Raw genomic sequence first — 72,089 nt, 5'->3', positions numbered from 1 at the left:
GCTCCTTACCTAGCTTGGTCAAAGTACTTGCCAGTATATGCCATCCCACAGGCAGCTCCTAGTCCTTGCCCAGGCCATCCTGTTGCTACTTTAACAAACGGTATTCCTGTAAGAGAAAAAGAGACCTAGTGAATATAGGAAGAGCTGCAGGACATGAGGCTTTGGGCAGATTTGTGGTAGGAGGATAGTTCCAATGGGTACCCATTTGTGGTACCAAGTGCAGTTTACTCCTTTTTACCCATTGGACAGGAGCCTAACATGGCTGCCCTCTGAGAGGCCCAACAAGCAGCTAAAAGAGTAGATACTAGCATCCAACCAATGGATGGAAGCCAGGGACCCCTCTGGTTGAATTAGGGGAAAAGCTGGAAGAAGCTGAGGAGGAGGGCAATCCTGTGGGAGGACCAGCAGTCTCACTAACCCAGACTGCCCCCAAGATTTCTCAGATACTGGATCACCAACCAGGCAGCATACACCAGCTGATATGAGGCCCCAACACTTATACGACAGAGGACTCCCAGGTCTGGTTCAGTCAGAGAAGATGCACCTAATTAGCCTTTAAGAAACTTGAGGCCCCAGGGGAGTGAGGAGGCCTGGTGGGGTGGGAGTGGGAGTATGGACATCCTCAAGGAGCCGGGAGTGCGGTGGGGAGGAAGTATGGGATGGGGGAGCAATTGGGGGGCAGACTGGGAGGGATGAGGTCTAGATCAGTAAAAAAAAAGATTAAAGAATAAAAATAAATAAATTTAAAAATGGAAAGATGACTGTGTATGAGTAAAGTAGCTTGAGTTTCTGTTTTGACTTCTCTAAATGATAGACTGTGACATGGACGTTTAAGCCAAAAAAACATTTCTTCTCAAGTTGTTTTTGGTCAGAGTATTTCATTAATAACAGAGAAACACCTAGAGTAACAAGATCTGGTTACCAGATCTTACATGCTCTTCTATCAGAGACCTACAACATCTTTCCTCCTAGCTGTGAAGCTGAAGGCACAGAGTCAGAGCTTCCACTTAAGAGTAGGGAGACTATAGGACACATTGAGATTATGGGTTGGGTACCAGAAAGAAGCCTGATATGGGCACAAGGGCCCTGTTTCTTATCCCATATTTTTTAAATAGTCTATTTTTTTGTAGTTCAGCGTGGCCTGGGACTATGTAGTTTAGTCTGGCCTCAAACTTGGTAATTTTCTTGTCTCAGCTGTCTAAGGTATAGATTACAGGTGTGTGTCATCACACCCAGCTAGGGTTCTTTTCTTTTTTCTTTTTTTTTTTTTTCGAGCTGGGGACCGAACCTAGGGCCTTTGCGCTTGCTAGGCAAGCGCCTACCACTGAGCTAAATCCCCAACCCCTTTTTTCTTTTCTTATCAACTATTATGCATTGAGGGGCACAACTTGGGAGTGGTAATGGCTAGAATAAAAGGGAAGAATTTGCTTCCAGGCAGTGCTTATCTTTCTCCAAGCACAAGCATGTTTCAAGACATTGTTCACACAAAGATCTTTTTGGCTACTTCCTAGGCTTACTTAGCTAGAAAAATAAAGTTGGCAAAATCCCTTCAGTTTTGGGTTGATGCTTCTTCCAAGTCATTCTCAGTTTTCTGCAGGTTCAGCAAGGCAAATTCACTGAAGTCATGTGCATCTCAAAAGCCTAATAGAGGATGGGAGAAGTATGATCTGCCAATGGGGACTAGGTGGGTGAGGTAATGCAGTGAGAGTACTGCCAAAAGAAAAAAAAAGGAAAAGAAAGAAAGAAAAGAAAGGAAGGGAGCAGCTCTCTGCTCCCCAGAACCTGTGGAGAGAGACCTCACCGCCTGGTCAGGTGGGCACGCCTGAGGCTGCAGAGCTGAAGAGACCACCAACACTGCCCACCCCTGCCCACATCCCTGGCCCAAGAGGAAACTGTGAAAGGCCTTTGGGCTCCCGTGGGGGAGGGCCCAGGAGCGGCAGGACCCCTGCCTGAGACACCGCCGGAACCTGAAGGAAACAGACCGGATAAACAGTTCTCTGCACCCAAATCCCGTGGGAGGGAGAGCTAAACCTTCAGAGAGGCAGACACGCCTGCAAAACCAGAAGAGACTGCTCTCTGCACACACATCTCAGACGCCAGAGGAAAACACCGGAGGCCATCTGGAACCCTGGTGCACGGAGGCTCCCAGAAGGAACCTGACCTGCCTGGTGCACTCAAGACACAGGCCCACAGGAACAGCTGAAGACCTGTAGAGGGGAAAACTACACGCAACGTAAAGCAGAACACTCTGTCCCCCCATAACTGGCTGAAAGAAAACAGGAAAACAGGTCTACAGCACTCCTGACACACAGGCTTATAGGACAGTCTAGCCACTGTCAGAAATAGCAGAACAAAGTAACACTAGAGATAATCTGATGGCGGAGGCAAGCGCAGGAACCCAAGCAACAGAAACCAAGACTACATGACATCATCGGAGCCCAATTCTCCCACCAAAACAAACATGGAGCATCCAAACACACCAGAAAAGCAAGATCTAGTTTCAAAATCATATTTGATCATGATGCTGGAGGACTTCAAGAAAGACGTGAAGAACTCCCTTAGAGAAACACAGGAAAACATTAATAAACAAGTAGAAGCCTACAGAGAGGAATCAAAAAATCCCTGAAAGAATTCCAGGAAAACACAATCAAACAGTTGAAGGAATTAAAAATGGAAATAGAAGCAATCAAGAAAGAACACATGGAAATAACCCTGGATATAGAAAACCAAATGAAGAGACAAGGAGCTGTAGATACAAGCTTCACCAACAGAATACAAGAGATGGAAGAGAGAATCTCAGGAGCAGAAGATTCCATAGAAATCATTGACTCAACTGTCAAAGATAATGTAAAGCGGAAAAAGCTACTGGTCCAAAACATACAGGAAATCCAGGACTCAATGAGAAGATCAAACCTAAGGATAATAGGTATAGAAGAGAGTGAAGACTCCCAGCTCAAAGGACCAGTAAATATCTTCAACAAAATCATAGAAGAAAACTTCCCTAACCTAAAAAAGAGATACCCATAGGCATACAAGAAGCCTACAGAACTCCAAATAGATTGGACCAGAAAAGAAACACCTCCCGTCACATAATAGTCAAAACACCAAACACACAAAATAAAGAAAGAATATTAAAAGCAGTAAGGGAAAAAGGTCAAGTAACATATAAAGGCAGACCTATCAGAATCACACCAGACTTTTCGCCAGAAACTATGAAGGCCAGAAGATCCTGGACTGATGTCATACAGACCCTAAGAGAACACAAATGCCAGCCCAGGCTACTGTATCCTGCAAAACTCTCAATAAACATAGATGGAGAAACCAAGATATTCCATGACAAAACCAAATTTACACAATATCTTTCTACAAATCCAGCACTACAAAGGATAATAAATGGTAAAGCCCAACATAAGGAGGCAACCTATACCCTAGAAGAGGCAAGAAACTAATCGTCTTGGCAACAAAACAAAGAGAAGAAAAGCACAAAAACATAACCTCACATCCAAATATGAATATAACAGGAAGCAAAAATCACTATTCCTTAATATCTCTCAACATCAATGGCCTCAACTCCCAATAAAAGAACATAGATTAACAAACTGGATCGAATTCAGGACCCTGCATTCTGCTGCCTACAGGAAACACACCTCAGAGACAAAGACAGACACTACCTCAGAGTGAAAGGCTGGGAAACAACTTTCCAAGCAAATGGTCAGAAGAAGCAAGCTGAGTAGCCATTCTAATATCAAATAAAATCAATTTTCAACTAAAAGTCATCAAAAAAGATAAGGAAGGACACTTTATATTCATCAAAGGAAAAAATCCACCAAGATGAACTCTCAATCCTAAATATCTATGCCCCAAATACAAGGGCACCTACATATGTAAAAGAAACCTTACTAAAGCTCAAAACACACATTGCACCTCACACAATAATAGTAGGAGATTTCAACACCCCACTCTCATCAATGGACAGACCATGGAAACAGAAATTAAACAGAGACGTAGACAGACTAAGAGAAGTCATGAGCCAAATGGACTTAACGGATATTTATAGAACGTTCTACCCTAAAGCAAAAGGATATACCTTCTTCTCAGCTCCTCATGGTACTTTCTCCAAAATTGACCATATAATTGGTCAAAAAACGGGCCTCAACAGGCACAGAAATATAGAAATAATCCCATGCGTGCTATCGGACCACCACGGCCTAAAGCTGGTCTTCAATAACAATAAGGGAAGAATGCCCAAATATACGTGGAAATTGAACAATGCTCTACTCAATGATAACCTGGTCAAGGAAGAAATAAAGAAAGAAATTCAAAACTTTTTAGAATTTAATGAAAATGAAGGTTAACATACCCAAACTTATGGGACACAATGAAAGCTGTGCTAAGAGGAAAACTCATAGCGCTTGAGTGCCTGCAGAAAGAAACAGGAAAGAGCATATGTCAGCAGCTTGACAGCACACCTAAAAGCTCTAGAACAAAAAAAAGCAAATACACCCAGGAGGAGTAGAAGGCAGGAAATAATCAAACTCAGAGCTGAAATCAACCAAGTAGAAACAAAAAGGACCATAGAAAGAATCAACAGAACCAAAAGTTGGTTCTTTGAGAAAAATCAACAAGATAGATAAACCCTAGCCAGACTTAACGAGAGGACACAGAGAGTGTGTCCAAATTAACAAAATCAGAAATGAAAAGGGAGACATAACTACAGATTCAGAGGAAATTCAAAAAATCATCAGATCTTACTATAAAAGCCTATATTCAACAAAACTCGAAAATCTGCAGGAAATGGACAATTTCCTAGACAGATACCAGGTACCGAAGTTAAATCAGGAACAGATAAACCAGTTAAACAACCCCATAACTCCTAAGGAAATAGAAGAAGTCATTAAAGGTCTCCCAACCAAAAAGAGCCCAGGTCCAGACGGGTTTAGTGCAGAATTCTATCAGACCTTCATAGAAGACCTCATACCAATATTATCCAAACTATTCCACAAAATTGAAACAGATGGAGCACTACCAACTCCTTCTATGAAGCCACAATTACTCTTATACCTAAACCACACAAAGACCCAACAAAGAAAGAGAACTTCAGACCAATTTCCCTTATGAACATCGACGCAAAATACTCAACAAAATTCTGGCAAACCGAATATAAGAGCACATCAAAACAATCATCCACCATGATCAAGTAGGCTTCATCCCAGGCATGCAGGGATGGTTTAATATCTGGAAAACCATCAACGGATCCATTATATAAACAAACTGAAAGAACAAAACCACATGATCATTTCATTAGATGCTGAGAAAGCATTTGACAAAAAAATTCAACACTCCTTCATGATAAAAGTCCTGGAAAGAATAGGAATCCAAGGCCCATACCTAAACATAGTAAAAGCCATATACAGCAAACAAGTGGCTAACATTAAACTAAATGGAGAGAAACTTGAAGCAATCCCACTAAAATCAGGGACTAGACAAAGGCTGCCCACTCTCTCCCTACTTATTCAATATAGTTCTTGAAGTTCTAGCCAGAGCAATCAGACAACAAAAAGGAGGTCAAGGGATACAGATCGGAAAAGAAGAAGTCAAAATATCACTATTTGCAGATGATATGATAGTATATTTAAGTGATCCCAAAAGTTCCACCAGAGAACTACTAAAGCTGATAAACAACTTCAGCAAAGTGGCTGGGTATAAAATTAACTCAAATAAATCAGTAGCCTTCCTCTACACAAAAGAGAAACAAGCCGAGAAAGAAATTAGGGAAACGACACCCTTCATAATAGACCCAAATAACATAAAGTACCTCGGTGTGACTTTAACCAAGCAAGTAAAAGATCTGTACAATAAGAACTTAAAGACACTGAAGAAAGAAATTGAAGAAGACCTCAGAAGATGGAAAGATCTCCCATGCTCATGGATTGGCAGGATTAATATAGTAAAAATGGCCATTTTACCAAAAGCGATCTACAGATTCAATGCAATCCCCATCAAAATACCAATCCAATTCTTCAAAGAGTTAGACAGAACAATTTTAAAATTCATCTGAATAACAAAAACCCAGGATAGCTAAAACTATCCTCAACAATAAAAGGACTTCAGGGGAATCACTATCCCTGAACTCAAGCAGTATTACAGAGCAATAGTGATAAAAACTGCATGGTATTGGTACAGAGACAGACAGATAGACCAATGGAACAGAATTGAAGACCCAGAAATGAACCCACACACCTATGGTCACTTGATTTTTGACAAAGGAGCCAAATCCATCCAATGGAAAAAAAAGATAGCATTTTCAGCAAATGGTGCTGGTTCAACTGAGGTCAACATGAAGAAGAATGCAGATCATCCATGCTTATCACCCTGTACAAAGCTTAAGTCCAAGTGGATCAAGGACCTCCACATCAAACCAGACACACTCAAACTAATAGAAGAAAAACTAGGGAAGCATCTGGAACACATGGGCACTGGAAAAAATTTCCTGAACAAAACACCAATGGCTTATGCTCTAAGATCAAGAATCGACAAATGGGATCTCATAAAACTGCAAAGCTTCTGTAAGGCAAAGGACACTGTGGTTAGGACAAAACGGCAACCAACAGATTGGGAAAAGATCTTTACCAATCCTACAACAGATAGAGGCCTTATATCCAAAATATACAAAGAACTCAAAAGTTAGACCGCAGGGGAGACAAATAACCCTATTAAAAAATGGGGTTCAGAGCTAAACAAAGAATTCACAGCTGAGGAATGCCGAATGGCTGAGAAACACCTAAAGAAATGTTCAACATCTTTAGTCATCAGGGAAATGCAAATCAAAACAACCCTGAGATTTCACCTCACACCAGTGAGAATGGCTAAGATAAAAAACTCAGGTGACAGCAAATGCTGGCAAGGATGCGGAGAAAGAGGAACAGTCCTCCATTGTTGGTGGGGTTGCAGACTGGTACAACCATTCTGGAAATCAGTCTGGAGGTTCCTCAGAAAATTGGACATTGAACTGCCTGAGGATCCAGCTATACCTCTCTTGGGCATATACCCACAAGATGCCCCAACATATAAAAAAGACACGTGCTCCACTATGTTCATAGCAGCCTTATTTATAATAGCCAGAAGCTGGAAAGAACCCAGATGCCCTTCAACGGAGGAATGGATACAGAAAATGTGGTACATCTACACAATGGAATATTACTCAGCTATCAAAAACAACGACTTTATGAAATTCGTAGGCAAATGGTTGGAACTGGAAAATATCATCCTGAGTGAGCTAACCCAATCACAGAAAGACACACATGGTATGCACTCATTGATAAGTGGCTATTAGCCCAAATGCTTGAATTACCCTAGATGCCTAGAACAAATGAAACTCAAGACGGATGATCAAAATGTGAATGCTTCACTCCTTCTTTAAAAGGGGAACAAGAATACCCTTGGCAGGGAATAGAGAGGCAAAGATTAAAACAGAGATGAAGGGACACCCATTCAGAGCCTGCCCCACATGTGGCCCATACATATACAGCCACCCAATTAGATAAGATGGATGAAGCAAAGCAGTGCAGGCCGACAGGAGCCGGATGTAGATCGATCCCTGAGAGACACAGCCAGAATACAGCAAATACAGAGGCGAATGCCAGCAGCAAACCACTGAACTGAGAATGGGACCCCGTTGAAGGAATCAGAGAAAGAACTGGAAGAGCTTGAAGGGCTTGAGACCCCATATGTACAACAATGCCAAGCAACCAGAGCTTCCAGGGGACTAAGCCACTACCTAAAGACTATACATGGACTGACCCTGGACTCTGACCTCATAGGTAGCAATGAATATCCTAGTAAGAGCACCAGTGGAAGGGAAGCCCTGGGTCCTGCTAAGACTGAACCCCCAGTGAACTAGACTGTCGGGGGAGGGCGGCAATGGGGGGAGGGTGGGGAGGGGAACACCCATAAGGAAGGGGGGGAGGGAAGGGGATGTTTGCCCGGAAACCGGGAAAGGGAATAACACTCGAAATGTATATAAGAAATACTCAAGTTAATAATAATAAAAAAAAGAAAGAAAAGAAAGGAAGGAAGAAAAAAAGGAAGGAAGGGAGGAAAGAGAAAATGGCTATATGCCATCTTTTTTGGCACACATGTTCAAGTGGGCCTCACTAGAACAATTTTTTACTGTAAATAAAAATAAAGAGCAAATGGCCCATTTCAAGCCTATTAATACATGGTTCCTTTAAAGAGTATGTTAAGAAGCAAGATTCAAGCCAATTACACACCATAATCCCAAAACTCAGGAGCTGAAGGTAGTTCATGTGTTACATGGTGAGCTGAAGGCTAGCTTAGGCTATACAAGACCTTGTCCTGTTCTGAAAAACAGGAAAAAAATCCAAACAAGACCAACAAAGCCCCACTGCCAAAATAAACAAATAAACAAAAAAACCCCAAAACTCCAACCAAACAAAAACAACAAGCAGCAGTATTCCCATCACCATACCTTTGAAAGGATGCATCGGTCATTGTCTGGGTTTTCGGGGTCTTCCTGTTTATATCTCATTGTATAGAAAAATAGCACAGACATGATCTCAGCAGCACTGCTGCATGGTGTGAGATAGCTGAAACGCAGATATGATTCAAGTCATTTCTCAGAGGCAAATGGTTCCCAATATGCATCATGTACTTTTATGTAGCAGCAGTACACTGTGTCTTTCAACTAGAAGCAACAGTCATTTTCCCTAGCCTGACTGAATTCAGTCAAAAATCAGGGATGCTGGGTCATGATCCCCCATGCTTGAGTCACTAAGGGTCATCTTTGAGAGGTCAACAATCTCTCAATCCCTCTTTCTCTCTGCACTCAGTGACACAGTCTGAACCTAGCACTCTTCTATCAGAGGAGCACCATGCACTGGGGTTTATGTTCAAGTGACTGACTTGAGCAATCTTTCACTCATATGCTATTATTTGTAGAACTTTCACAAGCTTCATTCTATTAGAACCACCACATAGATTGCATTCTACTACTTCAAATAAATTTCTTTTTAAAAGATTCTTGGTTGGGGATTTACCTCAGTGGTAGAGGGCTTGACTACCAAGACCAAGGCCCTGGGTCCGGTCCCCAGCTCAAAAAAAAAAAAAAAAAAAAAAAAAAAGAAAAAAGAAAAAAAAAGATTCTTGTAATTTATGTGTATGAGTGTTTTGTTTAAAAATACATTTGTACACCAGAAGAGGGCACTGGATCCCATGGGAGTACAGTTATAGATGACTGTGAGCCACCATCTGCGTGCTGGGAATTGAATTCAGGACCTCTGGAAGAACAGCCACTGCTTTTAACTGCTAAGCCATTCCCCCCCAACCCCTAAAATGAATCTCTTATAGGGGAGAGAGAACAGGACAGGAGATAAAACCTACTCTCTGAAAATATTTTCCAGCTATTCATTTGACAGAGTATTAATATTCAAAAGACAAAGAACTCAAAAATTTAATGACAAATTAAAGTGGGCAAATAGTCTAAACAGATTTTCAAAAAAAGATGTAAGTATGGTCAACAACTATATAAAAATATTTAGCATCATTAGTTATCAAAAAATGTAAATCTAAACTACAATAAGGGTTAGGCATGATGGCCAATACCTGTAATCCCAGGATTCAAGAGGCTGAAGCTGGAAGCTAGCTTAGATCCTCAGCATCAAAAAGATCAAACAAACAAGCAAACAAACAACTATAATGAAATATTGTCTCATCCCACCCCCAAAAAAAACTGTTATAAAAAAACAAAGAAGTGTTTGCCTTGTAAAACCAAGGACTCCAGTTCAATCACAAGAACCCAAGCTTTAAAAAACAAAACAAAACAATGGAGAGCAATTTCTGTACTATCTAATCTATTTCAGAATAAGGTAGGCTTGTGATAAGCATTTCTTTTTAAATGAGTGCCCCAGAACTCTGTAGACCAGGCTGGCCTCCAACTCACAGAGATCTGCCTGCCTCTGCCTATCAAGTTCTGGGAGTAAGGGTATACACCGCCACTGCCACCATGCCTGTTTAATATTTGCCTCCTTAAACCCATTTCTCTGTAGTTGATAAAATTAAAAGACATAAATAAATGTATTTGCTTCATTAAAAAAGAAAAAAGCGGGGTTGGGATTTAGCTCAGTGGTAGAGCGCTTGCCTAGGAAGGCATAGGCCCTGGGTTCGATCCCCCAGCTCGAAAAAAGAACCAAAAAAAAAAAAAAAAAGAAAAAAAAAAAGCTTGATGGACAGTTGGTGTATGCCTTTAATCTCAGCACTTGGGAGGCAGAGCCAGGCAGATCTCTGAGTTAGAGGCCAGCCTGATCTACAGAGTGAGTTTCAGGACAGCTAGGGCTACACAAAGAAACCCTGTCTCGAGAAAAAAAGAAAAGCCTAGTGTGATATACTGTGTAACTATAACCTCAGTAGGGGGTGATGGTCATGGTGGTAGACCTGAGATAACATTAAGAGGCATAAAACAAAAACCTAAAACAGAAAAAAATCTTGTGTCTTAACTACCTTGTCCTCTTAATGTCATAGTCCAGGTTTTAGGCCAAATTATTTTTGTAGTGTTGGGGATGGGACTTACACACATGCACATGCTAGGCAGTAGTCTAAAACGGAGATGCACTCCCAATCCCAGGGCATGATGAAAAAAAAACCATGCAAAGTATTTTGTGTGGCTACAAGGACATGAAATTAGAAACTAACAGAAAAACAGAAAACATCCAACGGAGTTGTGGATATTAAATAATGCACTCATACAAACCAAAAGAAAAAATATTATAAAGAAAATTAGAAACAGATGCATCAAAATAAAAGCAAAACTCAAATTTTATGCAAAAAGTAGTGCAAAGAAAAAACGTATAGCTAAAACTCATTTTTAACAATTTCCTCCTTCCTTCTTTTGTTTTTCAAGACAGTGTTTCACTGTGTAGTCTTGGCTGTCCAAGAACTCACTCTGTAGACCAGGCTGGCTTCAAACTCACAGAGATCTGCCTACCTCTGCCTACCAAGTGTTGGGAGGAAAGGCATACACCACCGTTGCCTGGCTATTTTTAACAATTTCTAATCAACAACCTAACTTTACTACTTAAGGAACTACAAAAGAACTAAACCAAAAGTCTTTAAGATAAGGAAAGAATAATAAAGATCATAGCAGAAATAAAAAAAATGGTGTGGCAAATGAGGGAGAAAAATCTGCAAAACTAATTTTTTTGTGCTATGCTGGTGATCAAGACCAAGGCATGTTAGGCAAGTGCTTTGCTCTGAAGTACAATCCGCAGGATCCAAAGTTGGTTCTTGTGAAAGATTAGCAAAGCTTTAGTTAGAACAGAAAAAGCAAAACTATAAAGACTGAAATAACTCAGAAAATGAAAATGGGGCTATTCTGTCATCCTACAGAAATAAACAAGAAATTTTACAATAACACCAACAACTGTATCCAAAAAAGAAAAAAAAAAAACTTTGTTAATCAAAATAACTGAAAAAATTCCTAGAAACAGAAAACTTAACAAGACCTGGCTAGTAGTAGTAAGCCTGAATAGACATACAAGAACTAGTTTATTGAAAAACTATGGAGAAGATGGGTGTATTGGTGTTTGTCTTTAATCTCATTACTTTGGATGCAGAAGCAGAAGAATCTTTGTGAGATATACATATATATCGAAAAAGAACCCCGTAAAAGAAAAAGACCAAAAACAAAACAAAACAAAACAGAACAAAACAAAAAAAAAAAACTGTGAGGGGAAAAAAACAGCAGATAAGCAGTGTTATTGGCCTTAATCCCAAATGTTGTGGAGGCAGGAGAATCCTTTGGATTCAGTTCAGGGATGGCCTGAATCAGAGACTAAACAACCTGTTCTTTATCTACTTTACTTTGTCTTTTTTTTTTTATCCGGAGCTGGGGACCGAACCCAGGGCCTTGCGTTTGCTAGGCAAGCGCTCTACCACTGAGCTAAATCCCCAACCCCCTGTTCTTTATCAATATCAATGCAAAATTACCTTCAACAAATATCAGTAAACCCACTAACCAGTATTTTTTTTTTTACAAGTTATCCACTATTTTTTTGAAAATACACCTCTTGTGTGCTGCCTCTCACATTTCCTCTTTCCTGCCGCACCTTCTGGAGCACTGCCCCTCTGGTGATCTTAACAGAGTCGAATTTATTTTCCTGAGTAATGGTCACACAGTCATGACCAACCCCAACTCCATTGCAATTGCTTATACACAAAACGCCATTTCTAGCTAAAATGCCAAACTAGAGCTAGCTTGATAAATACCAGGAACACTGCACATTCACCCAATTGGGTTCTAGATTTTTCTTTACTAAGGAAGTCTTACAGGCTTCCAGAACTTTGGTCACAATGTAGTCAGGGGTGTACCCCTACTATCAGGGCTTAAGAGGACTGAACCTCATGGGCATCTAGAAGCAGTAGGGTGGCTCACGGAAGGCAGAAAATGGAGGATAACCGCAGGTTCCCTTCACCTCACAGTTTCAGAAAGAACCAAAGAACCGCATGGTAAGGCCTTCCCAGGCTCCTTACCTAGTGGTCGAGGAACTTGTGGTCCTGATAAAACGGATTCGCAGGCGGTTGGCCATGTCCCGCAACACCTGCAATGTCTTTTCATCAGGCCCAGCATTGTGGGCCGTCCCAACGCTTGCCTCAGCTTCTGACATAAGTCCTCTGTGTTGCGCTCGGCCGCTGTAAATGGCTGACTCAGCCTTGCCGCTCAGTTAAAAGGCCCTGGCATGCCCCGCCCAGACACGCCCTGCCCTGTCACCAACTGATCCCTCCGCACTTGCGCACGCGCACACGCTTTCTAATGGGGGCTTATGCCTCAACTCTGCCTGTCCATCCCTCCGCCACAAGTCCGTTACTTGGTCACACAAGTCTATCTCAGTTATATGTGTGTCCCGACATATATATTTATATATTATATAATATATATTATATGTATATATGTATGTGTATATGTGTATATATGTATCTCTATATATCCCTCCATCATGAATGTACTCTTTTGTTGTTGTACATGTAGCCTTCCACTTTCACTGCACGTGTAGTCTACCGTTGTTGCACATGCATCTCTCCCCTGAATGTATCCTTCCGCTTTTCACAGATGTGTATGCTTTTCAGTACAAGTTTGCCCCTCTGCCACACGACTATATGCTGCTTCTGTGTGGCCATTTCAAGAGAATTTTGAACATTTGTCACTTGCATTTTCAGCACTATACACGTCAATTTTATTCCTATATATTTTCTTTGTGTTATCAATTTCTCAAAGGGACTACCACCATGTTCAGGTACAGTTCTCCTTGGAGGCAAAAAAAAAAAAAAAGTTCTGTAATTAGAGTGTCATGACTGGAGATGTAGAGAATGGAGTGAACATTGTGAAATTTAAAATAGTTGTAATAGTGATGTTGATATTCACATTTTATCACCATATTAAAAAGTACATCCTGGAATTCCAAAGGTATTGATGGTTACGCCTCACATAAGGCAGTCCAGCCTCTAGTCAGATTTCTTAGCTGGTGAGGTGAGCTGGCCATCTTTAGACTTTAAGATGTTTCTGAGCTATTTTCCTTTCTAGACCTTTCTGTCCAACAAGCCTGGAGTGACTGTTTAGTCCAAAACCGGCCTGTAACTTGACTGTGGAGCCTGACTTGGGTGAGTTTTCATTATGGCAGAATATTTGGGCTTTTTTTTTTTAAACTCTTGGGCTATGTCCCAAGACATGGTTCATCTCAAAGACTTGGGATAACCTTTCACACTGTCTTGGTACCTGGTGATGTGCTAGTTTCAGTAACGTGTTAGTCCTAGTGCAGTATCTTGACACAAAAGTTATGAATTCCTGTGTAAGACCCCCAAATTTGTCACTTAAGTGCCACCCACTGGACTTTGCTGTTCTTGCTAGGTTAAAAGGTTCCTGCATTTAAATTTTCAGTATGCCTAAAAATCAGCTGCCTGATTTAGCATGGTAAAGAATCTGAATTGATTTTACTTAGAGTATGTGAGTATTCCTTTCCTTCCATTCTCATAACTACTGAATATTACTAGTACTTTTAAATTTAATTTAATTTTAATTTTAATTTAGCAATCTGATTGGTAAGTGAATATATTTAATTAATGCTTTGATTTACAAATTGCTGATCACTTTATTTTTACGCTTTTTAAAAATTATTTATTTTTATGCATATGAATGTTTTGCCTGCATGTATGTGCAACATGTACATGCCTAGTGCCAGAAGACATCAGGAGAGGGCTTTGGATCCCTTGTAACAGGAATGAATGGATTTGGATTCCTTGTAACAGGAATGTAACATGGCTATGAACCACTATCTGGGTGCTGGGAATCTAACCTCTATAATAGCAACGAGTACTCTTTACTATTAAGCAATCTCTTCAGTCCCTTTCCCAGTTTTTTTTCCTTTCCCAGTTTTTAAAAAAAACTATTGTTTGTTGTTTATTCAAAGTTCAGAATATCTGAAATATTTGATACTATTTTCTCATATTTTATTTAGTGATATTGTTTTTAGATTACTAATTTATATCATTTCCTTAAGTATGATGCTGATTAGTCATTTATTATAAATATTTAGCCTTTATACCCTTAATCTATATCTTTTAGTTGTTTTTTTTAAGATTTATTTATTTAATGTATGTGAGTACACTGTTTCAGACACACCAGAAGAGGGCATCAGATTCCATTACAGATGGTTGTGAGCCACTATGTGGTTGCTGGAAGAGCAGTCAATGCTCTTAACTGCTGAGCCATCTCTCCAGCCCCCTGTTTTTAGTTTTTAATGGTAATCTAGATACTTTATTTTTAAGAAAAAGTTAAACAAAAAGTTAAACAAAACCTAAAATTTAACTTTATTTTTCCTTCTATACAGTAGGTCACAAGAGTTTTTAAGGTAATAAAATATGTAAATAATTTTTATGGCATGTGGGCTTGAGCATTGCTTAGAAAGGTCTTTTCTATTCAAAGATTGTAAAAATGTTTATTATATACTTTTAACTTTTCTTGAGTTAACTATTTTTTTTTTTGGTTCTTTTTTTCGGAGCTGGGGACCGAACCCAGGGCCTTGCGCTTCCTAGGTAAGCGCTCTACCACTGAGCTAAATCCCCAGCCCCTTGAGTTAACTATTTAATTATTTTATTTTATGTGTATGGGTGTTTTGCCTGCATCTATGTGTATGCTCCACATCCATGCCTGGTGCCTGAGGGCATCAGAAGTAGGCTTCAGATCCCCAGAAAGTGGAGTTACAGATGGTTGCAGGTCACCATATGGGTGTTGGGAATTAAACTCAGGTTCTCTGTAAGAGCAACACATGCTTTTAACTGCTAAGCATGCCTTGAGCCATTTTAAATGTACTTTTAGTATTTAATAGTTGTACTTCTTATGTTTAGTTCTTTATTCTGTCTGGAGTCTCATACTATACATAAAGTAGCACTATACTCTTTGAGTAGCCTAAGAATCTAATTTAGTATCCCCTCACCCCAAAAGTTCACAGATACTTTGCATTTTCTCTTCTAAACTTTGAAGTCAGTTAATTTGAGACTCACAAGATACTCTCAATTGGATTTTTTGTTCATTTGATTGGCTTTTTTTTTTTTTGAGATAGGGTTTCACTGTGTGATCCAGGCTGACCTTGAATTCTTGCTGCTGTCTCCCAAGTGATGGGATTGCAAGCATGTGCCCCCATACACGGCACTGTTTGATTTTTAACTGTCATTTAATGGAATGATACATATCTGGACATTTATAATATTAATTAATCTCCCTAAGATAATGATATATAGCTATTAATAATCGCATCTTATTAACATCTTACTTTATATTTTCTTTTCTTTTTTTTGTGGTGATGGAGATCAAATCTTAGTCCTCACAAATCCCAGGTAAGCCCTCTCTCTATTCCTGAGATACACTCCCAGTTCTTAAAAAAAATCATTAGTGTTTATGCATGTGTGTATGTAGGACAACTTTGTGGAGTTGGATCTCTTCCACGTTTTTGCGGGTTTTGTGGATTGAACTCAGGTCTCTAGGCTTGCATAACAGGTACCTTTACCCACTTTGTCATCTTGCTGGCTTTTCTTGTAGATTTATTTGTTTCGTTTTGTTGGTTTTGCTTTGGCTTTTTTAAAAGAACACATGGTATCAGTAGCCTAGGCTGGCCTGAAACTGGAGATCCTCATGTCTGAGCTCTCCAAGTTCTAGAGTTACATATAGATATGCCACTAGGCTATGTTTTCTTGTTTAAATTTGTAAATATACTTTATTATTAATTAACATGTATGGAATATGTGTGTGCATGCATGTCTGTGCATGCATGCACAAATACAGAAGTATATAATTCCATTGTGCATTTGTGGGTGTTTAAGAGGACAACTTTTAGTAGTTCTTTCTTTCACTATAAGTTCTTAGGATCCATTTCAGGTCATCGGGCTTCGAAGCAAGAGATTTTTTTTTTTTATCCACGAAGGCTTTTTTGCCAACCCTTCTCCTGATTTTGTTTTGTTTTTATTTTCCTTCCTAAATATTTATTTTATGTGCATTGTTATTTTGCCTGCAAGTATGTCTGTATGAGGATGTCAGATCCCCTGGAGTTATAAACAGTTGTGAGCTGCTGTGTGGGTCCTAGAAATTGAACTCAGGTCCTCTGGAACAGCAGCCAGGGCTCTTATTCATTGAGCCATCTTTTTCTTTTTGCTTTTAAATAACAAAAGCAGGGTCATTTTATTAACAGACAGTATTATTCAAGGAAAAGGAAGTAGGCCAAAGTAAAGAAAGGTTAATTCTTTTTTCAATTTTTTGATTTGTGTTTTGTTATTTTGTTTGTTTACATTTAGATTGAACCTTTCTTCTGTTGATTTGAGACAGGGTCTATGTGGCCCAGGGGAGCCTCAAGTTGACTGAGGCTGAGGTTGAGCTCCTCTAGCTCTTCCTTTTTTGGAGGTGCTGAGGTTAAAGACCTATGCACCTCCATTACCTTATTTTAAGCAGTGCTGTGGAATCTTACCCAGGACTTTTGGTGTGTTAGATGGGCCCTCTGAGCAATATCCTTAGCATTTTTTTTAGTAATTTGTGTGTGTCAGGGGTGGGGAGGCTGTGAGTGTTCGAGTATTAATACACAGAGTCAAAGGATAACTTAGTGGAAATCAGTTATTTTCTTTTACCATGTAGATTCCAGGAGTGGAGCTCAGGTCATCTGGCTTAGTGGCAAGCATTGTTATCCTAGGAGCTGTCTCACTAGCCTGTCTTTTTTTTTTTTTTTTTTTTTTTTTTATTAACTTGAATATTTCTTATATACATTTCGAGTGTTATTCCCTTTCCCTGGTTTCCGGGCAAACATCCTTCCCCCCCTTCCTTATGGGTGTTCCCCTCCCCACCCTCCCCCATTGCTGCCCTAGCCTGTCTTTTTTTTAAATATAAATTTATTTTATTTGTTATTATTGTGTGCATGTCACTGTGTACCCCTAGATTCCTGGGCTTAGACTACTGAGTGACTGAGACTACGTGTGTGTATCCCATGTCTGGCTTCTTTCTTTCTTCTGACTAAGCAAGTTCCATTTTTGTGTCTTAATTATTTGGAATTTATGTATGTAGTTTCTGTTCTTCTAGTGGTTAGTAGTTACTTTTGATTTTGCATGTGTGTGTGTCTTGTAGTGTGTGTGGTGTATATACATATATGTGCGGGTATGTGCACTAGTGCACACGTGGCAGAGGCCAGAGGAGGTTGTCAAGTTTCCTGTTCTAGTAACTCTCCATCTTATTCCTTTGATACTTGACCTTTCACTGAACCTACACTGGTGGCCAGTAAGCCCAAGCAATCTTCATGTTTCCACTCTCCTATAGCACTGGGATTACGGGGGTGGGGGGTTATTTGTTTTGAGTCATGGTTTCTTTGTATTGCCTTGGTTGTCCTGGTACTTGCTCTATACATCAGATTTGCCTCAAACTCACAGTGATCCATCTGCCTCTGCCTTTCAAGTGCTGGAATTAAAGGCATGTGCCACCACTGCCTGGCTCATTCTCTTTTTACATAGGTACCATGGTCTGAAATCAGGTCCTCATGCTTCTGTCGTTATCCATGGAGTCATCTCTCGAGTTCCTTACTTTTAACCTTTTACACCAACATATTTTGCCTTCGATTTTGATTTTAATTTTTTCAATTTTGATTTTATATTGTGTCTATAAAATTCCCCCCAGAATAAGTTATAAGCAAAATTTTATTTTCCCTGAAAATTTATTTAGTTCCTTCACTTGCCAAAGTATACATAAACATAATTTAAGCCTAAGTCAACAAAGTTTTCTGTAAATGTCCAGATAGCATTTTAGGTAGTTATGGTATTTGCTGAAATGCCTTTGCTCTGCCTTTGTAACTTCAAAGGTGCCTTAGATGGTGGGGAAGTTAATGTGGCCCTAGACAAATACCTTTTCTTTCCTTTGTTTCTTTTTCTTCTTTTGTTTTGTTTTGTTTGGGACAGGGTTTCTCTGTGCCCTGGTTGTCCTTGCTGTTTCAATCTCATAATTTTTGTATGTTCTGATTGGTTCCACTTTTTTAAAATCTCTTTTTAAAAATGTACTTTCTAAAAGCTATTTTCTCATATATTACATCCTGACTGCAGTTTCCCCTCCCTACCCCAAGTCTCTCCTCTGTACCTCCCCTCTCCCCCAACATCCACTCTTCTTGCCACCTTGCCTCCCCTCAGAAAAGAGCAGGCCTCTCAGGGACACAAACCAAGCACAGCGTAACAAGCTACATTAAGACCAGGCACATCAAGACTGATGAGGTAACCCAGTAGAAGGAAAAGGGTCCCATAAGCAAAGAGTTAGAGACAACCCCTACTTCCATTGTTAGGAATTCAGCTCTTTAAAAGATATAAATGTAAGCCTGGAATGGTGGCATATATAGGAGGCAGAGGCAGGCAGGCAGATCTTTGTAAATTCTTAAAGGCAAGCCTGCTCTACACAGAGAATTCCATAGCTTCACAGAAAGATTCTGTCTCAAAAAGAAAAGGCATTAATGTTTGCATGCCATTCAAAACCAAGTAGTGGACCTACATGGTAGATTTTGACAATTCTTGGTGCCACAGCTAAGTATTTCTACTAAACTTATTACCAAAAAATCTTAGCAACTTTATTTTTTAAAAAGCTTTTTATTGGTTCTCTGTGAATTTCACATTTCACTCGTCTCCCTGTCCCCTTGTACCTACCCTCTATCTTTGCAGCTCCCCCTCCCAAAGAAAAAATCTTGTGGAAATTATAGTCTGTTCCAGTGTGTCCTACAGTATACACTTTAGTCCATACATTTTTACTTGCAATGAGTCGTGGGAATGTTTTGAGGCCCCTGGCTTCTGCTACACTATCAGTACTAGATCCTCACCTAGACTCCTCTTCGATATCTGTTGTTGCCCTGTGTCAGAGATCCTGTAGTTTTTTGATCTGTAGCACCAGCCCCTTCATACACTCGAGCAGTTCATCAATGGAGTAGATGTTGGTGTGAGCCGGCCCAAAGCCCTGGATATGGGCTTGGGTAGTAGCCGAGATGGTCAGCTGGCGAGCTCTCCTGTAACCACACCACTGGGGTAGGTTCTCCAGCACTGTCCTGACTAGCTCATCCAATGCCACAGTGGGCAAGGGGCACCAATCCTTCTGCTCTTATGCCCTCGGGGCTGACTCATCTGTGCCCACGCTATCAGAATCAGCTGTACTATGTTATCCACGTGAAGTTCCTGCAGCAAGCAAGGGGCTGGGTCAGTTCTCCCACTCTCAGACTCTCAGAGTTAACTCACCTCATCCATCCCTCCCCTCTGCAACCAGGACCAACTCTACTTTGTTGTTCAGGTGAGGCAAGTTTATGTTTTCAATTAAAGGAAGATATAACTTAACATAAAAACATTATCAACATCCAGGTTCTAACTACCCGCTGTCCACTCTCCAGAATCAAACATTTTCCACACTTTTGCTGTTTTGCTTGGCATTTGCCTCCAGTTATCTAAACAATTTAATTATGGAATCCTATTTAATTATGATTTTGTATTTTAGGAACTGTTGGTCGATTTCTTATAGGAAAGATGATGATGTAGCTCTTTCACCTATCTCTTCTCTAGCTGTCACATACTTCATGTTTGGCCTTCCTTCTTACCCAGCGCACACTGATGATTTCAAGTGCATCATTTTTTTTCGGGTTTACACTATCAAATTCTCAAATCCAAGGGAATACTAGTCACAAATGAATAATTAGTGTAACTTCTTTTCCTTCCTTATCTAACATTTTATTTTCTCTGGAGTCAACATTTGTACTCCCTCGAATTCAGCAGTTCTACCAAGTGTCCATGTAAAAATCTCCTACCTATGTGTTCAAAGATGTCTAGTATTCTAGTCACTTGATTCCCAGTAGCTCTTAGAAAGAACTTTGTGTTTATATGTGTGCATTTGCCCATATTTGCATGTATTCAGGCCAGGAGTAGATGTCAGGTTATCTTTCTCTATCTCTACCTTAAATTTTTTTTACAAATTTTATTTAACATTTATTTTATGTAAATTTGTGTTTTGCCTGCATGTATGTATATGCACCATATGCATGCCTAATACAAGAAGGCTGAAGAAGACATCAGATCCCCTTGAACTAGAGTTACAGATATTTGTAAGCTACCATGTGTGTGCTAGGAACCAAACTGATCTTGTGAAAAAGCAACAAGTACTCTTAACCATTGATGAATCTCTCGCTCTAGCCCCTCCAGCATTTCCTTCCTTCCTCCCCCTTCACGGAACCTGGAACTCACCAATTAAGCTAGGTCGGATGGCTATTAAGCCACTGGGATCCTCCTGTTTCTACCCCCAGCACTGGGGATCCAGCATCAGGCCCTCAATTTACCCACTGAGCCATTTCCTTATTCCCAAAGGAACCTTTTTTTTTTTTTTCTCTCCCAGCAGTCAGGAGCACAGGCTCCTTTTTTATTATCTGGAAAATAGAAAATTATATTTTCCTCTCTCTTTCCTCCTTCCTCTCTTCACTCCTCCATCTAGCACCCTGCTTTCTAAGTCAATCTGGAGAAAGATTGTAGAGGAAGTAAACTATTTGAGTTCTTTCATGTCTGAAAATGTTTACCTGTGCATTGGAATATAAGCAGCAAGTTTTACCTCATATGAAGCCCTGGGTCAATCCCTTGCATGTAAAAGTATAGGAAAGAAATTAGAGGTGGGGGAGACAATAGAAAAGAAGGCAACAGAAAAGCAAAAGGGAGAGGAGAAAAGGAAGGAAAGGGGAAAAAGTCCCTATCTTAGAAAATGACTTTAGTATAACATTCTAGGTTGGAAATCATTTATCCTTCAAGCCTCAAAGGCATTACTTCAGCCTTTGAAGTCTGACGACATTCTGAATTCCAATTCCTTGAATCTAACTCAATTTATTTTTCTCCAACAGTATATCTCTTCTGGTATTGAGGATACTATTCTTGATTTTTTTTTTTGGTTCTTTTTTTTCGGGCTGGGGACCAACCCAGGGGCCTTATACTTCCTAGGCAAGCGCTCTGCCACTGAGCTAAATCCCCAACCCCCTATTCTTGATTTTATTGATGCTATTAAGAAGTCAGATTGCAGTCTAAAAGTCATGGTTTTAAAGGTAATATGTTTCCCTTCTCTGGTTTTAATACCTTGTCTCTTGATACAGATCTATTTCTGAGTTTGTTTGTTTTATTCTACCTGAGATTTATTAAGCTTCTTAATGTGTTGATTTGTGACTTCTGTTAGTTATAAAAAGTTCTTTTCAGGGTTGGGGATTTAGCTCAGTGGTAGAGCGCTTGCCTAGGAAGCGCAAGGCCCTGGGTTCGGTCCCCAGCTCCGAAAAAAAGAAAAAAAAAGTTCTTTTCAAATATTTATTCTATCTTCTCACACTGGTATAGTGAAAAGATTTTTGTTATATTTCCTCATTCTGTCTTCTGTATCTGTTTAAAGTTTCTATTTCTTTACAGTTCTGTGCAGGATTCCTGATACCTTTCTTTTCCAGGTCTATTTTACTATTTATCAGTTTTCTCTAGTCATATAAAATCTGCTATTAAATCCATCTATTAAACATTTAAAACATTTTTTAAAATTGCAGAATCTAGCATAAGCACACAAAGGTCCAGAAAACATAAATATATATCTTAAGAAAAGGAGAAGGGGAGGGTCTCTGTGATGGGGGACTGGGAAGAGGGGTATAGTGTTTGGAATGTAAATAAATAAATAAATAAATATTTTAAAATGAAGCATTCATCAGATACTATTTCTTTTTCTTTAAAAAAATAATTTAATTTTTTTTTACTTATTCCCTTTTAGATCCTGCTCACTGCCTCCCTCCAGGTGACCCCTCCCACAATCCTTCCCCCTCCCCCTCTGGGCAGGTAGGGGCCCCCTGGGAATCCCCTGGCACTTCAAGTCTCTGCAAAGCTAGGTGCTTCCTCTCCCACTGAGGTCAGACAAGGCAGCCCAGTTAGAAGAACATATCCCACATATAGTCAACAGCTTTTGGGATAGCCCAGTTCCAGTTGTTCAGAACCCACATGAAGACCAAGCTGCACATCTGCTGCATATGTGCAGGGAGGCCTAGGTCCAGCCTGTGCATGCTCTTTGGTTGGTGATTCAGACTCTGAGAGACCCAAGGGTCCAGGTTAGTTGACTCTGTTGGTCTTCCTGTGGAGTTTCTATCCGCTTCCGGGCCTTTAATCCTTCCTCCTATTCTTCCGTAAGAGTCCCCAAGCTCCATCCACTGTTTGGCTGTGGGTGTCTGTATCTGTCTGAGTCAGCTGCTGGGTGGAGCCTCTCAGAGGACAATATACTACTGTCTGCAAGCATAACAGTATATCATTAATAGTGTCATGGATTGGTGCTTGCCCATGGGATGGGTCTCAATTTGAAGCAGTTATAGGTTAGCCATTCACTCAGTCTGTGATCTTTGTCCCTACATTTCTTGTAGAGGGGACAGAATTTGTGTCAGAATTTGTGGGTGAGTTGGTGTCTCTATTGCTCCACTGGGGTCTGGCTACAGGAGGTGGCCTCTTCAGGTTCCATATGGCCAATGAAGTGAGCCGCAGTTAAGATCATCCCCATTGATTCTTGGGTGCCTCCCTTATCTCAGGTCTGTGTCTCATCCTGGAGATGCCTCCTACCTCCACACCCCTGTCAGTTGCAGATTTCCATTCATTTTCATGGACATTGAGTCATTTTCCTGTCCTTCCCCACACTTGATTCTGAATCCCCCATTCCCTCCCCCCCCCCCCTTCCTTTCCCAGTTCCTTGCTCCATCTACTTCTTATGATTATTTTATTTCCCCTTCTAAGTGAGAGTCAGGCTTCCTCTCTTGGGACTACGTTCTTGTTTAGCTTCTCTAGGTCTGTGGAGTGTAGCATGGGTATCCTGTACTTTATGGCTAATATCCACATATTAGTGAGTACATACCATGCATGTCCTTTTGGTTCTGGGTTACCTCACTTGGGATGATATTTTCTAATTCCATCCATTTGCCTGCAAAAATCCAATTGTCTTTGTTTTTAATAGCTGAATAACATTCCATTGTGTAGATGTACCACATTTTATTTATCTATTATTCAGTTGAGGGACATCTAGGTTGTTTCAAGTTTCTGGCTATTACAAATAAAGCTGCTATGAACATAGTTGAACAAGTCTTTGTGGGATGTTGGAATGTCTTTGGGGTATATGCCCAGGAGTGGTATAGGTGGGTCTTGACATAGAATTATTCTGTTTTCTGAGAAAGCACCAAATTGATTTTCAAAGTATCTGTACAAGTTTGCACTCCCACCAACAATGGTGTAGTGTTCCTCTTTCTCCACATCCTTGACAGCATCTGCTGTCACCTGAGTTTTTGATCTTAGCCATTCTGACTGGTATGAGGTGGAATCTCAGGGTTGTTTTGATTTGCATTTCCCTGATGACTATGGATGTTGAGTATTTCTTTAGGTATTTTCAGCCATTCTTTGTCCTGTGTCTGCTTCAGCTAAATGTTCCTTCATGAGTCTGCCTTAGCTTTTCACCTGTGTCCACTTCAGAAAAACACTCCTTCATATGTTTGCCCCAGCAAAACACCATTCAACACAACCAACTTTCCAAAGAACCCTCAAGTTTCTACTTCATTTATGCTGCTCATTACTAGGTTTTTGCTTTTATAGTTTGTCACCTATGTAGACATTCCTATGTAAGATTGCTTAGTTTTGCATGGTCTTAAAATTTATCGAAACAGAACCAGATACCATGTGAAGTCTTCTGTTTGGTTTCTTTGGTTCACCAATATGCTTGTCATATTCCTTCATATACCTCAATATTGTGGTTCATTTCCTTTGTTGTATAGCAGTACATTACCTTCATCTGACTCTCTACCTACCTTGTCTCATTAATGCTCAGTAAATAACAAGTGGGGCAAATGATTAAACCTGTTAGCATAGAAATTTCTCTACCTATGTCTCCTTCTACCTCTCCTCCTATCTCCCAGAAATAGTAATACAGAAAGCCATATGGATTAATGGGAATAAGTGTACTGCTACTTTATAACAGCTCCTAATAAATGAGAGACATAATTGGTAATTCTTGGAATAGATACTAGGAAGAGAGGTTCAAGGGCAGGTAAGGCTGATGTAGACATCAGTTTATACCCATCTAAGATTTGTAGTAGGGTACCAGCAAGGAGTAGGTTTTGAAAAGGAGGGAGTGATGGCCCAGAAAATGAACCCCACCTCCCCATAGTCTGCATTGGGCCCATTGTGAATACACAAATCACGTACACAATACTGTCAATGTACACGTATATTTTTCTGAAGTGACTCCATACATGTTCAAATCTTCTACTTGATGCTCACAGAGCACTTGTGTATGTTTTCTTATTTCCCAATGCAGGTGGAAAGTACCAAGAGCTCAAGTGCAATCCTCCCCCGCAACGTGCCCTCCTACAGGTCTCTGTCTTCCTCCCATGAGGATTGCCTTAGCAGTCACACTAGCTTCTCGGATGGCGAGCTTGCCCGGAATGTGAGGGAAGGTGTCAAACACCAAATCTTCTACCTCTCAGAGCAGCTGAGAGTGGAGAAGGCCAGTAGGGATGAAAATACCATGAGCTACCTCAAACTGATATCCAAAGCTGACCAGCACCAGGCCCCACACATCCGGAAGGCCTTTGAAAGGGTGAACCAGCGCACCTCTGCCACTATTGCTCACATAGAACGAAAACTCTATCAGTGTCATCAGCAGCTGAAGGAGTTGGAAGAGGGCTGCAGTCCCACAAGCTTAGTGCTGAATGTGGACAGTGGGATGGACAGCCATAAGCAGCCAGGTGGGAAGATTTTATATTCCAAGTTGTCCAAGCCAGGTGGGGAAGATAGCCTGCCCATCAACGTTGCTAGGTCCTCTACTCTAGAGAGTCACTTGCCAGGCATGCAGCAGAGGAAATTTTCAGACAAAAAGTATGTGGCCCAGCAACAAAAACTACTTTTGCAGAAGATGAAAGAAGAACTGACTGAAGCCAAGAAGGTTCATGCTAGCCTTCAGCTCTCCCATCAAAACCTCAAGGAAAGTCATATGATTGATGTGCGGAGGATACTGGAGTCACTCCAGGAAAAGAAAACCAGGTAAGGAAAGCCCCCTTTACATTTTGGTTCCCAAAATAAGAAGCAGTCAAGAGATAATTTGAGATTCACCAATGAAGGGTTGGGAAAGTGCCAGGGAGAGAGTCAGGGTGAGGACAGATGAAAAGAGCAGGTATGTGCTCTTCTTTGGTGACTTACCTACAATGGAATGAATGGTTCTTTTCTTGCTACCCCATGCTTTGTCCCTTGCTGGTTAAATTAGGGTGACTCTGGTGCAGTGGGGTAACAACAGAGGCATCCAGGTGCAGTGAGAGCCTAGCAAACCATTAGTATTAGAGAGGCAATGTTCCCTATGTCCCATTTCCTGGGGAAGTTTGTTGGGACTCAAGTCTGAACTGAAGTATGTTAAGCACTGGATGTATTGGAAATTCAGTTCAATAGTGACTTCCTTTTGTGGATGGTTTTCTTCAGTATTTTTCTCTAAGGCAAAACAGATCCACCAATGTAAAAAGAAGCAAGCCAGGAATTTGCTATGTAGTGATTTCAAGGCCAGTTTTCAATACACAGTGAGTTCCTGTCTCAAAATAACAAACAACAAAATATATAAATATAATCCCTCAATGGACCCATTGCACTCGTATTGAGCTCCTTCTTTGGTATCTCACCAACCTTGTGTACCTTGCTCTGTCACATGTCATTATCACCACAGGCAACCATTAATACAAATCCTCTTAACAGCCTAGCAAGAGAGGGAAGGACTTGAAGTCAAATTATGGGTCCAAGCTGAGAGTCTATGTTCTGCTCAAAATGGCCTTCTAGAAAGCTCTCTGTAGATAGCTCTTGGCTCTGTAGTTGCTCTCTTGAGATAGCTCTCTCTACTTGACACAGATCTCTTGATAGAAAAAAAATTCTAAAAGCTCCCAGGATAGCGAATGAATTTTCCAATCAAAGTCAGAAAGCTACTATAAAAATTATTGGATTTTCCAACCAAATCAGAAATCCTGTTAGAAAAATTCTAAAAATAATTCTTGGGTTTTCCGATCAAAATCAGAAAGCTAGAAAACATTCTAAAAGCTATGTTTGTTCTCTAAACAGCCTTCTCTGGATAGCTGCTAGAAAGCATTCTAAAGGAGTTGTGTTAGATTTCTAATTAATTCTTGGGATTTCTAAAACAAGGCAGAAATCTTGTTAGAAAAAATCCTAAGAGCTATGAAAAATTCTGAAAGAACCGTGTTAGCTCTCCATGGATTTTCCAACCAAAATCAGCCATCCTGTTAGAAAAAACTCTTAAAGAGCTATATTTGCTCTTTAGTGATCTTCAGACAGTTCAGCTCTCACTAGAAAAGAATTCTAAAGAACTTCGATAGCTCTCTGCTAGCTCATCTCGAGGGGACCAAAAGCCCAGTCTTTTATTTACATATCAGCACAGGCATTACCCCAGGTTTCCTTTTGATTATCCCATGAATCAGCATTCCATGACCCTAGCCCCTTGACTCTTAGAAAGAGAGCAAGTACAAGCACAGACAATAAGATAGCTAGGTGGGATCTTGCCCTATGATCATCACTCCTTAAATCTTTTTCTTGGTATCTTTCTGACAAGCTGGTTCATAGTACAGTTGCCTCTATTTTTCTAAGTCTGAATAGCCACTCATATAATTCATATTGCATCCTTATATATTGCAGAGTTGAGAAATTATATATTTTTGAACCTATGTTTTTAGAGTTCTTTCCCACAGCCTTGAGGGCTGTCCTGAAGGTCTCAGCATTTACCATTTTGCTGAGACATTAGCCAAACCCTCACCTCTCGGACTCATGCTGTTTCTGTTATCTTGGAGTCATTAACCTTGACAGAGAGGACATTCCTCGAAGGAGGAACATAAAATTATGTATATTTTCATACGAACAAGTCTTATACATACTGTTACCATCAACGCTTGTGGAGGTCCATGCTCTGCTGGCTCTGCATGGTTCCTGGAGTGGGAACCATGTCATTCCATTCCTTTCATGGCTGAGCAGGACTTGGCTGTCTTATTCAGAAAGTCCTTGACTATGCCTATAGTCTTAAAGCATTTTTTCTACCCTCTTCTTTTATAATTTCAGCATTTCAGGTCTTACATTATTTTTTTAAAGAGTTGCTTATTTATTATATGAGTACACTGTAGCTGTTTTCAGACACACCAGAAGAGGGCATCAGATCCCATTACAGATGGTTGTGAGCCACCATGTGGTTGCTGGGACTTGAACTCAGAACCTCTGGAAGAACAGTCAGTGCTCTTAACCACTGAGCATTCTCTCCAGCCCTTACGTTATGTTTTATTGGTCTATTTGAGATTGATATTTTTTAATTAGGTAAGAGAAAGGAACGAAGTTTCATTATTCTAGTGTTCACAGCACACTTTGTTGAAGGGGCTCTTTTTCTCTAAAATTTGCATTTTTGTCAAAAAATCAGATGTCTATAACTGTTGTACATTCATCCTGTTCTCATTGGTTGGGATATTCAACTATGGCAGGGGACTACATCGATCAATGATTCAAGGTGCTTAACAACCTGAGTTTGATCCTGTAGGTGGAAAAATACTGACACATTATTCTGACCTCCACATGCATTAGAGTGTGCATGCCCACACATACACATGTAAAAACAATTCCCAAATGTAAATGGTTCATTTTAATCTGTTCTGTGTATTTATTGCTAAAAATTAAATAACAAGATTGCCTTTATTACAAATTTCTGCAAACTAGATAATCCAAAGATTTATTCCAATTATTTTCTAAACCAAACTACCCCACATTCTATTTACATTCTTTCTTTATCCCAGACTTGAGGCTTCTAAAGCTCATAGCATACTTTAGACTCATTCTTGCTTCTTTGGGTCAAATTAAAATTAAGTCATTCACATGCATTCAAACTTCACACATTCTTATAAAGGTTAACAAGTTTAGAGGAGATGCTCCAGCACCAGGAAAACTTTAATCTTAAAAAAACGAAAAACAACTTTTGGTTGTGAGCTTAGCCTTTAAAGGCTGAACCATCTCTTCAGGCCTCAGTGGGAGGGGATGCAATTGGTCTTGCGAAGGCTTGATGTCTCAGAGAAGGGGAATGCTAGAGGGGTGAGGTGGGAGTAGGTGGGTAGGGAGCACCCTCTTAGAGGTGAAAGGAAGGGGAGATGGTGGGGGCACTGGTAAAGGGGGAACCAGGAAGAGGGGGACAATATTTGAAATGTAAATAAATAAAATAATTAATAAAAATAAAAAAGAAAGAAAAAAGCTTTCACATTTGCTGCATTGAATTATTAGCAGTAAGGACAGTGTACAATTTAAATGGACTATTTTAGTTCACTGTTCTCTCTATACTTGTTTCCATTAAGACTTCTTAGTTTCTTCTCAATCCAAATAACTCTTTCTTCCTTGCTACAGGATCTCTCTGCATCAACAATAATGGGTGGATCCTTCTGGGTAAAGCACTTTGAACCTCCCCTAAGTTTTTTTCACTTCTGCTCTTTACTGGTCTGTTCTCAATCCTACAATGGCAACAATGTACTAACTGCTTGGCATTGGAGTTGGTGGTCAGCTTTTTCAAGACACTTGCTAATATTTCTTCTGGTTGTGGGACTTATGAATCGTTCTTCTTCATGAGGAGTTTCTGGGTCCATAACTGGGTCAAATATCTCTGATGGCTCCTCCATGGCAATGGGCAGAATCCTCAGCTATCACATTCATTCTTTATGAACTGTCTGGCTTCCTTATCTTGGAGTGCTTCCAAGATGTGTTACTTTTTCTCATGAAGAGCTTATTTTGGCTCACAGTTGGAGGGTAAAGGTAATCGTTTTAGAAAACTCATGGCAGAAGGAGCTTAAGGACACCCACAGTCAGGAGCAAAGAATGATAAATGCTCATACTTAGTTCTCTTTCTCCTTTTAAAAGATTTTTAATTAAATTTATTTATTTATTTATTTATTTGGGCACATGTGGAAGTCACAGAAAAACTTTCAGGAGTCAGTTCTCTCCTTCCACTATGTGGAATTGAACTCAGGTGGTCAGGCTTAGCAGCAATTCCCTTTACCAGCAGAGCCATTGTACCCCTATTTTATTTCTAAAGGATATCTTTGCTAGACTTAGCATTCTGGGTTAGAATTTATTTCTTTTAACTACTATGCATATGGAAAGCTATCCATTCTGGCTTCTCTTGTGTGTTGAAAAGGCTGTGTTAATCCTAACAAATGAGAGTAAATACCATCGACCCAAAGTTTTGGTCAAACTAAACAAGCTTTATTTTTTGTCAGACAGGGATACTTTCCTGAAGTGAGGTCTGAGAGAATAGCATTGAAACATAGAGAATATGGGGTTTATATAAGAGGCTCTCTCTCTCTCTCTCTCTCTCTCACACACACACACACACACACACACACACACACACACACACACACACACACACACACACACAACCTGCAAGGTTAGGGAGGTTTCTAAGGATTTTTGTTTGTATAGGAACTTTTCATGACATCTGAATATTATTTGGCAGAACATCTTATCAGAGTGGAGGTCAGGGTATGGTTAGAGTATATTGTGTGAAACATGTTAAATTCCAGAAAGTGGGTCAAGACATGGCCAAACTTGAGTTTTGCAGAAAACAGGAATGACCTTATTTTGACCTTGTAATAAGATGGCTTCTAGTCTTTTTTTTTTTTTTCTTTCATTTTGTTTGGAGCTGGGGACCGAACCCAGGGCCTTGAGCTTTCTAGGCAAGCGCTCTACCACTGAGCTAAATCCCCAACCCCGGCTTCTAGTCTTAAGATGGAGCCAGGCTGGTCCATTAGCTGCTGCTGTTTTTGATGGTGGTGTTTTGAATATTATCAGTTTTATTTTCCTATGGCTCTTTTTTGGAATTTATAGGGTTTGTTTTGTGACAGGTTTTCTTTGTGTAGGTCTGGCTAACCTTGAACTTGCTCCGTTTTGCTGTTCCTTGGTTTTGCTGTGATGATGCAGTATGTAATTTTACTCTCTTTCAACGATGCTTCTTAAATGTTGTTCTTTCTCTGAGTCCTGTTTTATTCTTTTTTTTTTATTAACTTGAGTATTTCTTATGTACATTTGAGTGTTATTCCCTTTCCGGCCTCCGCAAACATCCTTCCCTCCCCTTCCTTATGGGTGTTCCTCCCCACCCTCCCCCATTGCCGCCCTCCCCCCCCCCAACAGTCTAGTTCATGGGGTTCAGTCTTAGCAGGACCCAGGGCTTCCTTCCACTGGTGCTCTTACTAGGATATTCATTGCTACCTATGAGGTCAGAGTCCAGGGTCAGTCCATGTATAGTCTTTTTGTAGGTAGTGGCTTAGTCCCTGGAAGCTCTGGTTGCTTGGCATTGTTGTACATATGGGGTCTCAAGCCCCTTCAAGCTCTTCCAGTTCTTTCTCTGATTCCTTCAATGGGGTCCTATTCTCAGTTCAGTGGTTTGCTGCTGGCATTAACCTCTGTATTTGCTGTATTCTGGCTGTGTCTCTCAGGATCATCTACATCTGGCTCCTGTCTGTCTGCCTTCTTTGCTTCATCCATCTTGTCTAATGGGTGGCTGTATATGTATGGGCCACATGGGGCAGGCTCTGAATGGGTGTCCCTTCAGTCTCTGTTTTAATCTTTGCCTCTCTCTTCCCTGCCAAGGATATTCTTTGTTCCCCTTTTTAAAGAAGGAGTGAAGCATTCACATTTTGATCATCCGTCTTGAGTTTCATTTGTTCTAGGCATCTAGGGGTAATTCAAGCATTTGGGCTAATAGCCACTTTATCAATGAGTGCATACCATGTATGTCTTTCTGTGATTGGGTTAGCTCACTCAGGATGATATTTCCAGTTCAACCATTTGCCTCATTTAATTTCATAAAGTCGTTGTTTTTGATAGCTGAGTAGTATTCCATTGTGTAGATGTACCACATTTTCTGTATCCATTCCCTCCGTTGAAGGCATCTGGGTTCTTTCCAGCTTCTGGCTATTATAAATAAGGCTGCGATGAACATTGTGGAGCATGTGTCTTTTTTTATATGTTGGGCATCTTTTGGTATATGCCCAAGAGAGGTATAGCTGGATCCTCAGGCAGTTCAATGTCAATTTTCTGAGGAACCTCCAGACTGATTTCCAGAATGGTTGTACCATCTGCAACCCCACCAACAATGGAGGAGTGTTCCTCTTTCTCCGTATCCTCGCCAGCATCTGCTGTCACCTGAGTTTTTTTATTTATTAACTTGAATATTTCTTATATACATTTCCTGAGTGTTATTCCCTTTCCCGGTTTCCGCAAACATCCCTCCCCTCCCCCCTTCCTTATGGGTGTTCCCTCCCCACCTCCCCCATTGCCGCCTCCCCCAACAGTCTAGTTCACTGGGGTTCAGTCTTAGCAGGACCCAGGGCTTCCCCTTCCACTGGTGCTCTTACCAGGATATTCATTGCTACCTGTGAGGTCAGAGTCCAGGGTCAGTCCATGTATAGTCTTTAGGTAGTGGCTTAGTCCCTGGAAGCTCTGGTTGCTTGGCATTGTTGTACATATGGGGTCTCAAGCCCTTCAAGCTCTTCCAGTTCTTCCTCTGATTCCAGGAAAACACAATCAAACAGTTGAAGGAATTAAAAATGGAAATAGAAGCAATCAAGAAAGAACACATGGAAATAACCCTGGATATAGAAAACCAAAAGAAGAGACAAGGAGCTGTAGATACAAGCTTCACCAACAGAATACAAGAGATGGAAGAGAATCTCAGGAGCAGAAGATTCCATAGAAATCATTGACTCAACTGTCAAAGATAATGTAAAGCGGAAAAGCTACTGGTCCAAAACATACAGGAAATCCAGGACTCAATGAGAAGATCAAACCTAAGGATAATAGGTATAGAAGAGAGTGAAGACTCCCAGCTCAAAGGACCAGTACATATCTTCAACAAAATCATACAAGAAAACTTCCCTAACCTAAAAAAAGAGATACCCATAGGCATACAAGAAGCCTACAGAACTCCAAATAGATTGGACCAGAAAAGAAACACCTCCCGTCACATAATAGTCAAAACACCAAACGTACAAAATAAAGAAAAGAATATTAAAAGCAGTAAGGGAAAAAGGTCAAGTAACATATAAAAGCACACCTATCAGATTCACACCAGACTTTTCGCCAGAGACTATGAAAGCCAGAAGATCCTGGACAGATGTCATACAGACCCTAAGAGAACACAAATTCCAGCCCAGGCTACTGTATCCTGCAAAACTCTCAATTAACATAGATGGAGAAACCAAGATATTCCATGACAAAACCAAATTTACACAATATCTTTCTACAAATCCAGCACTACAAAGGATAATAAATGGTAAAGCCCAACATAAGGAGGCAAGCTATACCCTAGAAGAGGCAAGAAACTAATCGTCTTGGCAACAAAACAAAGAGAAGAATAGCACAAACATAACCTCACATCCAAATATGAATATAACAGGAAGCAATAATCACTATTCCTTAATATCTCTCAACATCAATGGCCTCAACTCCCCAATAAAAAGACATAGATTAACAAACTGGATGCGCCAACGAGGACCCTGCATTCTGCTGCCTACAGGAAACACACCTCAGAGACAAAGACAGACACTACCTCAGAGTGAAAGGCTGGGAAACAACTTTCCAAGCAAATGGTCAGAAGAAGCAAGCTGAGTAGCCATTCTAATATCAAATAAAATCAATTTTCAACTAAAAGTCATCAAAAAAGATAAGAAGGACACTTTATATTCATCAAAGGAAAAATCCACCAAGATGAACTCTCAATCCTAAATATCTATGCCCCAAATACAAGGGCACCTACATACGTAAAAGAAACCTTACTAAAGCTCAAAACACACATTGCACCTCACACAATAATAGTAGGAGATTTCAACACCCCACTCTCATCAATGGACAGATCATGGAAACAGAAATTAAACAGAGACGTAGACAGACTAAGAGAAGTCATGAGCCAAATGGACTTAACGGATATTTATAGAACGTTCTACCCTAAAGCAAAAGGATATACCTTCTTCTCAGCTCCTCATGGTACTTTCTCCAAAATTGACCATATAATTGGTCAAAAAACGGGCCTCAACAGGCACAGAAAGATAGAAATAATCCCATGCGTACTATCGGACCACCACGCCTAAAGCTGGTCTTCAATAACAATAAGGGAAGAATGCCCACATATACGTGGAAATTGAACAATGCTCTACTCAATGATAACCTGGTCAAGGAAGAAATAAAGAAAGAAATTAAAAACTTTTTAGAATTTAATGAAAATGAAGGTACAACATACCCAAACTTATGGGACACAATGAAAGCTGTGCTAAGAGGAAAACTCATAGCGCTGAGTGCCTGCAGAAAGAAACAGGAAAGAGCATATGTCAGCAGCTTGACAGCACACCTAAAAGCTCTAGAACAAAAAGAAGCAAATACACCCAGGAGGAGTAGAAGGCAGGAAATAATCAAACTCAGAGCTGAAATCAACCAAGTAGAAACAAAAAGGACCATAGAAAGAATCAACAGAACCAAAAGTTGGTACTTTGAGAAAATCAACAAGATAGATAAACCCCTAGCCAGACTAACGAGAGGACACAGAGAGTGTGACCAAATTAACAAAATCAGAAATGAAAAGGGAGACATAACTACAGATTCAGAGGAAATTCAAAAATCATCAGATCTTACTATAAAAGCCTATATTCAACAAAACTTGAAAATCTGCAGAAATGGACAATTTCCTAGACAGATACCAGGTACCGAAGTTAAATCAGGAACAGATAAACCAGTTAAACAACCCCATAACTCCTAAGGAAATAGAAGTAGTCATTAAAGGTCTCCCAACCAAAAAGAGCCCAGGTCCAGACGGGTTTAGTGCAGAATTCTATCAGACCTTCATAGAAGACCTCATACCAATATTATCCAAACTATTCCACAAAATTGAAACAGATGGAGCACTACCAACTCCTTCTATGAAGCCACAATTACTCTTATACCTAAACCACACAAAGACCCAACAAAGAAAGAGAACTTCAGACCAATTTCCCTTATGAACATCGAATACAAAAATACTCAACAAAATTCTGGCAAACCTAATCCAAGAGCACATCAAAACAATCATCCACCATGATCAAGTAGGTTTCATCCCAGGCATGCAGGGATGGTTTAATATACGGAAACCATCAACGTGATCCATTATATAAACAAACTGAAAGAACAAAACCACATGATCATTTCATTAGATGCTGAGAAAGCATTTGACAAAATTCAACACTCCTTCATGATAAAAAGTCCTGAAAGAATAGGAATTCAAGGCCCATACCTAAACATAGTAAAAAGCCATATACAGCAAACAAGTAGCTAACATTAAACTAAATGGAGAGAAACTTGAAGTAATCCCACTAAAATCAGGGACTAGACAAGGCTGCCCACTTTCTCCCTACTTATTCAATATAGTTCTTGAAGTTCTAGCCAGAGCAATCAGACAACAAAAGGAGGTCAAGGGATACAGATCGGAAAAGAAGAAGTCAAATATCACTATTTGCAGATGATATGATAGTATATTTAAGTGATCCCAAAAGTTCCACCAGAGAACTACTAAAGCTGATAAACAACTTCAGCAAAGTGGCTGGGTATAAAATTAACTCAAATAAATCAGTAGCCTTCCTCACAAAAAGAGAAACAAGCCGAGAAAGAAATTAGGGAAACGACACCTTCATAATAGACCCAAATAATATAGTACCTCGTGTGACTTTAACCAAGCAAGTAAAAGATTTGTACAACAAGAACTTCAAGACTCTGAAGAAAGAAATTGAAGAAGACCTCAGAAGATGGAAAGATCTCCCATGCTTCATGGATTGGCAGGATTAATATAGTAAAATGGCCATTTTACCAAAAAGCGATCTACAGATTCAATGCAATCCCCATCAAAATACCAATCCAATTCTTCAAAGAGTTAGATGAACAATTTGCAAATTCATCTGAATAACAAAAACCCAGGATAGCTAAAACTATCCTCAACAATAAAAGGACTTCAGGGGGAATCACTATCCCTGAACTCAAGCAGTATTACAGAGCAATAGTGATAAAAACTGCATGGTATTGGTACAGAGACAGACAGATAGACCAATGGAACAGAATTGAAGACCCAGAAATGAACCCACACACCTATGGTCACTTGATTTTGACAAAGGAGCCAAAACCATCCAATGGAAAAAGATAGCATTTTCAGCAAATGGTGCTGGTTCAACTGAAGGTCAACATGTAGAAGAATGCAGATCGATCCATGCTTATCACCCTGTACAAAGCTTAAGTCCAAGTGGATCAAGGACCTCCACATCAAACCAGACACACTCAAACTAATAGAAGAAAAACTAGGGAAGCATCTGGAACACATGGGCACTGGAAAAAATTTCCTGAACAAAACGCCAATGGCTTATGCTCTAAGATCAAGAATCGACAAATGGGATCTCATAAAACTACAAAGCTTCTGTAAGGCAAAGGACACTGTGGTTAGGACAAAACGGCAACCAACAGATTGGGAAAAAGATCTTTACCAATCCTACAACAGATAGAGGCCTTATATCCAAAATATACAAAGAACTCAAAAAGTTAGACCAAGAGGGAAACAAATAACCCTATTAAAAAATGGGGTTCAGAGCTAAACAAAGAATTCACAGCTGAGGAATGCCGAATGGCTGAGAAACACCTAAAGAAATCTTCAACATCTTTAGTCATAAGGGAAATGCACATCAAAACAACCCTGAGATTTCACCTCACACCAGTGAGAATGGCTAAGATCAAAAACTCAGGTGACAGCAGATGCTGGCGAGGATGGGAGAAAGAGGAACACCCTCCATTGTTGGTGGGATTGCAGACTGGTACAACCATTCTGAAATCAGTCTGAGGTTCCTCAGAAAATTGGACATTGAACTGCCTGAGGATCCAGCTATACCTCTCTTGGGCATATACCCAAAAGATGCCCCAACATATAAAAAAAAGACACGTGCTCCACAATGTTCATCGCAGCCTTATTTATACAGCCAGAAGCTGGAAAGAACCCAGATGCCCTTCAACAGAGGAATGGATACAGAAAATGTGGTACATCTACACAATGGAATACTACTCAGCTATCAAAAACAAATTACTTTTATGAAATTCAGAGGCAAATGGTTGAACTGGAAAATATCATCCTGAGTGAGCTAACCCAATCACAGAAAGACATACATGGTATGCACTCATTGATAAGGGCTATTAGCCCAAATGCTTGAATTACCCTAGATGCCTAGAACAAATGAAACTCAAGACGGATGATCAAAATGAGAATGCTTCACTCCTTCTTTAAAAGGGGAACAAGAATATCCTTGGCAGGGAAGAGAGAGGCAAAGATTAAAACAGAGACTGAAGGGACACCCATTCAGAGCCTGCCCCACATGTGGCCCATACATATACAGCCACCTAATTAGACAAGATGGATGAAGCAAAGAAGTGCAGACAGACAGGAGCCAGATATAGATCGATCCTGAGAGACACAGCCAGAATACAGCAAATACAGAGGCGAATGCCAGCAGCAAACCACTGAACTGAGAACGGGACCCCCCGTTGAAGGAATCAGAGAAAGAACTGAAGAGCTTGAAGGGGCTTGAGACCCCCATGTACAACAATGCCAAGCAACCAGAGCTTCCAGGACTAAGCCACTACCTAAAGACTATACATGGACTGACCCTGGACTCTGACCTCATAGGTGGTAGCAATGAATATCCTAGTAAGAGCACCAGTGAAGGGGAAGCCCTGGGTCCTCCTAAGACTGAACCCCCAGTGAACTAGACTGTTGGGGGAGGGGCGGCAATGGGGAGGTGGGGAGGAACACCATAAGGAAGGGGGGAGGAAGGATGTTTGCCCGAAACCGGAAAGGAATAACACTCGAAATGTACATAAGAAATATTCAAGTTAATAAAAAAAAAAGAAAAAAAAATAAAAACTTTCTCTTAACACTTATGATTACTACTGGATTCTTGCCCATTACATTGGTTCGCCATCTGTTGTTGTAAAAATATAAAAGTAAAAAAGTATGGTTGTCTTTTATCCCGCTAGGTCCTGCACTGCGGTGCCCCAAGATATCTGCTGGATATCTTGGCGGAAACACCTCCCACTCCACCGCGGCCCAGTGTCTCCAGCTGCCGCATACTTTCCTACACTCAAACCCTCACATAAAAGAACACACAACACAATAATCTTAGATCCAATTGATAAGATATAATTGCCCACTTAAACATCCAAAGCCTGGTACCATCCATCCCTTAGGAACATTAATAACAACCTGTAAATACACAGAGCAGAATCTTAACGTCAGCCTCCATCGTCCCTGCCATGGCTTCTCTCTCTCTCTCACCTCACCCTTTAAAGTACAAATTGAGTCAATGGCTTGTCAAATCAGTTGCTAGAAATATTCTATCTTAGGTTGAAATGATCTCAAAACCAGTCCTGAACTATTTTCTCCAAACCTTCCCATTTGTTTTTTTTTAAATATATTTTCTTATTTCTTAGAAAATTTCATGTATCATAATTATATTCATTTCTTAGTATTTTCCAATATCTACCTAGATGCAATCACTCCCCAAATGATCTTATCATTTTCTTCAACAACTTCTTCCTTCTTCTCCTCCTCCTCCTCTTCTTTTTTAAAGAAGACTATCTTAAAGCACCCATCTTAGTCCTCAGGCTCTTACAATCTTTCTGCCACCTCTTCCACCATGTTCCCTGAGTCTTAAGTGTAGGAGTTGTATTGCAGATATATTGGTTGGGGACAGGCACCCACAATCAGTGACCTCTGCATTTTGACCAATTGTGATTTTTCTCTATGATCCATATCTACTTTAAAAAGTAGCTTCATTAGTAAGGGATGAGAGCTAGATTTTATTTTTTAAATTTTATGTGTTTTGCTGTTTTGTCTGCATGAGTTTTTGTGCATCATGTTTGTGCAGTCTTCAGAGAGGGGTCCTGGCTTTGGAGTTACAGACAGTTGTGAGCTACCATATGGGTTCTGGGAATTGATCCTAGGTCCTTAAGAAGAGCAGTAAGAATAGAATCTCTGACCATGGGGTAACAACAGCAATATTTGCTTTCTAAGCCTGTTACGCTCATTAGAGATTTGTTTACTTGTTTTGAGATAGTTCTCATTATGTAGCCCAGACTGTCTTCTAATTTATTATCTTCTTGTCTTGGTCTCTTGAGTATTGGAATCAGAGGTGTGTGATACCACATGGGGTTTTTGGGTGGGATATTAGGCAAACAGTGTCTTTCATATAACTCTCATCCCACATGCATTACTGGATTCTATCAGTCCCCAGACAGACTTCTGATGAGGTGTTTCCATCCATCCTCATGACTCCCTGGCCACTCACTCCACCTCAGTTTTCAATTTTCCAGCTTCCATTCTGCTCTTACCCTATAATCACCTACCTCAAGTTCCTGATTAGTGTTCTTACTCTATCAGCACTAACTCCATTGCCTGTTTCACTATCCAATTATATTTGATGCCTGTTGCCATTATACCTTCTTCAAACACTTTCTAATCTGGACTCTAGTTGAGTCAACTATCATGGAAATTCTCTTGTTTTACATGCCCCCCTTTTTATTTTAATCCCCATGGCTTTACTTTGTATCTTGGCTTGGGGTGACACAGTAACTACCATGTCTGTTCTACATGACCCCTTCTGTATCTAGCTCTCAGTCTTGGACTTCAGTTCCAAGGTGAAAGCCATTGGATTGTAATTGAAGATGATAATAGCCACTTCACAGAAAATGTGCCAACACTACCTTTGAAAAAAATTACTTATTTTAGTAGAGTAAAAACTTGTTTTGTTTTGCTTTGTTTTGTTTGTCATTCTAGAGATTGAATCCAGGGCCTGTCATGCTAGAGTGTGACTCTCCTCCCTGACCTTTGTGGCAACCCTGCCTTTCTAAATGCTTCATGGAGGAGTCACCAATACTAACTCAGGTCAGACCTGCTTCTGCTCTGCCTGGAATAGGAAGATCAGGGAGTCCTCTGTGGTAGCTTGGCTTCTACTCTCTGATTTATCATTCATGGGGTTTATAGGAAAGACTTCAAAATTTTTTTCTGTTGTAAATCAAATTTTAACACTTGCCACACACTCTCTTCAAATATTTTATTTAAAGAAATAAAACTTCAAAAGATTCAGTTGTGCAGGTGTTTGTCTAGTATGTGCAAGGCTCTGGATTTCAAACTCAGTAAAACACACACACACACACACACACACACACACACGCACACGCACACGCACACGCACACGCACATGCACCTGCATGCATTCACAGAGATTCATAGACACTCTCTTGGTACCTCTTACTCCAGCCCCTTTGTCTGACCTCATTACCCTCATTGGGGTGTTAATCTTTTCTATATATGTTATAATACTTTTCTTATCTATGTTTGTATATATAATTTTGCTTATATTTTTCAACATCTGTGTTGAGATTTAATTTACATTTCATGAAATGCACCATTTTAATTGTATTTCCATGATTTTAATTAAATTTATGAGTTGTGATACCATTAATACAACCCAATGTTTGCTTTATTTAAATAACTTTATTGAGTTACAGTTCACATCCAATTCATTTTACTCATTTAAAGAATACAGTTCAGCTTGGTCTAGTGGCACATGCTTGCAAACCTAGAACTCAGGAGGCAGAAGCAGGAGGATCACAAGTACAAAGCTAGCTTGGGCTATAGGGTGAGATTCTATCTCCCCACCAAAACATACAATTTTAGTGGGGTCTTAGTATCTTCAGAGTTAATCTACTATCTAATCTTACATTTTTATCATTCCTGAAACAATAAACCCTTCTAGCAGTCATTTCTTATCACCCCTGATTCCCAGTTCCTGGCACCCACTCATATGAATTTTGTTTATGGATTGCGTAGAAATGGAACTTTATACAATGTGGACTTTTGTCACTCTCCATGCTTTATAGTAAAGATTCATTTATAGAGTAACTACTTCATCCTCAACACTGCTCCTGGGAGCATTTGGGGGATTTGATAACATATACAAACAGATAGCTTAAACTGTCATTTCTATATTTTCTAATCTATTGCATAATTGGTAAAATAGTTAGTTGACAATAATTGTAAATAAGATCTATTAGTGTAAGTATTCCCAGGCAGAGGTCAAGGATCTGAGGATCCACCCCTCCTTTGACAGAATTCTAGATATATGTGTGTGTGTGTGTGTGTGTGTGTGTGTGTGTGTGTGTGTGTGTGTGTTGTTAGTAAATCCAGCTTCAGGGTACTCACTGCCAATGAGCTCTGAGTAAGGGTACAGAGGGAGTGTTAATTTCTCTCTTGCATCCTAGACAATCACTGATGGAAGAACATGTGAATGATCACTTGCAGAGATACCTGGATGAGATTTGCCACCTCAAACAGCATCTGGCATGCACTGAAGAGAAAATGGCCTATTTGTCCTATGAAAGAGCCAAGGAAATATGGGTGAGGGTGTTCGGGGAGAAAGGACTAGTGAGAAGAATGTGGGGATGAATAGATCTATTTGGATGCACCCAAGCCAAGGCAAAAGAAGATACATCTGTGTCTGGCCTGATGGTACAATAGTATCCTGTACCTTTGCCAGCAGTGTCCACCCTGCACGCCAGTGTGAGCTCCATTCCTTACCATGCAGCCAAGGTGCTTTGGAGGCTTAGGACAGTGGTTTTCATCTTGTAGGGGCAATCACTGAGCCATACCCTGGATTCTGTGACCTATAAATCAGGGGTGAGGTTTGACAAGCCCAAGGGATGCTGGGGTATTTGCATGACTAGTAGAGAGAGTCTTTGGGAATCTTTTCTTGGAGTCTAGCTTCTTGCCCCTCAGTCCTTTCCACAACCATAGCTGCTTCCTATTCTTGTCCCTGGTTAGACCTTTTCCACCTAGGTCCTCAGTATTAGCAGTAGATAATTCTCACCAGGACCCATCAGCCCAGCATTCCACAGCAACTGTCTGTCTCTGCTGTGCATACCCAAGAGAGTCTACCCATCTCTCCTAAAAGATTCAATTTATCAGGTATAATAGCACATGCCTTTAATCCCAGGACATGAGAGATCCCAGATATCTGTGAGTTTGGGAACAGCCTGGTCTATCTGACAAGTTTCAGGCCAGCTGGAATTATAGAGTGAGATCTTGCCTCAAATAAATAAGTAAATAAACAAGGAAGAAAAAAGAGAAAAACATCTTAACAGTACTTCTTGTACACCCGTAAGCAAATAATTGCTAGATAAGCACATTTATGTCTGACTTCTGGTGAGTATATGTGTGTGTATGTATGTGTTCCCTACAGGATGTAATGGAGACTTTCAAGAACAGAATAACAAAGCTAGAAACTCTACAGCAAGCTACCCAACTGGAGATGATGGCCAGCCTCAGAACCCGCCCCAAGGACTTTTTCTTCAGATTCATAAGCCTGCTTCTCACTCTGACCACTATCCTCTTGGTCGTGGTCTCTACATTGTGTTCTTGCCCTTTGCCCTTGCTCAACTCACGCCTGCGCATCTTCATTGTATTTATGATCATTGGGCTTGGGACCTTGGCCTGGCAGAAGCGGCATGTCATCTCTATTATTGACTGGCAGGCCTGGGTCCCCTTTAAGTGGAGATCAGACTTAAAGGATGCTAAACCTCCATTAGCTAGACACTGAGGGCTAAGAAGTGCCATTCGCCTGAATTTCTTCCTTCCTTTAAGTTGTTGATGGCATCCAGTAAGACCTCTTTAGAAAGTACTTTGTTGCTCTCATTTTCTTAATTCTGTAACTGCAAGCCCAGTGAGATACATGCAGATGCCAACTTGCCTTCTTATTCCAGTTTTTCATGCTCTTTTCATAATATCTACAAACATGGGGACTGAATTAAAAATGGAAAAAAAAACCCACATATGGTCTGGTATCTTTGCCTACATTGTATTCCCTACAGGTCTGGTACCTGAATATCCAGCCGCTTTAGATAACCTCAAACTGTAGACATCTCTGGGACTTTGATGGTTTGGGCAAGGAGAAATTATGTTTATTTCATTAGAATGGATGAGAAGGGACATGGCCAAAGCTTTGGTAGATGCAACAGGTTGGAGGCAAACTTTATGCAGGTGACACTGAAGAGACAGATGAGACTTCTGTTTTGGAGGTGCTGGAAAGTTCAGAGCTATCATCAACTTTCTTTCCAAAGAGCTGTAAGATGCAATTTCGAAACTAGAAGGACAAAAACCATTATTCAGCAAAGCAGAAAGGGCTAGTATACTGTGCTAAAAGTGAAGCTTGGGTCATTCTGTACTGTCACTTTGTGGATATACAACTTCCCTTCTCCCATTAAGAATATTAGGAGTGGGATGAAGAAGGCTCAGCTTGTTCTTTACACATATGAATGGAGGAGGTCTGAATCATCCAATTCATCAGTTAATGGTGATTATAGCTGAATTATGACCTCTTCTAAAATATGGCAAATTCTAATTACTGGAACCTGTGACTGCCTCTTTTGGGATGGGGGTCTTTGTACGTGTATGTTTCAATGAGTTCATAGATTAGCATTGTTACTAGTCCAGTGACCAGTGTTCTCATGAGAAAAAGATTTAGAACTACTTTGAATAATAGTCATCCATTAAAGAGATACTACTAGAAGGTACTTCCACATGGAATGTTAAATAGTCCAACTTTATGTCAGTATTTTGTGCAATAACCATCAGAAATCATTCATAAGCAATTATTTCAATCTATTATATATCATTATATGGATGACATTCTGTTGCTTGTTTCTGACAAAGATGTTTTAGAGAATATGTTTAAGGTAACACAAATAATTCTGCCATGCTGGGGGCCATAGATTGCTCCAGAAGAAATACAAAGAGGAAATCCACTTAGTTATTTGGGTTATAAAATCAGTCAACAAAAAATTTGACCACAAAAGGTACAGATCGGTAGGGACCAATTACAAACTCTTAACGATTTTCAAAAATTAATGGGAGATATTAACTGGTTGAGGTCTACAATTGGATTAAGTACATATGAGTTAAGTAATTTGTTTCAAACATTACAAGGAGATTCCAATTTAAACAGTCCAACATGTCTAACAGCTGAAGCAGTAAAAAGAGTTAAGTCTTGTAGAACAGAGACTGCAAGAAGCTTATGTGAATCAAATCAATTCTAAACTTGATTGTATTATGGTCATTTTATCTTTAACTCATTCTCCTACTGGGCTCATTGTGCAAGGGGAAGATAGTCTTATGGAATAGCTTTTCTTAGCTCATAAACAAAGTAAAACATTGAAGACATTTATAGAAAAGATTTCTGAATTAATTATAAAAGGTAGAATAAGACTACGTCAATTGTCATGAAAAAGATCCAGCCCAAATTGTAGTATCTCTTACAAATGCTGAAATTATGTCATTATGGGTGATCAATGAAGATTGGCAAAGAATTTATAGTAACTACTTGGGTGAAATTAATAGCAAATATCTTAAAAGCATATGGAGTTTATAAAAAGAACTAATTGGATTTTTCCACATATAGTAAACAGAACACCAATTCCAGAGGTACCAACATTTTATACTGATGCAAACAAGATGAAGATGGCAGGTTATTATGTCAGACAAAATAAGCAAGGTGATAAAAAGTCCATATATATTGATTCAAAAATCAGAGTTGTATGCTATCCTTATGGTATTATTAGATTATCCTAAGTCTCTTAATATAGTTACTGATTCTTTATATGCAGAAACAGTTGTTTTGCATATAGAAACTTCTGAGTTTGTACCTGGTAACTCAGAATTAACTTCGTTATTTATACAATTGCAACAAGCCATCAAAAGTAGAAACCATCCACTATATATTATATTATATATTCAGTCTCATATTCAGTCTCATACAGGTTTGCCTGGTCCATTAGCTCAAGAAAATGATGAAATTGACCAGTTACTAATAGGAAATGTGTTAGAAACCTTAAAATTTCATGAGAAACATGTTAATGGGGGAAAGGTTTAAAGAAAAAAATTTTCATTGCTGGGCACCAAATGATGTCTTGTTGGCCAAGTGTCCTATGTGTTATCTATACAACTAAACTCCTCTACCTGCTGGTAGTAACACTAGGTGTACCAAAAGAAATGACATCTGGAAGTTGAATTTTTTTCCATTTTGCAGAATTTGGAAAGCAGAGGTACATATACCATACCATTGACACATACTCAGGGTTTCAATGGGCAACTGCTTTAAGTTCTGAAAAGGCTGATTGGGTAATTGCACAGTTAATGGAAATAATGGCAATTATGGGGATACCTGCACAAATCAAAACTGACAATGTTCCCACATATATCCAATAAGATGAAGCAATTCTTTGCATATTATAATATAAAGCATGTTATTGGTATACCACACAATCCCACAGGACACACAGTTATAGGAAGAGGCAATCGTACCTTAAAAGAGATGCTTGTTAAACTAAAAAGGAGAAAGAAAACCCCCAGGGACAAACTAAATGCTTTGATAACTCTGGTTATCCAAAAAGCTGTGTTGACATCAGAATGGAAACCTGCAGTAGTTATAAGATGGGGGTGTGGTCATGTTTATGTATCTACAGGAATGAAAAAACATGGTTACCAACAAAACTTATAAAAATTATATCTGACCCTGAAAAACCTCTTATCAGCTGAGACATGAATGCCTTCACAGAGCAAGCAGCCCAGGTGATTCACTCTCACAGACTGTGGTCAGTTACTGATTTCTCCAAAATATGCATGCAAATCAACTTCAGAGGGCTAGCCCAAATGATCTCTCTCTCTCTCTCTCTCTCTCTCTCTCTCTCTCTCTCTCTCTCTCACACACACACACACACACACACACACACACACAGGCTTGACAGACAATACTGAGACTGGATAACACAGAAACTGGGCAAAAATGCTACAGCTTGCTTTTAAAAAACTAACCATTTTCCCTTGGGCTCCAAACAGGAATTCTTTACCCCAATTAAGCAAGAAGCAATCATAAAAGATCATCGTCCCAATCTCTTAAGTTTGGGGTGGATGGTTTTCATCATTTTATGAATTATAGATATGTTGTCATTTTAAGGAATAATTTACAAATAATTATAGTTTTGGACAGGGAGGAAACTAAAAGAAAGCTTAGACTTAGGGATTTCTATGTTTTCTTTCCTCTTCTCTATCCTTCTGTCTTTTTTAGGTAAAGAGAAGGGGGTTGAATTAAAAAAGAGGGGAATACAGTAATATTAAAACAAATTAAACAAATATGGATGTATTATTAAATTTACTGTTAAATCATTCTATAGCCATAATCTTACATTGGTAGAAATTTTTATATTCCAATGTAGAATTGACTACATTGGTACAGAATTTGTATATCAATGCAGTTTAAGGTTTTCATTGGTATAAATCTTTGTATGTTGATATGAAATTTAAAATTAATTTTGTTATTCTTAGATAAGCATTATGCCTATGCAACTCATTTAAGAATACACGGCTTAGACCCAGCCCTTTTAATAGCTGGTATTACAAACTGTTTGGAATAATTAAGTAATACAAGAGTCAGATAGTCACTCATGGTCATATTAGATTCTAATTTAGTTAATTACAATAAAATGTTTTCAAGGTTATTCGAATAGTAAATAGCTAAAAGTAATTGATGTTTAGCTCAAATAGCTCAAAAGCACTGGAGAGCCAAAGAATATGGCATATAATGTTATTTCCTTATCAAAAGATCTCTCGACTATGAGACATGTCTGCTCCTGACAGTACCTCCATTCCACTATAAGGAAGGTGATGGGCATCAAAACCTCCATGTGGAGTAGCTTCAACTGTGGTAAGCTACCCAATGGACATGAAATGACCTAACTTCATCTACAAACAGAATGCTGTCCAAAAATGACAAATGGACACAGGGTAGTCAACGGCTAAGCTCTGCCGAGACAGGATAAACTAGTCTTTCATAATTCCTGCTTCACTTAAGGTCTGTCAGGTGTGGGTCAGAAGGCTGAAGATAGATGCTACAATGTTATAAGGAATGTTGAGGACTGTCCAGCCATCTCTGCTAATTGTTTAAATTTGGAAGCTACATTCCTGCATACTCAAATATATATTCCTTCTTAAATCTTTGATGGGGTTGAAGACTAGTTATAGTCTCACAATTGAACTTAAGTTGTTTAGCATTAAAGAAGGTGTTCTAGATGAGAAAGGATGGTTTTCAGGTGATAATACAAGTTAAAATCAAACATGGTTGAGGTACAGGATTGTAAACTCATTGTTAGGATAGATGATAAAATAGTTCAACTAAATTGCCAAATATAATGGACTGGATGTTATAAGTGTATACTATACCTTATATACCTTATAATTTGCATAATTTTTAAAAAGATTTTTTTATTTATTTTATGTATGTTAGTAAACTATCATTGTCTTCAGACACATCAGAAGAGGGCATCAGATCTCATTACAGATGATTGTGAGCCACCATGTGGTTGCTCGGAATTGAACTCAGGACCTCTGGAAGAGCCGTTAGTGCTCTTAACTGCTGAGCCATCTCTCCAGCTCAATTTGCATAATTTAAATAATTTGTATCTGAGAGAAAAGAGCCTTTTTTGGACTAAAGGGGGAATTGTTGAGGTTTGGTCTTTTGTTGTCTATTGTAATGCTAAGGGCAGGCCCTAAAGTCCTGGTTTTCACAGAGAGGAGAGAGAGTCTGAATATACACTTTGGCCGCAAGTTATTTCTGATTGGTGAATAAAGAGGCCAACTGCCAATAGATGACATAGGTGGGGTTTAGGTTTCCTGGGCTTGGGGATCAGAGAGAGACCACGAAGAAGAAGAAGAAGTGCAGAAGGAGGACAGAGAGGCCACCATAGATTAGGAGTCAAGAAAACGTGTCCCTGAGGGCTGGTCAATTGGAGTTAAGAGCAGCCCAGAGTAGTAAGTTATAATTCAGAGTTATCTAGGAAGTTGATTCTAATATCAAAAAGAGGCTAGGTATATGCCTAGCTCTTGTACTGTCTAAGGCATATTGTAAATATAAAGGTTGTGTGTGTTTTTTATTTGGGAACTAAATAAATGATCAAAGGCAGGGTAGAAACCCCAAGTCAGAATTAAATAATTTCTACAGCACTACACATACAGAAAAAGGTCTATGTGAAGCATAATATTGGAGCAGCATGCTTGTGGGTTGTAGAACAAGAGAAGTTAGGAGAAAGACAGTAAGTTTCTCACAGTTCCAGAGGTCAGATGATACCTAAACCTCAGATTTCTGGCCTCTGGAACTGTGAGAAATTTAATGTCTCTCTCCCTAGCTTCCTTTGTTCTACAGCTCTATTTTCTTGTTTGTTTGTTTGTTTGTTGTAGAGGTAGGAACTTAGCCTAGGATTTTGTGTATACTAGGCAAGTACTCTTCCACTGAGCTATATAATTCTGTCATTTTAAGCCATGAAATTTGTGGAATTTGTTGTGATAGCCTCAGGATACTTAGGCAGTGATAAAAAAGACAATGCCATCTAAGGATCCTAACTACAAAGCTTTGAGAACCCAAACTAAAAGTGTCCTAAAATTTCACCTCTGTTTGTGACTAACTCCATTCCCTGTAACATTAAAGCCCTGAAAATGAAAATACTTAAGTGTTGACATTGAGAACATTAGAGATAGGCTGAATAACAACATGAATGTGGCTGAAAAGCTGGCAGATCTACTTAGTTTTCATTTTATGCCTGACCCTAACTTTATTCTGGAAGGATATAGCAGCGAACAAGAATGAAATGCTCTGTTCCAGATTTCTTGGAATACAGCAGAATGGGTGAAAGCAACATTTGTGCACCTGCCCAGAAGAATATGTTTCAATTCCTACCCTTGTTTCCTGTCTTTAACAAGGATTTCTTTCTAGTACTGCTTTTTAGGAGATCTGGGGTAGATTACTTGCCTGGCATGCACCAGGGCCTGTGTTCCATCCCAAGCACCAGATGAAGAAAGATAAGAGAGGAAAGAAAAGTCAGTTGGAAGGATTCACTGAGTCTAATGAAATGAGAGGCTCCATTGAACACTTCTGATTACTAATAACTCACACAGTAGATGCTCCTTAATGAAGTGCATATGATATATTCAAGAAAGAGGAAGGCAAATGGCACTCAGAAGGTATTGAGCCTCATAAGGTTCACCTACCAGGGGATTCTAAGAGCCACAAGCAACTTGTGTCACAGTCCAATATGGCAGCTAAGGATGGTTACCATCAGAGAAGACCTTGGGTAACACCATAGCATGCTCTCTCTAAACTAATTTGTGAGCTCATAAAAGCTCTTGAACTCTTAGCTAGTGTAACCAAGAAAAGCTAAACTTTTAAGGAGGCAAAAATCCAAAATCAAGGTTTGAAATGAAAAAAATTTAGAGTTGAATCTGTAAACACAAGAGGAACAGAATTAGCTAGGATCATTGTGTGCTCATTGAATGCTTAGTAGCGCCTTTAGAAGCTTCTTATCCATAGTTGTGGGGTTATCAGAAGGGAAGAACCTGCAGTGTACCAAACTTTCTTAATTACTAGACTCAATTGGAGATAGTGCAAGGATACCAGAGGTCATGGTTGAGTTGAGGTCAGACTAGGGTAGGTAACATGTAGAGCCTTTCCATGCTTATTTACTTGGAGGACCATCATTAACCCCGACTCCCAGGTTCTCTATAAAGATTTTTCATTGATAATTTGATTCCAGGTAAGAACCTTCACTGAGTTCTGGGCCATTTTGGGTTTGATATGCGCAGGCTCTTGCTTACCTGCCGGTTCATAAAGACATAGATAATGGGATTGTAGATAGTGGCACTTTTGGCAAAGTAGGATGGTAGGGAGGCCACAAGAGGGTGGAAGGCATAGCCAGGATGGGCAGTAGCAAAGCATGCAAAGAAAGTATAGGGCCCCCAGCAGAGGCAGTATGCGAAGACCATCACCACCACCATGCGTGTCACCTCCTTCTCAGCCTTCTGGGTGGACTCAGATTCTTTCTGTTGCTTTGCCACCTAAAGAAGACAAGGACAGTGAATGGATTATTCAGATAGGCCTCTATATATGGAGGGACTATTAGCATTGCTCAGGTACCAAGTTATGATACTATCAAGGAGAGGAAAACCTAGGAATCTAAGGGGAGTAGGAAATGGTCCACCTAGTATTCCAATCGTGCCTCCCACCCTAAGTCAGAGAGTGGTCCTGGAGCTGTCTTTTTGTAGGCCTTGTGGTAACAAGTGGCTGGCCTGGCCAAGGACAACCCTTACACCAGACCTTTGAAGTTGTTTATAGTTTCACAGAAGCTTGTGAAGGAGAACTAAAGAGACTGAGTTTAGTCTGTATCTGATTCCTTCCAAGATCTAGTCCTGTGCTCAGGTTTGAGTCTGGAGTCCTGAATGGAGCGCTAGAAGTGAAGTTTTCTTTAACTAAACCAGGCCTGGTAATTGTCAGGTGCCCACTGGCAATGCAAGACCCATGTATACACTTCTACAGGTTTGCTAGAGGCTAGAGGCTAGAGGCTAGCCACTATCTACCTTGGAAGGCTTACTGATGACTGACAGCTGTAAAAGGAATCAGGAAGGTTATAATACAGGAAGAGCTGGAACAGCAGTGATGGACTCTTCTAGCCAATAGCTAATACTACTAAAGCTGGAGGGAAACACTGGGAACTAGATACATTGATTCTGATATGGGACCACCGACCCCCCAGGAGCCAATTTGCAGCCTTCATTACAAGACATGAAGGTAAATGGTGCCTACTGGTAGAGCTCATGGTCTTCTTCAGAAAGAGCTTATAAATACCTGTTCATGCAGGAGTGAGCACAAAACACCTTAATATTGGTAAAGCACCACCTTAAGGGACTTCCTGCCACCTGTGCTAACAGTGCTGGGGCACTGAACAAATGGTACATGAAGTAAATGGTAGGAAAGTTGTTTAACCAAGGGACAATTAATTTATGCTTTGGGGAAGGAGAAGCATTCAGTACCCAGCTTACACATTCTCTTACTCTCATCTTTTGTAGAGTCTCCCCAGTGATAACCTGGCCTGGATAGGAATGTTGGTGAGATAGGAACTCTTGACAGAATTGGCTTCCTAAAATGGAACACCAGACATAGGACAGTATTGAGCAGGTCTAGATGTAAAATGGCATTCTGGAGTTCAGTTCTTGATCTTCCCCAAGAGCCTCCTTGTGGTTTGAAGGAGAATGGCCCCCATAGGCTCATGTATTTGAATGTCTGGTCTCTAGTTGATGAAACTGTTTTGGAACATTAGGAGGTATGGCCTTCTCGGAGGAGGTGCATTATGAAGGGTGAACTTTGATGTTCTAAATACCCATGCCAGGGTCAATCTATCTTTCTTTGCCTTCAACTTACAGAGTAGGATTAAGCTCTCAGCTACTGCCCCAGTGTCATGTCTGACTCCTGCTGCCACACTCCCCACCACATTTGTCATGGACTCAACCTCTGAAACTGTAAGCATCCACTAATCAAACACTTTTAAAAAATAAAGTTGCTTTGGCCATGGTGTCTTTTTACAGTAATAGAATAGTAACTAAAACACTTGCAAAGAGGAGGCAGGTGTTCTGTAGGTTATGCTCCATGGGAGGGCCAGGGGGAAGGCACAGACAACTCTGCCTCCTTACTGAGTCCTCTAGGTATGGGCAGGCAGTCACTTTCCATCTCATTGGAGTGAGAACAAGGAAGCCAGGTTATGAGACTACAAGAACTTCATTTATGTGTATATCAATCCTGTTGGGTCTGATGATACTGTTTCATTGGAACTATTCACCGCCTCTACATCTTTCAATATTTCTAACTCCTTTTCTGCATTAAGGGCTGTAATGGCACACAAAAGATCTGTAAAGTTCGATCCATACAAAATTTCAGCACAAAATTCCATCCCTAACCAAGAAGTTATTTGCAACTGATACTTGCTGAGAAAGGGGAAATCAGTTTTCTCTAATGGAATGTCACTAGATATATCTGTCACACTCCAAGGTAGGTTCCATGCCCAGGAGTAGCTGTCTAACACAAAATGGACTCCATGATTGGTTTGTAATTTGTTTGTTTGTTTGGTTTTTTGTTTTGTTTGGTTTTGTGAACTTTTCATTTGGGTAATTTTTGTATTAATGAATTTTGCTTGTTAATTTATTTTGATCTTTGTTTTGTTTTTTTCTCCCTGAGGGATAGAGAGGGAGAGGGGACAGAGAGTGTTAGAGAACATGAAGTTGGGTGGGGAGGATCTGAGAGGAGTTGGGATAGGGAAAGAGTATGATAAAAATATTGTACATACTTTTTTAAATGATAAAAATCCCTTAAATTTATCTCCAAAAGGAACTCACTGCATTTCCTTACTCAATGTAGATATCAGGCTGGCTTTGAATTTGCTCTATAATAGAGGAAAACCTTAAACTTTTTTGATTTTCCTGCCTTCACTGCCTAAGAGCCACCACTCACAATTTATTTGGTGCTTAGGATGGAACCTGAGGCTTCAATACATGCTAGGCAAGTATTATACCTGTCCCATACCATTGATTCTTAATATTTTCTTATAGGGATTGGATCTGCTTATATGATGTGGTGGTTTGAGTAAGAATGCCCCTTCTATAGGTGTTTGAAAGCTTAGTCATCAAGGAGTAGCACTATTTGAGAAGGATTAAGAGAGATGGCCTTGTTAGAGTATGTTTGATCTTGTTAGAGGGAGTATATCACTGGAGTTGAGGTTTCAAAAGCCTACACCACGCCAGCATTCTTCTCTTTGCCTTCGGATCAGGATATAGTCCTCAGCTACTACTCCATCATCATGCCTGTCTGATTCCCACAATGATCATAATGGACTGAGCCTCTGAACCTGTAAGCAAGACCCCAATTACATGTTTTTATATGAGTAAGCTTTGGTCATGCTGTCTCTTAACAGCAACTGAACAGCAACTAAAGACTCATGGCTGATAAAAAGAAGTTTAAGCTAGTCAGTCATGGGAGTACACACTCAAGAGGCAGAGGTAAGTAGATCTCTGTGAATTTGAATCTAAACCAATCTACATAGCAAATTTCAGGCCAGTCAGAACTCCACACTGAGTCCTTGTCTCCAAAAATACAGGGGGGGGTGTTTAAGAGACTCTGGTGGACTGATTGATTTGAGATCAGAGCGGTGTGGAGGCAGGAGAGTTACCAGGTGTGCCTCTGAGCTTGCCTACATATCTTGCCAGTTTGGGATGAGGGCAGGAGGGTAAAGGGCTTACTGCTCGGATGGCCAGCCACACTTGGAGGTAGCAGAGCACGATGATGCTGAGTGGGAAGATGCAGCACGTGACCATGAGGACCATCATATAAGACTGAACCCCAGGATACGAGGTACCGCTGAACACGTCTGGACCACAGGATGTCTTCAGGCCATAAGGCCAGTACCTAAAGAAAAGGGCCAGCAGCCCATCCTAATTCAAGCTGGAACAACCTGTAACCTCCCCAACCAGCCAGAGCACACCCCTGACTTGAATCAGAGGGTTTTTAAATTGAGAAGAAATTAACCAATTAGAAGTAAACAAGTCAAGAACATTTCATATCTACACAGTGTTGTACTTCCAGAGTATTCTGATCATCTTAAAACTCTCTAGTAGGATTTTCGTAAATCCTTGTCCATTTATATACTTCATGTCATCTTTTCTCTTTGTGGCAAAATATGCATAATATAAAATTTGCCATTATGACATTAAAGACTTTTTCAAGGTTGTGCAATTATCACTACTTGGTTCTAGAATATTTTCATAAGGAGGTGAAGAGGCTTCTTCTTTCTTTTCCTTTTTAGAAACACCTAAGAATATCTGAATTTTTATGAAGCTAGTTTGTGCTAGGGCTGTAATGAAGGTGCATGCTCACTTGGTAACTATGGAAATGAAATGAAAACATTCAGTCTAAGCCTCCACCAGTACTAGCACTAGGACATTCTTAATTACTGGCATTCATTGTGGTTCTGGGGAAAGACAAGCTGTTTACAAGGCTTATTTCACAGAATGATGGAAGCTTCCCAAAGAAAGAACATTCCCTGTCCAAATACCACAGGGACACACATTTAAGATTGTCATGTACAACAGTAAAATCAATTGCCCATGTCTCATTCCTCCCAGCCAAACATCTAAGCCATTGGCTTACCAGTTTTGAGTATTTCCCCCAAAGAATGAGTCTGGCAAGGATATATATGGCTTCCATGACCTCCTGTACCTTCTAAAAAACCTCTGAAGGTGGTGAGTAAATGTATGAGAAAGGCCTGGGTAGAGCTTTTAGAGGGCCCTGAAATCTAAGTACTCAGTGTTCATTTACACTATAGCTCTAGGATGGGCATTTTAAATATTCCTACTGTTCTTGTGAGTTTCTTATACTTGCTAAACATTTTCATAACCTAGCGAGTGTGCCACACGGCCTCTTTTGATGCCATAGGCAAATACATCATCCATACATTCATGTGCACGTGTCACTGGGAGCCTGGAGGGAATTTCCTCCCTCTTTCTTGTAAGCAAGGAGCCACACAGGCTCAGAAACCAGAAGTGATTTCCCTGAAGATCACAGTCTGACCTTCCACACTTGCTCTTACAGGGGCTACCTTTCTAGCATCATTACACCCTTACCTGCTCCAACCAAAGATTGGTGGGGCCGTCCATATAGCAGCCCAGACCCAGGAGAAGACGATTCCCACAGTGGCCAGCTTAGCATCAAATCTCATATTGCCAAAGGGCTTGCAGACCACCAGCCATCTCTCCCAGGAAATGATGGCCAAGGACCAGAGGCCTGTGATCCCTATAGAGAAGAAGAGATAGACCAGGGCTTCAAGCCAAACAAAGAATTATTCATACAGTTTCCTCCTCCTCCTTCTGGCTGGCAGCTTTCAAAACTCCTAGCTTCCACACCAAATCCTTGGAAATGTTTTTAGACTCAGAGTACCATGGACCTTTAGGTAAATGGATATTTTTTCAATCCATTTTAATGACATATGTATCTCACTTTCTTTCCCCATCTCTTTTAGGCTCATCTGCTTTGCTTCCATGTTAAACCCAGTGACTTGACTTCTTCTCTGTCTTTCTACTCTCTCACCTTCCTTCTAACTGTAGTTGCTTGTGCTCTGGAGCAGGATGTCTTAGTTCTCAGTTTAGCTACTGAGTCACAGAATCCTGAGGCTATAACAGAACTCTCATAGCTCCCTCTCCCCAAACCTTCAGCCTGCATACTTCATCACCAAAAAGAAGGCAAGAGAGAACTATGATATGGCTGCCTTGTCCATAGGGTCCCTGCAAACACTTTTTGTCTCCTTGGCCTCTGAGATTGTCTTCCTCTGATGTCATTGATGAAATTCCTGGAAACACATGTCCATATTGGCATGATCACACTGAGGTATTATTGTTCCAAAGAAACAGAACATGCGATCTGTACCATTCCTGTTCATTTGCTGTTTCTTTAAATGTTTGGGGACAGCTCAGGTTCTCTCTAATTGTAGAGTGGCACAGGTTCCCACTCTGTATTACACTCAAAGGTATGTACACAGGCCTCAGGGACCCATAAACCAGGATGGAGAAAACCACCTTTCATTCACCTAACCTCTAAAGGACATTCTGTATTGACTTCTATTATGAAATTGGCAGTATTAGTAATACCCCTGACTCAGTCACCTAGATAGAAAAGTGACAGATATTCTCATCATATCACCTTACATTATTATTCATTGTCACTCAACTGAGGTGTTTTTTTTTTGTAATCAGAACATATCCTTGTTTGAAATACTTTAGTTCAGAACTCTGTTGCTAATGTTTTAGTGAAGAATTTTAAAGAAGTACTTATTTTTATTTTGAGTATATGGGTGTTCCACCTGCATATATGCGTGTGTGTATGCCTAGTGCATGTATAACTAGGCAATTGTACATGCTACATAATTGAAGCACCTCTGAAAGAGCAACTGATACTTTTAACCACTGAGACATCTCTCCAGCTCCATTTCAGTCCATAGTTTAATACTTTTTGGTTTTGCTTTTTCTTTTGAGACAAGGTCTCACTATGTAGCCCTGGCTGTTCTGGAATTCACTCTGTAGGCCAGACTGTCCTCGAACTCAGAGATCTGCCTGCTTCTTTTCTGAGTGCTGAATTAAAATTGTGTACCACCATTGCCTCAGAAATACTTATATTTTTCCATGAAAGACTATGTCACTAATAGTTAAAACCTTGATAACTATTTTTCAATGTAATTGCTAACTTTCTAATGTTATGGATTTCATTATGTGTGTTTGCAAACATTTCTGATGGTGAAGGCATCTGTGACACCAAAATATGCTGGCTACTGGACACCTGAGTGAACCAAGAATCACTGTGAGTAGGACAAAGGCAAGCCTAGCAGAAGCAGAGCCAGACATCAGGATGCCACTTAGGAAGGGCCATGTAACCCACCAAGGCACATATTTATAACTGAAAGCAATTGGCCCTGGGAGATAAATTTTATTTACTTGATCTTTCCTGATTATTCTACCCCTATGCTTTTGGGATACTGCCTCATACTCCCTCTGGTCTGAACTTTATCTGCCAAATGGATGAGGGGCAAGGAGAGACAATGGTGAGGGAACCAAAAGCAGGGACAGCTACTGATAGATATATGCTATAGATATATAGCTAGGTAAGTGGGGTTCCAACCATGTCCATTTGTCGGTCACCCACCCCCAGTCTGAACCTCTCAAAGTGTCTGCTTATATGCATGACATTCAAACCCTCCCTTTTCATATATGCTGAGCAAAGCCTGTGTTCCAGACTGGCTACTACTCCTGGATTCTCCTTCCCCATTTAGAAATAATGTAAGAGAGGGGGAAACAGAGGCATTGTGTGGTCCCCATCTGGTTACTGGCCCACTTCTGGCATAGAACCTAGCATACTGGTACTTCTTAGCTACTACTTTTTAGGGTTTGTATGTAGGTATAGTCATGGTGTATATATGGAGATTAGAGGACAAATTCTGGGAGTTTGTTCTCTTCTTCTAATATGTGGATCCTAGGAGTCACAACTCATCAGACTTGGCAGTAAGCTTCTTTACCCATCAAACCATCTCATCATCCCTTGTTACCTATCCTAAGCAAATCATAGACAACCAGCCTTAGCGATGTTTGTAAAGAAACGTGTCTAGAATCTGGTCAATAAATAAAAAGCTCTGGGAACTGTTTTTCTCTGAGAACAGCTCATATAGTGCCATTAACCAGCCTGAGAGAGAGGATGAAAACACATATATCCCTGAATTAGGTAGGAGTACGTTCAAGGTGCCCAGAGGCTGTCTTCCATATGTTTCTGGAATTCTCTGGCTCAATATCTATCTCTTTCCACATTAGCCATATGGCCCCAAACTGGGTACATACAATTGGAGCTTGTCTTCATGTTGAACTCAAGCAAACTAAGTTGAAAATGTGTGCTCAGATGGAAATCTTCAGAATCCTGTAAACCTGTCCTCCAACCCTTGTGCCGACTGTGATCCAGCTTCTACCATGAGTATCTCCTGTCATGCTGTGTGCCTTGTATTTGAACACCATTTGTTCAAACCTCAGGGTTTGAAGTATGATTTCCTTTAGTTATACCAGGTTGTGTCTCTTTTAGCTTACCACATAGTGAGACAATGTAGCCTTCTATGACACACAAAGGGTGGCCCAGCACAAAGTAGCCATAGATTTGGTTCACAACACTGATAGTGCTGGCAATAATGGTCTCTGCTAGGTCAGCAACTGCCAAGTTCACTAGAATCCAGTTCAGAGGATGACGCAGCTTCTTGAACCTCATGGTGGCTGCCAGCACGAGTCCATTCGTGAAGACAGATGCAATGACCACAAGAATCATCCAGGTGCTGGTGAGGTGGTACACCCACCTTGGAGCAATGTGATAATTGGGACCTTCAAAGGGACCTGTAGGGAAGAGGTACAGAATATAGGAGGAGTTGCACAAAGCTTTACGCAGCTGCACCAGCACCTTGACCCCACCGTTCCTTGCTCTATGTGAGATCTGTACATAAATCAATTGGGGTGGGCCCTAATCCAGTTGGATGTGTGTCCTTATAAAAGGGGGACATTTGCCATTGCTGCCATTTGCCAGAAAAATTGGATAGGGTCACAAGACCCAATCTCTGTTACTGGATAATAAGGCTTCACAGCATTAGGAAAACACAGACAAAGAAACCCAGAATTCTCCAGTCTATGCATTCCAACAAAACAAAACAAAAATTAAAAAAAAAAACAACAAAAAGCAAACGAAACCCATCAACCCCCTAAAACCCACCAAACCCCCTAAAACATAACAGATCAAGAAAAACAGGACAGGTAAATCTCATCTCCAGCACATTTACATCCTGTGGTACCTCTGCTTCAGTCTGTGTACAGGCCCCATTTGATTCTAAAAGGAATCCCTGCACAGCTTTCCAGGAACCCCCCAATATGAGATGTAAGAACAGGCCATTCATAACCCCAGACTCACAGAGTCTTAGTTTCTATGCTGTAGAAAATAGTACGAAGAAATAGGGCTTTTAAAAGACCAGAGGGGAACAAAATACTCACAGGAGGAAATACGGAGACAAAGTTTAGAGCAGAGACTGAAGAAAAGGCCATTCAGAGCCTGCCCACCTGGGGATCCAGCTTATATATATACAGTCACCAAACCCAGACACTATTGCTGATGCCAAGAAGTGCATGACAAGAGCCTGGTATAGCTGTCTTCTCATAGGCTCTGCCTGAACATAACAAATGAGGTAGATGGTTGCAACCATCCATTGAACTGAGAATGGAGTCCCAGTTGAAGGAATCAGAGAAAGGATTGAAGGAGCTGAAGGGGCTTGCAACCCCATAAGAACAACAATACCAACCAACCAGAGCCCCCAGTCACTGAACCACCATCCAAAGAGTACACATGGACAGACCCATGGCTCCAGCCACATATGTAATGGAGGATGGCCTTGTTAGGCACCAATGGGAGGAGATGCCTTGGTCCCAAAGCTGGAACCCCAGTGTAGGGGAATGTCAGGGAGGGAGGCAGGAGGAGGGGTGGGTGGGGTGGTGGGTGGGTGGGTGGGGGAGCAATCCTCATAGAAGCAGAGGAGGGGAATGTGATAGGGGGTTTTAGAGAGGGAAGCCGGGGCAAAGGGATAACATTTGAAAAGTAAAAAAAAATATCCAGTGAAGGAAAAACAAAGACCTGAGAACAGAGAACCCTCAGACTGTCAATATATCTCCCCTGAGAAAGCACTGCAGATTAACTGGAGCAGAGAAGGGGGAACTGGGTGGTATTTGGAACCTCTAATTTATAGACAAGCAAAGAGGTTAGAGCAATTGAATGTCAAGATTCTAAGCAAGAGCATTCTCTATATGATAGACTTCAAACCAGGTAAGCACTGATAAAGAGAAGTACGTATCCAGGCCCAGGCAGCAATGACACCAGAGCAGCTTGTCCCACAACCTGAAAAAGATTCATAAAGAAATAAACAAGAAAAAGCTATCAAAAGTCAGCTCCCACATGAAAAAGTTGTAAGGAATACAGGGAAGGAAACAATTGGGTCATGGAAGCTGAACTTCTTCAAATGTATCTTGTGTTCTAGATTTTCCTTTGGAACACATTATTATTATTAAAATTTAAATTTAATCTTTCTTTCATTTGTGGTTAAGTTATTTCTACTGAGCCCTGAATGTGCTGTACTATGTAGACCAGGCTGGCCTCAAAATCATAGAGATCTGCCTGCTCTGTCTCCTGATTGCTAGGATTAAAGGTATGTACCACTATGCCTGCCTCCTTTGGAAACTTATAACCAACATATTACAAAATTATAAAATAAGAATTTTGAGACAGGGTTTAGCTATGTAGACCTAGCTGATTTGAACTTGGTATGTACAGCAAGCTGGCCTTGAACTTATTAAGTACTAGGATTACAAGCAAAGTGGCTTATGCCTGACCGAAATTTAAACTTAAAATGTAATATCTGATTTGAGGCGTGCTGGCGCATGTCTATTGTTTAAAAATTTTTTTCTGGTTAGCAAAAACAAAACAAAACAAAAACCCAAAAAACAAAAACCAAACAAACAAATAAAAAAACCCACCAAGTGACCCTAAATGCATACATCCAATCAATTGCATTGCTCCAAGATGGGAATTGAAAGCACAGTGTCTCAACTACACAATTAAGGACATACATCCTAAGTGTGAAAAGGCATGTACAAATATTAGGTCTTTAGCAATCCTATTTAAAAGATTTTAAAATATTTTATTTATGTGTGTAGGCATTGTGCACCAGCAACTTGTTATTCTCCAAGAGATGCTTCTGAAGGGTGTCATCACTAAGACAAAAAGATAGTAGCTGGATGCTGATCTAACAACTGCAAGAAAACTTAATAAGAACTTTTTGCTGGCTCTCACTTAACTTCAAGATTGCTAATTCTTGGGGTTGGGGATTTAGCTCAGTGGTAGAGTGCTTGCCTAGCAAGCGCAAGGCCCTGGGTTCAGTCCCCAGCTCCAAAAAAAAAGAAAAGAAAAAAAAAAGATTGCTAATTCTTCTTTTATAGGATTTATCCTCAGAGCATAGAGGTGTCAGATTCTCTGGAGCTGGATTACAGATTTCAGTTCTGAGAAACCTGATGTGGGCTCTGGGATTTGAATTTGGGTCTTCTGGAAGAACAGTAAGTGCTCTCATTCTCTTCTTCAGCTCAAATATCACTAATTCTGAAGGTCATTTCCTACTACCTTCAATGCGGAGAACAACTCTGAGGTGTGGGTTGTGGCAACAGTTTCTTAAGTTACTGCTCAGGGACCTGAAGGCTGTTTATGCTGAGAGTTCTGTCTCTTTACTTTGGCCTGCAGGTATCTGAGAGCATGACTGGGATGGGATGATACGGCTTGACTTCGGTCTTTCCCCTTACTGCGTTAACCTTTGAGTCAGAGTCTACTCAGTTCTGTGTATAGATCTGCAGCACCTGGATTTCTAGGGTTAACCAGTGTCTTAAATGAAAAATAGAACATCTTTTGAGACCAAAGCTATATCCAGAAGAAAATCTTCAGGCTAAACCAGCAAGCAAAGAAAAGTTTGCCTCTCTTACTCCATCTGCAGAGCAGCCTGACCTCTTTTTCTATCAATACTGAATACTTTTTACTCAAGGTGAGAGTGTTCTGCTTGAGTTGATGCCCCAACAAAGGTTTTGCTCAGAAGCTCCTGACACAGAACTTGCTTTTATTTCTATTACTTCTGCCAAAAGATACCTCTCATACCAGTCAGACTTTCAAATCAACTGTTAATTTACAAGAAAAAAAGGTGATGATGAATACAACTCAGAGGCTAGTCACCAGCAATGTTTGAAGCCGAAAAGGAAAGGGTTATTTTCTTTTTTTAAAAAAAATTGCAAGGAAATGAAAGATGTAGCAATTGGGTTGGGGAAGTAGATACATGGGAGAGTACATCCATGAGGTAGTGGGTTTGATCTAGTGATCAACATGAATCTGTTCATTTCATTTGGTCCTTGATTCAAGTCAACTTTTTAAAAAAAGTATAAAACACTTTTTCTGGTCATAGTAGTACATGCCTGTAATCCCAGAAATCTGGAGGATGAAGCAGAAGATCATGAGTTCAAGGCCACCTTGGGCTATAAATTCCAGGATGGTTTCAGAACCATAAGAAAACTCTGACTCAAAACAAATACAAATACAAATACAAAACATAATGAACAAACAAAGTATGGTGTGTCGATAGAACTCAGTGACAATCTGAGTTTGGTCCATGGAACACACATGCTGGAAAAGAACTCAGCACTTTCACAAGTTCTGACTTCTATGTGGGTGTTCTGGTATACACCATCTCTGATACATAACTAAATTTGAATGCAAAACAAAACATGATCTTTTTGACACAAAGTCTTGAGAGCTATGTAGCTGAGAACTTGAGCTATGTAGCCTTGTTTAGCCAGGAACTTCCTATGTAAAACAAATTGGCCTCAAACTCATAGAGATCCACCTATCTCTGCCTCACAAGTACTAGAACTAAAGGTGTACACCATTACTATTGGCTAATTTACTTTGACACAGGGTTTCATATATGACAGACTGGCCTCAAACTCCATATGTAGCTTGAACTTCTGATCCTTCTGTTTCTATCTCCTGGTGCTGGAAATACAAGCATCTTCTGCCATGACCAGTTGAAAGTAAGATCTTTCTAGCAACAACTAAGATAATGCAAACTATCCAGGAAACATTGTTGAAATTTTGGTATTAGGATGACATCATAGTTATGTTTTGTAGAACCCTATCATCTTAGAGGGAAGAGACTGGGAGGAGTGGAGAGAGGGGAATATATGATTGAAGAATAAATAAAAAAAAATTAAATAACACATGATGTGTTAGATTTGTGTCTAAGAAGCAGGAATCAGGAGGAACCAGTGAGATGGCTTAAGGTGCTTATTGACAAGCTTGACGTTCCAGGAAAGAGAGAACTGACTGCCCAAAGTAATCTTCAGACCTCTATACATATGTTCCCAAGTTGTCCTCTGATGTCTATATGCAACTGTCTGTCTGTCTCTGCCTCTCTGTCTTTCTCTCTGTCTCTGTCTCTGTCTCTGTCTCTGTCTCTCTCTCTCTCTCTCTCTATATATATATATATATATATATATACTTATATAGAGGTATCTCTATTCTTAAATACATATATATACACATTCTCATATATAATATATGTAAGTTTTAAAATAAAAATAATCAGGAGGAAAGGGGTTGGAAGGGAGACAGATAAACTAAGATAAAACCTATGGAAGTTATGGTTTTATGATAAGGGCTTGAGTTCATGATACTCTTCCATTACTTTGATATACACTTGAATCTTTTTCACAAAACAAACCCTCTGGCATCAGAAAACAGAGGTGTTGGGTCTCATTGAAGCCACAGATACCAAAACAATCCTGTGGAGGTGAAGTAAGAAACATAGCTATACTTGGCATGAGGTCCCGGTTCCTACAGTGATGGCTCCAGCAATGCCAAACCCAGGTTCTAGGGAAGCTTTAAGGAGAGACCTGGTCTGCTGACTGAACCTCCAGTGCACCTGTTGCTCACCTCTGGTGCTGTTGCTGTTGGTATAGGTGAAGATGCTTGCCTGGGTGCTATCCTCATAATGGTCCAGTGTCTGTTCACCTGTAAGCTGTTGGGCCATGGCTGTGGAAAACTGTCTCTGGAACCTGTCAGACTTGGCATATTGCCTATGGAGTTACAGGACTTTATATCAGCCTGCAGGATCAGCCAAGGCCTCCTTACCTTAAGGGCCCCCAAACCCTTCACCATCTGATCTCTTAATTGGGCCCAGGACTTAGATCACCCCCTCCTACCCTCACTTCCATGTTTCTGAGTCCAACCCACAGGGGTGGCTCAGGGCCATTTGCCTGCAATGAAACCTGGATAATGCACACACCCTACCCTTCCCGTTCCTGGCTCGCAATAGAACTCGTGGGAGCCACTGCAGCCCTTGCTTGTTTACAAGAGTTTCTCTTCCATCTCTTTGTACTACTATGGGTCAGGCAAATGGGGTTTGTGGACCAGAATGTGAGTAGGGAAGCAGCTCATCTACTTCCTTTCTTTGGCTCTGCTGAAAGCCGCTCCTGGAAACCTTTCGGGCAGACATCTAAAACACAACTCTGTTGCAGTTTGTCAGTGGGCCCCGAGGGTAGAGGGTAGAGTGCGTGTTAGCGGGAACCCCATGGGAAAGGGGGTAGGAGCTGACTGCCTCTCTCAGTTTTAACCCTTTTTCTCCTCCACCTCTGCCAGCTGCAGCTCTTATTGTCACTAGGAACCCATGTAGGTCTTCCCAGACGCATAGCACAGCACTTGAAGATGCTTACTTGGTGCTTCCCTTTTGCTTGTTTTAGTGCACAATATGTCTAGGCAGGGTGCCTCACTGTCTTCATAGCACTGTGGCTGCTGCTGGCTTCACAGTTAGTAGGAGACACTAATTCCTTGAACACGGCCACTTCCAAGCAAAGACTCCTGCTTTCTTGCTGTGGCATCCCCAGGAAGCACATCCTTTCTTAAGGTTTCTACCAGCTCCTCTCTTCTTGGTCCTGGAATCCAGCTGCCTTGAGGAATCTCATTTGAGTTAGCTTCTTGGGCTCAGTAAAGACTCGTGGGTTGGTGGAATTAATATCTCCATTCTCTGTGCTATCATTCTACAATATCATTCTACTCTTGACCCCACCCTTAACCTGGGAGCCAGGTAGAACCTTTGCAGTTACCCATCCCAAGAATGACTTTGAATTAATTGATGTACCCATGTGAACCAAGCCAGAGGCTCATGTGTAATCTTAATCCTGTCACAGCTTGCTCCAGCAGCAGCCTGAAAGATGTGTCTACAGAACTCACACCAAAAAGTCATTAGATATGGTTCTCAAGATGACAAGAAAAGAAGGCAAATCCAGAGACAGAAAGTAAATAAAGTTATTGCCAGCATTCGAGGAGGAGATGAGAGAACTTCTTTTGTCATTTGATCTTATTTCTAAGTTCCTAGGGGAGGATTGAAGATATCTTTAATGGAATGGCATTGTGACAGATTTTGAAAAGTATTCATTTATTATTGAAAAATTTACTAGGAAGCCTAGAATGTATGCATCAAAGTTCTAATCATTTAAAAGATTTATGGAAAATTACTCTAAACACCGCTCTGTATGCTTTAATTTTGGTTATTCATGATAAATCTTTTGATTAAGACTTTAAAAATATTTTAGTAGCATGTATTGATTCATATATTAGAGGAATTAGGTATAAGATTTTAACACAGGCACTGCTCAAACCCAACCTCCTTTGTTTACCTTTCTCCTTTACCAATATCTAGAATATTTTTAAAGACTTACTATTTTTATTTTTCCCCAACATAATATTTTTATTAATTATTTGGGAATTTCATACAATGAACCCTGATCACTTGATTTCCATTCCTCTCAGGTCTGCCTTTTCACCCTTGCACCCTCCCCCTAAAAACCCCTATCAAGTCCAATTTGTGCTGCATATATATATATGTATATATGTATGTGTGTGTGTATATGTGTGTGTGAATATATATATGAATATATATGTATATTCATTGGAGCATGGTCGAACTCCCTGTGGCCAGCTCCTTAAAGAAAACTCAGTTCTCCCCACTTACCACCATCACAAAAAGCCATCAAACTGTGAAAAATTACACTTAAGCATCATTATCACAGTTTTTAAGAACACTTCAAAAGCTTCCTGTCTAGATTATTTCTTTTTTGTGGCATAGGAGACATTGTTAGAGAAACCTTCAATGTCTCCAATTCTCAGTTATGAGCCTACAGTCATTGAAACCACTGCAAAAGAAGCTTCCTTGTCCATAGCAGTCTACAGCAGCATGGATCACAGAGTGTCACATGTTTTCTGGCAGCCAAATGAATCACAGGATCACAGGACTATGGACCCAGGTTCCATTCCAAGCACTTACAAAGTGTTTGAGTCTTGTCTGTAACTCTAGTTCTAGGGGAGCTATTGTCCTCTTCTGGGACCTTTGGGCTCTGTATACATGTGGTGCATAGATACTGAGCCTGAGAAAAAGAAAGTCCATCGACAGGCCCAAAGGTGGATCCAGCTCAAGGTCCTGACACCAGCTCCAAGACCTGACACCATTACTGAGGCTATGGGTCATTCACAGAAAGGGTCCTATCATGACTGCCCTCTGAAAGACCCAACAAGCAGCTGAAAGAGTCAGATGCAGATATTTGCAACCAACCAATGGACAGAAGCTGCTGACCCTGTGGTTGAATTAGGGAAAAGCTGGAGGAAGCTGAGGAGGAGGGCAACCCTGTACGAGGACCAGCAGTCTCAATTAACCTGGACGCCCGAGATCTCTCAGACACTGGACCACCAACCAGGCAGCATACACCAGCTGAGATGAGGTCTCCAACACATACAGCAGAGGACTCCAGGTCTGGGTTCAGTCTGAGAAGATGCACCTGACCCTTAAGAGACTGGAGGCCCCAGGAAGTGGGGAGGTCTGGTGAGGTGGATGGGGTTGGATGGGGAGGAGGTATGGGAAGTGGAACTGTCAGGGGGTGTGGACTGGGAGGGGAATAAAATCTGGAGTGTAAAAATTCTCCAATGGGTACTGGGAATTCCTTGGGGGTCAAGCAAGTGTTTTAGAACTAAATAGAGATGGTGCAAGCACTGTGCAAAGCAGTTTGGCAGCAAGAAATAGGGGAGGTTTTTGTTTGTGACATGGTTTCCAGGATGATTTCAAATTTGCTGATGATGACTTCGGGCTCTGGATCTGCTTCTCTTTACCCATCAAGTACAGGGATTGTAACCACAACACCTAGTTTATGTGGTGCCGGGGGTTGAACCCAGGGCTTCATGTATGCCAAGCAAGTACCCTACTAACAGACCCAGCTCCCTTTTGAAAAAGTTTAAACATGGAATTATCATATGATCCAAAAGATTTGAAAATAGGGTTTTGAAGAAATAAAGTTTCACAGATGTGAAAAACAAAGCTGTAAAAACAAGGCTTTGAGAAATACATCTGACGTCAGGATGCCCGTGACAAACCTGTGACCTTTCTGAGAGATACAGCTGACATCAGGATGCCCAGTAATATAATAAGGTTTTGGTGATCAAGATATTGAGGCAATTCTGACTAAGCTAATTAAGACAAAACAAAAACAACTGTTCTTGGAAAGACCCCCTACCCCTCCCTGTGGTAAATTCCGAGAACATCGGCATTATGTCATCCTGACCCTGCTTGACCACCCAGTTGACCGCCCCCCCCCAAGGGATGTGCCAACTTAGCCCTTTCCCAGTGATTCACCAAGGCCAGGTATAGGGCTGGATGAGGAAAGTGACTAATTGAGCTAAGAACAGCCCCTTGAGCAGGTCAGCCAATACCTGACCAGATCCTTTGTCCTGTGTACCACCAATGAGAATGGGCCACCTAACCCTGCTGCTGAAGTCTGCCCTATGTAACGAATAAAAGTTGTGCACTTTTTGGGTTCAGGGTTGCCTTTCCCTGCGTGGATGAGCAACCCCTCGTACATGGATTAAAAACCTTATATCCTCATGCTATTGCAGCAGTTACTTTGTTAATATCTGCTCTGTGGGTTGTCCTCCTGAGGTGAGGCCACTTTGGGGTCTTACGACAGTTTCAAAGAAAAACTTGTACGGCTATCTTGACAGCAGCCTTATTCCTTTCTGAGATGAGGTGGGTGCCAGTCTAGTGTGCAGCAACAGATGAATGACTCAACGAAACATGGCATATCCATTACTCAGCTTTTAAAAATGACATTCTGATACATGCAGCAACATGAATGTCCATGAAGTCATGAAACCCCATGAAATGAGCCAGGCATTAAAAGACAAGTACTTGAGTTCTAGGAGGTCCCAAGAGTAGCCATATTTGTAGCAGGTAGGCTGGTGATTGGCAGGAGTTAGGGGGCAGGGCAGTTGGTGTTTTATGGGTACAGCCTTTCAGTTGTCTAAAATGAACAGGTTCTGGAGTTGGAGGTATTGACAGCTGCCCAGCAAAAAGATCATGTTAGTCCCAGTGGACTGTCCATCTGAAAATGGCTAGGATGGTAGGTTTTTTATGTTTTATCACTATTTTGGAGATGTCAAAGGCAAAAGGTCAAATGATTCCTTGTCTTGTAGTTGGTCTTATTGATGAACTTCAGAGTTCGATGGAAGAGAGAGGCACCCGCGAGAAGACCTAAAGAGAGAGAGAGAGAGAGAGAGAGAGAGAGAGAGAGAGAGAGAGAGAGAGAGAGAGAGACTAAAAGCTGAATTGAAGAAAGTGGCAGGAAGCTCTGAGAACTCCTAATAATCTCTTCTTGTGAAGGTGAAGCACTATCTACGTGCACAGGAACTTGGTGTCTGGGAGAACTTCCACCTCGCCTGAGCTCCAGAGCTAGCTCTTAGTTTTGCCTTGCCTGTACTTGTCCAATATTATGCTTATGATATCTTACTGTAGTGCCTCAAAACCCTGGGGAAGGAGTTTAGAAGTGGGAGGGGGAAGAGGAGGTAGAATAAGGTATTGAGTTCTAAGTCTTGGAGTTTCTGCACTGTCGGGTACTAATTGATGATTAGGGCCAACAGAAGATCAAGTCTTTATTTAGCTTAAAGCAGATTACTACCTTAGAAAGTACCCAAACATGTGTGAGGGCATGTGAGCTCCCCAGCTCTAGTGACAATTCCTTGGGCTCTAGCAAAAGGGTGGGTGGAAGGAGAGAGGCCTTGGAAATGGAAATGAAAAGTGAAGGTGGAGAGAAAAATGGGAATGTAGAGGAACAAGGGCAATGGTGTGGGTGAAAAAAGAAAGAACTCTGGTGTCAGCATCCTCTTTTCTGCCTCATCCCAGCACCATTGTACCAGCTGGTATCCTGGAAGCCTGGAAGATTAGATGTCACACTTATCTCTAATCTGACTATTTCTAAATGACTCTATAAAGGATTGCCTATTAGGAGTTCTGGAAGCTGCCTGTCACCTTCAAACAGCTCTCATCTTCGTCTGGCAGGTCAAGGACTTTATCAGCAATAGACAGTAGCTGATTTTGCTAAAGAACAAGGAACCATTTGATAATTTTCTTTGATATTTTAAAAATCATGGAAAAATATATATAACATATTAGGAGCTGTGTTTATTGTTTTAAAGTGTACAGTTCAATATGTTCATGACACTGAGGCACCACCAAGCCCAGCCAAGTTCAGAACTTTTTTATCTTGCAAAACTGAAACTCAGAACATATTAAGCACCATTTACTTGCTCATTCTCCCTTCAACCCCTGGCAACCATTCCTCTACTTTATGTTAGTTTGACTGCTCTGGGGACCTCCTAGAAGTGAAATTATACAATATTTATACTTTTTTGCTTGGTTTCTTTCACTACGCATCATGTCTGTAAGAATTATCCATTGCCCATAACTTTGGATTTGGAATAGATTCAAATACATTGAATTTTTTTTACATAGTAAAGTATGACTATGTTTCAATTTCTGTTCCTGGCTTTTAAAAATGTGTGTGTGTGTGTGTGTGTGTGTGTGTGTGTGTGTGTGTGTGTGTCTGTGTCTGTGTCTGTGTCTGTGTCTGTGTGTGTCTGTGTGTTGAACCCCTAGGTCATTGGTGGGTGTCTTTTCTATCTATCCTATTTTTGAAGCAATTTTCTCACTGAATCTAGAGTTTACTAATTCATGTATGGCAAGCACTTTACTAGTGAGCTATTTTCTCAGCCCCTGGAAAACACATCTTAAGTAAACCAATAGGAGAGAGGGGGAAGAAGAGAGAGAGATAATGAGAGAATGAGAGAACAAGAGAGCGAGCAAGCAAAAGAGCTACTGCATCATGTGTGGCACACACCTCTAATCCTAGCATTTGGATGGTGGAGGCAGGAGGATCAGGGGTTCAAGGAATCCTCTATGTTATTTCCACTTCAAGGCAAAGCCTGAGCTACTTCAAAAAACAAAAAGGTGAAGATTGGATCATTTCATTATTTTTGTGAGTTTTCTGCATGGCTCATCTCAGAACCTGACAACATGCTTCTGGTACCTGGTGTGAGTTCCCACAACCTGCTTCTTCAGTCATCCAAAATTCTCACCTTGAACCAGTTATTTCACCCAAACTGCTACAAGCCTTGTAAGGCCCTGTTTTCTGGCTGTTACCACATTCACTTTTGTGATCTTAAGCAAAGTAGTCATGCCTGTATCACGATGACAGAGTACTATATTTAATATTTGTTTCACAGAAGTGGAGGATCTTGCCTTCTTTTTTTAAATTGTGCATTGTACTCTATTTATTAACTGTTACTTATTACAATATATATTTGTTGTTATTTTGTTCCAGACAGGGTTTCTCTGTGTAGACCTGGCTGTCCTAGAACTTACTCTGTAGATCACACTGGCTTTGAATTGAAAGATCCACCCACTTCTGCCTTCTGAGTGTTGGGTTAAAAGCATGCACCACCACCTTCCAATGTACATATCTATTTTACATAAGCAAAAAATGATTTCTTAATGACATTCTTCCTTAATTCTAGCAGAGGAAACAGACACATGTGGATCTCTGTAAGTTTAAAGCTACCGTGGTCTACATAGAAAGTTCCAGGGCAGACAAAGCTATAGAGAAAGACCCTGTCTCAAAACAAATACAAGTATTTATCATTATATCACTGGCATGTAGAAATACCATCTCTATTAACTCCATCTCTTTATCCAGGCCAACTGTTCATTTTTTTCATCAGTGGACACAAGTGACACTGCATGCTAATTGGTTATTAGTAGTGAAATATATTTTCAGAGATAGGCATTATGTAATCAATGTACTAAAATAAATTTAAAGTAATAGAGTCACATGTTGCTGATCCAAGATTGTGCTGTTTCCTTGCTTGTTCAGTTTTCTTGGTTAGACTGATGAGGAGTTTTCCCTTCAGAATCTTCGTCAGTGAGTTGAAACAAGTATGCACTACCATTGTCTTCTCTTTCCGCTCTGCAATCTTTTCTGGTAAAGGTACATTGTGAATACTGATGTGTTTACTATGGCCTTTGTTTTTAACAGATAGCACAGCATTTTATCACAAGAAAGGCAGAAATGGCCTCTCAAGGCAGCGAGAGCAGTATGGGTAGAATATAAATGTAAACCAACAGGAGCCCCACAGGAATTACAGAATAAAAGGTTGTATGTGCTGGATTTGAGAGAACCTTCTATGCCAACCAAAAGGGGCTCTAACAAAACAACATTGTTCGTGACTCAAAACTGGGTCTTGAGGACAGGGAGACGGTGGCGAGAGCAAGTTGCCATCTGCCCCCCCCCCATTGTGCCTTCTTAAAGGAAGTTACAATAAGCAGGGTGGAGAACAGGGCAAGGAAATCAGAAAGTAAAGGCTATGGTGAGGTGAGAAGGAATGAAACCCTCCAAACAACATAAACAAGCAATAACAAGTACTAGTAGATTGGTGTGTCAACTTGACAAAAGTTAGAGTCATCAGAGAGGAAGGAGCCTCAGTTGAGAAAATGCTTCAATGAGATCCAGCTGTAAGGCATTTTCTCAATTAGTGAATGATGTGGGAGGGCCCATTGTGGGTGGAACCACATCTGACTTGGTGATCCTAGGCTCTATAAGAAGGCAGGCTGAGCAAGCCATTGGGAGCAACCCAGTGAGCAGCACCTTCCATGGCCTCTGCATCATCTCCTACATCTAGGTTATAGCCCTTCTTCAGTTCCTGTCCTGAGTTTCTCCAATGATGGAAGTGTAAGGTGAATAAACCCTTTCCTCCTCAACTTGTTTTTTGGCCATGTTGTTTCACTGAGCAACAGAAACCCTAAAACAACAAGCAAGCAAACAAACAAATGAACAAAAATTAGACCTATGCAACTCACTAAGGATAAATAACTCACAAGTTAGAGAATACAAGGCCATAGATGATTCAAATTTAGCTCACGGAGGAGGATGTGGAATACTGAGAATCCGGGGCGCTGGGGGAATAGAGGGGAACAAAAGAGAGAGCATTGCCTCAAATGTGTGCATGTTTTTTTTTTTAAATCATTTGTTTTCATTTTCTCTGTGTTTGCCTATATGTATGTATGTGGACCAAATGTGTGCCCAGTGCCTATGGAGACCAGAAGAGAGCATCAGACTCCCTGAAACTGGAGTTATAGGTGTTGTAAGCTATCTTGTGAGTACTGGACACTGAACCAAGGTCCCTTAAAAGTGCTCTTAACCACTGAGCCATCTCTCCAGCCCCACTGTATACATTTTTCAAGGAGACTATTATAAACAACTTTATCAAGCCAATTTGAATGGTAAAATAGACAAATTCTTAGAAAAACACAGCTTACTAAAATCATAAGAGCTCTATACCAGAAATATCTAACCGACAATTTCGTTTTTTTATTGGATTTTTTAAATTTACATTTCAAATGTTATCCCTTTTCCCCAATCTACCATCCATAGTCCCTATCCCATCCCCTCTCCCCTTTTCATGAGGGTGTTCCCCAATTCAACCACACACATCCTTCCTGCCCCCCAAGCCCCTGATATCTCCCCACACTGGTGGGGGTCTAGCCTTGGCAGGACCAAGGGCTTCTCCCCCATTGGTACCAACAAGGCCATCCTCTGCTACCTATGCAGCTGGAGCCATGGGTCTGTCCATGTGTACTCTTTAGATAGTGATTTAGTCCCTGGGAGCTCTGGTTGGTTGGCATTGTTGTTCTTCCTATGGGATTGCAAGGCCCTTCAGCTCCTTCAATCCTTTCTCTAACTCCTCCAATGGGGACCCCATTCTCGGTTTAATGGTTGGCTGTGAGCATTTGCCTCTGTATCTGTCATTCTCTGGCAGAGCCTCCCAGGAGACAGCTATATCAGTTTCCTGTCGGCATGCACTTCTTGGCATCAGCAATATTGTCTGGGTTTGGTGACTGTATATATATATATATATATATATATATATATATATATATATATATATATATACTGAATTCAC

The 72,089-nt window shown here is 40.5% G+C and overlaps 2 protein-coding genes across 2 annotated transcripts; one reads left to right on the top strand and one right to left on the bottom strand.

The window, feature by feature from the left end:
* The first annotated feature begins 21,617 nt into the window (after window positions 1-21,617).
* Window positions 21,618-42,290, top strand: Tex28 (testis expressed 28). Its single transcript, XM_032889533.1, has 4 exons — window positions 21,618-21,629; window positions 24,893-25,617; window positions 40,957-41,092; window positions 41,934-42,290. Exons 1-4 carry the CDS (start codon window positions 21,618-21,620, stop codon window positions 42,288-42,290), a joined length of 1,230 nt encoding a protein of 409 aa, XP_032745424.1.
* A 432-nt stretch (window positions 42,291-42,722) lies between these two features.
* On the bottom strand, window positions 42,723-62,787 carry LOC116889316 (medium-wave-sensitive opsin 1). Its single transcript, XM_032890442.1, has 6 exons — window positions 62,691-62,787; window positions 57,230-57,526; window positions 54,236-54,404; window positions 52,856-53,021; window positions 49,388-49,627; window positions 42,723-42,833 (listed from the first exon to the last, which is right to left on the bottom strand). The coding sequence occupies exons 1-6, from the start codon at window positions 62,785-62,787 to the stop codon at window positions 42,723-42,725; spliced, it is 1,080 nt and encodes a 359-aa protein (XP_032746333.1).
* Window positions 62,788-72,089: the final 9,302 nt, after the last annotated feature.

This window comes from Rattus rattus, chromosome X (genome assembly GCF_011064425.1).
Source record: "Rattus rattus isolate New Zealand chromosome X, Rrattus_CSIRO_v1, whole genome shotgun sequence".
NCBI classification, from domain to species: domain Eukaryota; kingdom Metazoa; phylum Chordata; class Mammalia; order Rodentia; family Muridae; genus Rattus; species Rattus rattus.
The sequence above is the reverse complement of the archived record's forward strand: the minus strand, read 5'-3'. Positions and strand labels throughout refer to the sequence as shown.

Bases quoted from the DNA above. Each gene is read 5' to 3' on its own strand.
- Tex28 (XM_032889533.1), top strand. The intron at 25,618-40,956 runs GTAAGGAAAGCC...CTTGCATCCTAG, and splicing joins CTCCAGGAAAAGAAAACCAG to ACAATCACTGATGGAAGAAC. The intron at 41,093-41,933 runs GTGAGGGTGTTC...TGTTCCCTACAG, and splicing joins AAAGAGCCAAGGAAATATGG to GATGTAATGGAGACTTTCAA.
- LOC116889316 (XM_032890442.1), bottom strand. From the start codon at position 62,787: ATGGCCCAACAGCTTACAGGTGAACAGACACTGGACCATTATGAGGAT. The intron at 57,527-62,690 runs GTGAGCAACAGG...TCTTCCCTACAG, and splicing joins CAACAGCAACAGCACCAGAG to GTCCCTTTGAAGGTCCCAAT. The intron at 54,405-57,229 runs GTAAGCTAAAAG...TCTTCTCTATAG, and splicing joins CTACATTGTCTCACTATGTG to GGATCACAGGCCTCTGGTCC.